The following is a 64,005-nucleotide window of genomic DNA, read 5'->3' on the forward strand; positions in this document are numbered from 1 at the left end:
CCACAGCAATCAGAGAAGAAGAAATAAAAGGCATCCAAATTGGAAAGAAGGAAATGAAACTTATCACTCACGGATGACATGATATTGTATATAGAAAACCCTAAAGACTCCATCAAAAAACTACCGGATGTAATAATAAACATGGAGAAGTAGCAATATACAGAATTAATATTTAGAAATAAGTTGTATTTTTATATACCAAAAATAAACTATCAGAAAGGGAAACCAAGAAACAATCCAATTACTATTGCACCAATAGCAACAACAACAACACAATGTACCTAGTAATAAATTTAACCAAGGATATGAAAGGCCTGTACTTGAAAAACTATAAGATACTGGAGAAAGAAATTCAGGAAGATACAAATAAGTGGAAGCATATATGGTATTCATGGATAGGAAACATTAATATCATGAAAATATCCATACTACCCAAAGCAATCTACAGATTCAAAGCAATTCTTACTAAAAAAAAACAAACAAATAAACCCATGGCATACCTAACAGATCTAAAACAACTATTCCAAAAATTTATGTGGAACCAACTGTAAAAGATCCCAAATAGCCTCAACAGTCTTGAGGAAAAAATAACAAGGTAGGAAGGATCACAATACCTGATATCAAACTATACTACAAGACCATAATAATCAAAGCAACATGGCATTGGCACAGGAACGGGCATATAGGTAAAAGGAACAGAACAGAGAGTCCAGAAATCAACCCATGCCTTTATGGTCAAGTTATATTTGACAAAGGAGGTAAGAACATGTGGTGGAATAAAGACAGTGTCTTCAATAAGTGGTGTTGGGAAAATTGAACAGATATATGCAAAAAAATAAAAGTAGACCACCAACTTACACTATACATGAGAATAAACTCAAAATGGATTACATACTTAAATGTAAGTTGTGAAATGTAATGTACTTCTATAAAAATCCTAGAAGAAAACACAGGTAATATTTCAGACATTTCTCATAGCAATATTTTTGCCAAAATATATCTCCTTCAGCAAGGGGAAAAAAAGAAAAAATAAACACATGGGCCTACATGAAACTAAAAAACTTTTTACACAGCAAGAGAAACTGTTCACAAAATGATAAGGGAACCCATTGTATAGAAGAACATATTTGCAAATAATACATCTGATATGAGGTAATTTCCAAGATATATAAAGAACTTATACTACTCAATACCAAGATGACAACCCAATGAAAAAATGGGCAAAGGACCAGATTAGACACTTCTCCAAAGACGATGCACTGATGGCCAACAGACACATAAAAAAATGCTTAATGCCCCTAATCATCCGAGAGATGTAAATTAAACATAAAATTTTTTTTTAATCCTCACTTGAGGACAGAGGAAGGGGGTGGGGTGAGATGTGACAGATGTGTCACATCTGATGTGACAGAAAAACAAGGATTGCTTGACTCAAACATGCCCCGACTAGGGATTGAACCATGACCTAGGTATGTGCCCTGACTGGAAATCAAACCTGCAATCTTTTCCAGCTCAGCCGCCTAGCTAGGGCAGAGAGATCCAAATTAAACATACAATGAGATACTACCACACATATATCAGAATGGCTATCATCAATAAATCAACCAACAATAAGTGCTGGTGAGGATGTGTCAAAAAGGGGACCCTATTGCCCTGTTGATTGGACTGCAGGTTGGAGCAGCTACTGTGGAAAACAGTATGAAATTACCTCAAAAAATTAAAAAATGAAACTGCCTTTTGACCCAGCGAAGCCACATATTCTCTGGAATATATTCCGAGAATCTTGAAAACCAATAAAAAACAATATATACACCCCATGTTCACTGCAGTATTATTTACAATAGCCAAGATCTGGAAACCACCCAAGTGCCCATCATCAAATGAGTGGACAAAAAAGCTATGGTACTTTTACATAATGGAGTACTACTCGGTAGTACAAAAGATAAGGAAATCTTACCTTTTGTGACAGAATGGATGGAGCTGGAGATTAGTATGCTAAGTTAAATAAGCCTGTCAGAGAAAGACAAATACCATATGAACTCACAAATATGTGGAATCTAATGAATAAAACAAACTGATGAACAAAATTGAAACAGAGACATGAATACAAGGAACAGATTGACAGCTGTCAGAGGGGAAGAGAACATATATATTTTTTATATATATAACACATAGACACAGACAACAGGGTGGTGATAGCTGGAGAGAAAGGGGGGTGGGAGGAAGTGACAGAAAGAGAATTTGCTTGGGGTGATGGGTGCACGATACAATGTGCAGATGATGTTTTAGTGAGCTGTACACTTGAAACCTGTATGGTTTTGTGAATCAAGGTCACCCCAATAAATTAAATAAAAATGTCTTAAAAAAAACCAACAAAAAACGATTGGTTGGTTTACATTGGTTGTATTAACTAAAGAGAAGGTGCATACACATCTATATTTGACTATGTGCAAAAATTGAACAAAATATAGAGAAATGAAGGTTATTATTTTCCAAACTTTCTGCAATGTAATATTAGTAATTAAATCAAAACACTTACCTGGAAAATAGAAACAGCTTGAGCAATTTTTGATACTGAAACACATTTCTGAATATTATATACCACATGAATGAAAGTCTCATTTGAACATTTACATCTGATTTACAGTTGAGGCAGAAGACAAAGGTCTGTGAAGAAGTTTGCCCATCTCACCTAATTCTTACATACCTTCTGAAGTGTAAGCTTCAGGAGAAACAATCAATCCCCCAGAAGAATTTTTCCTTTCATCCGTGAAATAGTGCTTATGAGCATCCATTTTCGTCCACAAAAGAATGTACAGGGTAATTTTATGTGATACTCAAATAGTATTGCCCAGTTGGTAATGCTGGATGTAAATCACATTTCTTCTCTGTAAGACAGACCTTAGGAAAGTAGGTAAAGCTGCAGTATGCACCCAGGCAATAAAATCCGCATTTATGAACTCATTATTATCTTGGTCAGAATCCAAAGGGTATCCTGGCTAAAGCCAGTTTACTGGCTTGTTGTACCTTTGAATCTTTCTTTAGGCAGGCTTCTCCAGGGGTATTTCTGAATGTCACATTTTTATCTGTCCACTAAGCAATCCTTGGCTTTTTCAGAGAAATAGACATCAAATAAAATTCATTGCCAACCAGAAACAACTCTCATGTCTCATTAAACTGTCTCATTGCTGTTGGCAATCATTCCACAAGAAACAATTGGTTTGTCCTCATGTCTGTGATAAGCCTCTTATTCCTTACTGGGATCAAGCAAAGCACCAGAATCTCCATTTAGTTGACTATTATCTCGAGATTTCACATAACAATGATGGTTTTGATAGAAATTCAGAATCACATTGCACTCAAATGACTGTTCAGTTAGGTTAACAGACTGAATGAAAATATATTCTTTTATTTTAATTACTTCTGTTCCTGGACTTACATCCCAGCCTGTTCTTCATAGCTTTAAGGCTGTGAATAATGCAATTTAACATAAGATTTATGATTAAAGGTTAACCAATCTCACAGGGTAAAAATAGCTCCTTGAAGTTTACTTTTAATTTGCGTTTCTCTTACCATGAAGGTTCCTTCCTCCCTCCCTCCCTCAGCTTTGGTAGTGAAATAGAGAATGGGAGAGCCGCAGTGTAAGCTCCTTCTTGACTTCTTGTAAGGACAGTGAACTCTGAACGTCCTTGCAAGGACAAAATTAGAACAGAGGATCAACCTAGTTTCTTGGTTTACCAGAAAAATGGACACCAGTGCCCCCAACGTGATTCGAACACGCCACCTTCTGATCGGGAATCAGATGCACTTCCTTTACACCACGAGGTCATAGAAGTGGGGAGACTAGGATCTCGTAACTCTCCTCCAGCACATCCACGTCGCTTCCCTAGGTAGCTCGCTGGCTTCCGTTTGACCTTCAGGTCCAGGGGAGTAAGTGAAGGGGCAGCTCAGGAGTGGGAGGGCGGGGCGTGGCGGGGCGTTGCAATCGACCGCGAAGACTGAGGCGCGCCACAGTTCCGAACCCGAGGCTCGGGCGCCCTCCACTGCCAGTCGTGGCAATCGGCGACCCCCGGAGAGAATGGGGCTCCCTGCCGGCTCGGCGAGTCTCTGCGGTCCTGGAGCGCCCGGGCTGCTGTCTCCAAGGGCCGCCAGAGTTGGGCTGTCGGAGCGGGCTTATCCCACTCCCTGCGAGGCCACACCACTGGTGAGGACGCGGCTGTGAAAATCCGCAACCCATGTATGTCCGTGCAGAGGTGAGGGCTTTGGAGGACTCTTGCCCTGCCAGGAGCGTCCGTCCCCACGGAAATAATTAGAGGGGAAAAAACACCACTGCGGTCACATGAAGTGACTTGGAAACGGCGTAAGAAGGGCACGATTGTGAGTTGTCGTTCCCCTGCCCCTTTCAGTTATAAAATTAAAACTCATTTTTGGAAATGTGGACATTATACAACCGTGTAATATCGATACAAATTAAAATCAAACATTTTGATGGATTTCTTTCCCGACTGTCTTCCCCCTAGGTATACATAAGTGCTCCCCTGGCTACACGAGGCTACATCTGTTGTAGCCTTTTTTACTGTGAAGCACAGCACGGAAACTAACAGATTCTTTTTTTCATCTTAAAGATATTATTTGGCTTCTGCCTGCCATAGTTTTTAGTAGATAAGATGATGTGTCTTGCTGATTTTTATTTTTAGCAGTTTGCCCATGATATGCTAATGATACTGATCTTTGTATTAAGCTTTTCAGGGATAGCTGAACTTGCTGAATTTGTGGGTTGAAAGTTTTCAACAAATTTGGTAAGTTCTCAATATTAGTTTTGTAAATATTGCACCTGCCCATCCTTTCTCTTCCTGTTTTACTTGGATGGCAATTAACTGTGAGTTAGATCTTTTGACTGTGCCCCATAGTCGTTGGTCTCCTCCTCCTCCTTCTTTTCCTTCTTTTGTTCTTGCTGTTCTTACTTCTCTCTGCTATTTAGCCTCGATATCTTTTTTTTCCCTTAATGCCTTCACTATCTTTCATACAGCTGCAACCCGACTTGTTCCTTGTTTTCATGCCTCTGTTTCTATATTGTTTGTCAGTTTATTTTGCTCATTAGATTCCACATACAAGTGATCATAGGTATTTGTCTTTCTATAACTGGCTTATTTCCCTTAGTATAAAAATCTCCAGGTCTATCCATGCTGTCACAAAAGGTAAGATTTCTTTCTTCTTCTTCTTTTTTTAACAACAGAGTAGTATTCTATTATGTAAATGTGCCATAGCTTCCTTGTCTAGGGATGGGCACTTTGGCTGTTTCAAGATCTCGGTTATTGTAAATTACACTTTAGTGCACATAAGGGTGCATATATTCTTTGGAAGTAGTGTTTCAGATTTCTTTGGATATAGTCTCAAAGTGGAATCACTGGGTCAAAGAGAAGTTTCATTTTTAATGAAGATTTTATTTATTTATGTTTAGAGAAAGGGAAGGAGAGAAACATCCATATATTGTCTCTCTTATGCCCCCTGACCTGGGACTGAACCCACAACCCAGGCACTTTCCCTGACTGGGAATCAAACTGGTGACCTTTTCCTTTGTGGAATGATGCTCTATCAACTGAGCAACACTGGTTAGGGTCATTTTTAATTTTTTGAGGAAACTCCATACTGTTTTCCACAGTACGTTGCATCAGTCCGCATTCCCATCAACAGTGCTCAAGGATTCTGTTTTCTCCACATCCTTGCCAGTACTTCTTGTTTGTTAATTTATTGATGATAGCCATTCTGACAGATGTGAGGTGATATTTCATTGTGTTTTTAATTTGCATCTTTCTGAAGATAAGTGACATTAAGCACTTTTTCTTAATTTTATTTGTCATCTCTATGTCCACTTTGGAGAAGTGTCTATTCAGGTCCTTTGCCCATTTTTAATTGGGTTGTTTGTCTCCTTGGTGTTGCATAGTATAAGTTTTAAAAACGTATTTTGGTTAAGTGTACCACAGTTTTTTTATCCACTCATTTACTGATGGGCACTTAGGTTGCTTCCAACTCTTGGCTATTGTAAATTGTACTGCTATGAACATTTGGGTGCGTAGGTTCTTTTGAATTGATGTTTCAGGGTTCTTAGGGTATAATCGCAAAAGTTGTATTGCTGGGTCAAAAGGCAGTTCCATTTTTAGTTTTCTGAAGAAGTTCCTTGCTGTTTTCCACAGTGACTGCTCCAGTCTGCATTCCCACCAGTAGTGCACTAAGGTTCCCTTTTTTTCACAACCTGCCTTGCCAGCACTTGTTTGTTGATTTGTTTATGATGGTCATTCTGACAGCTGTGAACTGGTATCTCATTGTGGTTTTAATTGCATCTTTCTTTTTTTTTAAATATTTTATTTATTTATCTTTAGAGGGGAAGGGAAGGAGAGAGGGAGAGAAATATCAATGTATGGTTGCCTCTGCCGAGGACACACAATGTATCATGTGTCCCCTGCCGGGAACTGGCCTGCAACCCAGGCATGTGCCCTGACTGGGAATCGAACCTCGATCCTCTGGTTCATAGGCCCATGCTCAATCCACTGAGCTATACCAGCCAGGGCTTTAATTTGCATCTTTCTGATGGCTAGTTACACAATGGAATACTATGCAGCAGAAAGAAAGAAGGAGCTCCTACCCTTCGTGACATCATGGATGGAACTGGAAAGCATTATGCTATGTGAATAAGCCAGGCAGTGAAAGAGAAATACCATAAGATCTCACCTAGAGTGGAACTTTTTTTAAAAAATGTTTTATTTATTTATTTATCTTTAGAGAGGAAGGGAAGGAGAGAAGGAGAGAAATATCAATGTATGGTTGCCTCTCGTGAGTCCCCTGTTGGGGACTGGCCTGCAACTCAGGCATGTGCCTTGACTGGAAATCGAACTGTGATCGTGTGGTTCGCAGGCCCGCACTTAATCCACTGAGCTACACCAGCCAGGGCTTCACCTAGAGTGGAACTTAATCAACAAAACAAAAAAACAAGCAAAATACAACCAGAGACTTTGAAATAAAGAGCAAACTGACAGTAACCAGAGAGGAGTAGAGAGAGGGAAAATAGGGGATAAAGGGGGAAGGGCTTTTAAGGAACATGCATAAAGGACACATGGACAAAGTTAAAAGGGTAGGTTCCAGGGTGGGAGATGAGGATGGGTGGGGTGGGGGGCCTCCAGGGGTGAAAATGGAGACAACTGTACTGGAACAACAATAAAAATATATGTATTTTGGAAATTAAACCCTTATAAGATGTGTTATTGACAAATATGTTATCTCATTCAGTAGGGTTCCATTTTCATTTTGTTAATGGTTTCTTTTGTTGTAGAAAAGTTTTTTTGTTTGATGTAGTCCCATTTGTTTATTTTTTCCTTTCTTTCAGCCAAAATACTGCTATGAGAGATTCTGAAATTTTACTGCCCATCTTTTCTTCTAGGATTTTTATGATTTTGCAACTTACATTAAAAAAATTAATAAATTTTGAGTTTATTTATGTGCATGGTGTAAGTTGGTGGTCTAGTTTTATTTTTTTGCATGCATCTGTCCAATTCCCCAATATCATTTATTGAGGAGACTGTCTTTACCTCATTGTATAGTCTTGTCTTCTTTGTCAAATATTACTTTTCCATAAAAGCATGAGTTTATTTCTGGGCTCTCTATCCCATTGATCTATATGACTGTTTTTGTGTCAAACCATGGTGTTTTTTTAAAAAATTTATTTATTTTTTTTTTAGAGAGAGTGAAAAGGAAGGAGAAAGAGGGAGAGAAACATTGATGTGTGAGAGAAATATTGATTGATTGACTCTCACATGCTCCCAACCAGGGATGTAACCCTTGCATGTGCCCTGACCGGGAATTGAAAAGGTGACCTTTTGGTCAGTGGGATGATACCCAACCCACTGAGCCACAGCAGCCAATACCGTGCTGTTTTGACTACTATGACCTTGTAGTATAATCTGATAGCAAATAGTGTGATACCTGTATATATTTTTTCCTCTAGATTGCTGTGGCTAGTCAGGATCTTTCTGGCTCCAAAAAATTTGTGGAATATATGGGTTATATCTGCGAGATATGCCATTGGTATTTTAATAGGAATTGTGTTGAATCTGTAGATTGCTTTGGGTGGTATTGGTAGTTTTTTAATGGTAGTTTTTTCAACCCATGAACATGGTATGTTTCCACTTATTTGTGTCTTCTTCAATTTCTTTCTTTAGTACCTTGTAATTTTCCAAATACTGGTGTTTAACATCCTTGGTTAAATTTATTCCTAGATAACAATTTTTTGATGCAATTCTAAATGGAATTCTTTTCTTAGTTTTCCTTTCTATAGTTATATACACTACAATTTCTTCTGCTCTGTAGTGTTTCTGTTGAGAAATCAGCTTATAACCTTATTGGAGCTCCATTATAGGTAACTGTTTCTCTTTTGCTGCGTCTAATATTCTTTCTTTGTCTTTAAACTTTGCCATTTTAATTGTGATGTGTGTTGCTATAGGCCTTTCTCAGAGTTCATTATTGGTGTACAGAAATGCAGCTGCTTTCTGGATATTTATTTGTATCTTGTTACTTTATTGAATTTATTTGCCAGTTCCAGTAGTTTTTTGGTGGAATCTTTGGTGTTCTTTATACAGTATCATGTCATCTGCAAATAATGACAGTTTTACTTCTTCCTTTCCAGTTTGGATTTCTTTTACTTTTCTTCTTGTCTGATTGCTGTAGCCAGGACTTCCAGTACTATGTTGAATAAGAGTGATGAAAACAGATATGCCTGTCTTGTTACTGACTTAAGCAGAATGCTTGTAGTTTTCCTCATTGAGTATGATGTTGGCTGTGGGTTTATCATACGTGGCCTCTATCATATTGAGGTATGTTTCCTCTATTCCCATTTTACTGAATGTTTTCATCATAAATGGGCATTAGATTTAATCAGATGCATTCTATGCATCTATTGATATGATCATGTGGTTTTTATCCTTCATTTTGTTGATGTTGTATATCATGTTTATTGATTTGTAGATATTGTACCAACTTTGCTTTCCTGGGTTAAATCTTACTCAGTCATGTTGTATAAATTTTTTGATGTGTTGTTGCACTTGGTTTGCTAATAGTTTGTTGAAGATTTTAGCATGTATGTTTATCAGGCATATTGGCATATAATTTCCTTTCTTTGTAGTGTCTTTATGTGGTTTTGAAATTAGGATAATGGTGGCCTGAAACAATGAGCTTGGGAGTCATCCTGTTTCCTGAATTTTTTGGAATAAAAAAATTATCTTTGAGAGGAGAGGGCTTAATCTTCTCTAAATGTTTGTTAAAATTCACCCATGTAGCCATCTGGTCCAGGACTTTTGTTTGTTAGGAGTTTTTTGATTAATGCTTCAATGTTATTAGTTGTAATATATGTATTCAGATTATCTGATTCTTTCTGATTGAGTTTTGGAAGACTGTATGTTTCTCAGAATTTATCCATTCATCAATAGTGTCCAATTTATTGGGTACAGTTGTTCATAATATTTTCTTACAATGCTTTGCATTTCTTTGGTGTCAGGAACTACTATTCCTCTTTCATTTCTGATTTTATTTATTTGGGTTCTCTTTCTGTTTTTCTTGATGAGTCTGGTTAAAGGATTGTCAAACTTGAATATCTTTTTTTTTTAAAGATTTTATTTATTTATCTTTAGAGGGGAAGGAGAGAGGGAGAGAAACATCAATGTATGGTTGCCTTTGGTGCGTCCCCTGCTGGGAGTTGGCCTCCAGGGAACCGGCCTGCAACCCAGGCATGTGCCCTGACTGGGAACTGAACCGCGATCCTCTGGTTGAATATCTTTTCACAGAATCAGTTCTTAGATTCACTTATCGTTTTTATTTTTTCACTCAATTTTATTTATTTCCTCTCTGAGCTTTATTATTTTTTTCCTTCTAGTCTCTTTGGGCTTTGTTTGTTGTTCTTCTTCAAGTTCCTTAAAATATAAAGTTAAATTGTTTATTTAAGCCTTATTTGAGCCTTTTCTTGTTTCCTAAGATAGGCTTGTAATGTATGAATTTCCCTATTAGGACTACTTTTCTTGTGTCTCACAGATTTGGGGTTGTTGTGTCCTCTTTTTCATTTGTTTCAAATTATCTTTTGATTTATTCCTTGATCTCATTGTTTACCCATTCATTGTATTTTTTTTGTTTTTTCAATTACATTTTATTGATTGTGCTATTACAGTAGTCCCAATTTTTTCCCTTTTGCTCCCTTCCACCCAGCAACCCCACTCCTTCAGATAATCCCCACACCATTGTTCAGGTCTATGGGGCATGCATAGGATTCTTTGGCTACCCCATTTCTTATATTGTGCTGTACATCCCCAAGGCTATTCTGTAACTATCCATTTGTACTTTTTAGTCTTATCTCTTCACCCATTCTGCCACCCTCTCCACCAATCTGGCAACCATCGAAATGCTCTCCATATCCATGATTCCATCTCTGTTCTTCTTGTTTGTTAGTTTGTTTTTTTAGATTTAATTGTTGATAGATAAGTATTTATTTGCTATTGTTCATAGTTTTGTTGATCTCCTTTTTTATTTATTGAAGAGACTGTCTTTATTCCATTGTATGCTCTCTTGCCCCCTTTATAAAATATTAATTGGCCATAAATATATGGGTTTATTTCTGGGCTCTATTCTCTTCTACTGATCAATGTGTCTCTTCTTATGCCAGCACCAGACTGTTTCAATTACAGTGGCTTTGTAGTATAGTTTGATATCAGATATTGTCCCTCTAACTATGTTCTTCTTTCTCAAAATTGCTGAGGCTTTTGGGGGTCTTTCTTGGCCCCATACAAATTTTTGGAATATTTTTTCTAGTTCTGTGAAATATGTCATTAGTATCTTGATAGGAATTGTCTTGAATCTATAGATTGCTTTGGGTAGTATGGATATTTTAATGATGCTAATTCTTTTAGTCCATGAATATGGTATATGTTTTCACTTATTTGTATCTTCCTCAATTTCTTTCTTCAGTGTTTTAAAGTTTTCCAAGTGCAGGTCATTTAACTCCTTGGTTAAATTTATTCCTAGGTACTCTACTTTACTTGTTGCTGTATTAAATTGGGTTATTTTCTTAGTTCCTCTTTCTGATAGTTCATTATTGGTGTATAAAAATGCTATCAGTTTCTGAATATTGACTTTGTATCCCGCTACTTTGCCAAATTCATTAATTAGGTAGAGTAGGTTTTTGATGGAGCCTATGGGGTTTTCTATGAACAATATTATGCCATCTGAGAATAATGACAGTTTAACTTCCTTCTTTCTAATTTGGATGCTTTTTACTTCTTCTTTTCTGATGACTATGGCTAGGACTTCCAGTACCATGTTGAATAAGAGTGGTGGAAGTGGACATCCCTGTCTTGTTCCTGATCTTAGTACAATGTTGGCTGTAGGTTTTTCATATATGGCCTTTATTACATTGAGATATACTCCCACTATTCCCACTTTGCTGAGTGTTTTTTTTTATATCATAAATGGGTTTGGGTTATGAATTTTATCAAATGCTTTTTAGGCATCTGTTGACATGATCATGTGATTTTTGTTTTTCCTTCTGCTTATGTGATGCATCACATTTATTGATTTGCACCCCACTTGATTATGGTGTATGATCTTTTTGGTGAATCGCTAGATCCGGTTTGTTAATATTATTGAGGATTTTATTGTGTTGGCCAAAAAGTTCATTTAGTTTTTTCTGTATGATGGCTCTAGTAGTGCTTAGCTGCCTTTAACTTCATTTGAAACAATTTTTTAGATTGTATTGTGACAGCTGTGATATCAGCATACATTAAAAAACATCAAAATTGATGAATTTTTTGCAGCTATTTTAATATTGAAGATGGACAAAAGATACGCAACATTTTGGTGTATTATGCTTTATTATTTCAAGAAAAGTAAAAATGCAATTGCAATACAGAAAATATTTGTGCAGTGTATGGAAAAGGTGCTGTGACTGAACAAATGTGTCAAAAGTGGTTTGTGAAGTTTCTTGGTACCATTGACATTTTGGCCAAATAATTCTTTGCTGTGGGTCTGTCTTATGCATTGGAAGATGGTTATCAACACACCTGGCCTTTGCCCACTAGAAGCCAATAGCAGGAGATAGTAACATACTCAGAATATCTAAATCAATAAAGTTATTGGTGAAAATAAAAAATGTATCTTTTATTTTACAAAAAAACCCTAAACAGACGTTTTGGCTGACTCAATAGCATCTATATTCATCAGAGATATTGGCCTGTAATTTTCTTTCTTTGTCATATCTTTAGCTGGTTTTGGAATTAGGATAATACTGGTTTCATAAAAAGAGTTTGGAAGTCTTTCCTGTTCTTGAATTTTTTGAAATAGTTTGAGAAGGATAGGTGTTAGTTCTTCTTTGAGTGATTGGTCAAATTTGCCTATGAAGCTGTCTACTCCAGGGCTTTTTCTGTCAGGAGTTATTTTTTTTATTACTGTTTCAATTTTACTAGTTGTTATCAGTCTATTCAGATTTTCTGCTTCTTCCTGATTCAGTTTTCAAAGATTGTATGTTTCTAGAAATTTATCCGCTTAGCCCAGGTTTTCCAATTTTTTGGCATATAGTTGTTCATAGTAATTTTTTATAATCCTTTGTATTTATGTGGTATCAATTGTTACTTCTCCCCTTTCATTTATGACTTTATTTATTTGAGTCCTCTCTCTTTTTTTTCTTGATGAGTTTGGTTAAAGGCGTGTCAATTTTGTTTATCTGTTCAAAGAACTAGCTCCTGGATTCACTGATCTTTAGATTGTTTTTTAGTCTGTATGTTATTTATTTCTGCTCTGCTCTAGATTATTTCCTTCATTCTACTTGTTCTGGGCTTTGCTTGTTTGCTATGTTGTTTTCCTAGTTCTTTAGGTATAGGGTTAGGTTGTTTATTTGACATTTTTCTTTTTTAAAAAAATATTTTATTTATTTATCTTTAGAGGGGAAGGGAAGGAGAGAGGAAGGAAACATCAATGTATGGTTGCTTCTGGTGCATCCCCTGCAGGGAACTGACCCCTGCCGGAAACTGGCCTGCAACCCAAGCATGTGCCCTGACTGGGAATCGAACCGCGATCATCTGGTTCGCAGGCCCACGCTCAATCCACTGAGCTACACCAGCCAGGGCCTTATTTGACATTTTTCTATCTTCTTTAGGTAGGACTGTAATGCTATGAACTTCACTCTCAGGACTGCTTGTACTGTGTCCTTTGTGTTTTGGGTTGTTGTGTGAATGAAATGAGATGTGTGAAACATTTTCATTCGTTTCCAGGTACTTTTTGATTTCTTCCTTGGTCTTATTGTTAACCCATTCATTATTTAATAACATGTTATTTACTTCCATGTGTTTGAATTTTTTTTCCTAGAGGTTGATTTCAGATTTCAGACCATTGCGATCTGAGAACATGCTTGATGTGATTTAAATTTCCTTGAATTTACTAAGGCTTATTTTGTGTTAATCTATGTAGTCTATCTTTGAAAATGATTCATGTGCATTTGAGAAGAAGGTATATTTTGCTTCTTTGGGGTGAAATGTTCTGTAGATATCAAATCCATTTGCTCTAGTGTGTTGTTTAATGCCACTATAATCCTTGTTGATTTTTTGTCTGGAAGATCTGTCCATTGTTGACAGTGGAATGTTAAATTTCCTTACTTTGACTATATTGATGTCAATCTTTTTTTAAAGTCCTCTAAGATTTTAAAAAAATATTTATTTATTTATTTATTTTAGCGAGGAGAAGGGAGGGAGAAAGGGAGAGAAATATCAATGTGTGGTTGCCTCTTGTGCAACCCCCAGTGGGCACCTGGCCTACTACACAGGTAAGTGCCCTAAACTGAGAACTGAACCAGTGACCCTGCTTCTTAGGCCAGCACTCAGTCCACTGAGCCACATCAGCCAGGGCCAAGATTTTCTTTTTATATTTAGGTGCTCCTATATCGGGTGCAAAAGGATTATATACTGTTGTTGGACTGAACCCTTAAGTATTATGTAGTGACCTTCTTTGTCTCTTACTATGGCTTTTTAAAAATATTTTTTATTAATTTTGCCATTACAGTTGTCCCATTTCCCCCCTTTTATTCCCCTCCACCCTGAACACCCCCTCTCCCCACATTCCCCCCCTTTAGTTCATGTCCATGTATCATAAGTTCTTTAGCTTCTACATTTCCCACACTACTCCTGCCCTCCCCCTATTTCCTCCCCACTGTCTATGCTACTTATTCTCTGTACCTTCTCCCCCACTATACTCCTCCCATTCCCCTGTTGCTAACCTTCCATGTGATCTCCATTTCTGTGGCTCCCCTCCTGTTTTAGGTGTCCGCTTAGTTTGCTTTTGTTTTAGGTGTGGTTGTTAATAACTGTGAGTTTGCTGTCCTTTCACTGTTCATATTTTTCACCTTCTTTTTCTTAGATAAGTCCCTTTAACATTTCATATAGTAAGGGCTGGGTTATGATGAACTCCTTGAACTTGACCATATCTGAGAAACTCTTTATCTGCCCTTCCATTCTAAATGAAAGCTTTGCTGGATAGAGCAATCTTCGATGTAGGTTTTTGGATTTCATGACTTGGAATACTTCTTTCCAGCTCCTTCTTGCCTGAATGGTGTCTTTTGAGAAATCCGCTGACAGTCTGATGGGAACTCCTTTGTAGGTGACTGTCCCCTTATCTCTTGATGCTTCTAGAATTCTCTCCTTCACTTTAATCTTGGCTAATGTAATGATGATGTGCCTTGGTGTGTTCCTCCTTGGGTCCACCTTCTTTGGGACTCTCTGAGCTTCATGGACGTCTATTTCCTTTGCCAGATTGGGGAAGTTCTCCTTTATTATTTGTTCAAATAAGTTTTCCACTTGTTGCTTTTCCTCTTTTCCTTCTGGTACCCCTATAACTCGGATGTTGGAACATTTAAAGATGTCCTGGAGGTTCCTAAGCCTCTCCTCATTTTTTTGAATTCTTGCTTCTTCATTCATTTCTGTTTGATTGTTTCTTTCTTCCTTCTGGTCCACTCCATTTATTTGAGTCCCAGATTTGTTTCCATCACTGTTGGTTCCCTGTGCATTTTGCTTCATTTCACTTAGTGTAGCCTTCATTTTTTCATCTAATTTGTGACTAAAATCACCCAGTTCTATGAGTATCCTGATCACCAGTATTTTGAACTGTGCATCTAATAGGTTGGCTATCTCTTGGTTGCTTAAAAGTATTGGCTCTGGGGCTTTGATTTGTTCTTTTGACTGAACCATTTTTGGTCAGGTTGCGCCTGTTATGTATGAGTGGCAGAGAATTAGGTGTTCACCAGGGCAGGGCAACCCATGTTGCTGGGTTTTGACGCTGTATGTGGGGGCCGGGTAAGAGAGGGAGCAATGGCACTTGTTCCATTCTCTCTCAAATTTCAGTCCCCTCTGTTGCTTCTCACAAGCAAATTGGGTCCTTCTGGTGCTGGTTCCTGGGTGGGTGGACTTGTGTACATTCTAGGACCCTGTGGGTCTCTCCAACAAACTCTCCTGTGAGGCTGAGAGTCTCTCCTGGCACCTCAACCCCTGCAAGTTTTTCAATTGGTGTTTTCAGGCTTTATTTCCCATCCCTGGGGCCCTGGGTTGCACAGTTTATCTCACTGACTGTTTTTGCCTGGTTTATCTGTGTGTGAATGTGTGTCTACAGTCAGCCAACCACCTTGTGTGCCTCACTGGGTCTGCTCATTTCCTCCTTGAGCCTGGGGTCTGGTGCCTGGGGTCTGCTAGTCCCATGCTGCCTGTGTGTCTGGGTCTGCCAGGCACTGCTTTTTCCTGCTGGGACCCCTCTCCGCAAGCTGCCGACTCCGCCCCTCTTACAGGTCTGGAAGAATGGTTGTCGAACTTTGGTACAGTTCAATTTTCTGTCTGTTCTGGTTGTGTTTTTGTTTCTAAATTTTTGTTGTCCTTAAATTTGGTTGTGCAAGGAGGTACAGTATTACCACCTACACCTCCATCTTGGCTGGAAGTCTGGCTTTTGTTTTAAAGTCTCTTGTCAGATAGAAGTATGGATATCCCAGCTTTTTTTTTGTTCTCATTTGCATGGATATATTTTTTTCATTCCTTCACTTTCAGCCTGTGTAAATCTTTCATTTTGAGGTGAGTCTCTAGTAGACAGCATATTTGTGAGTCATGTTGTTTTATCCATTTGGCTACACTCTATCTTTGCATGAGAGCGTTTAACCCATTTGCATTTAAGGTTATTATTGATAGGTACTTATTCACTGCCATTTTTCCCTCTGTGTACCTTCCCTCTGAGAGAAGTACCTGTGTTCTTCTCTCTCTTTGTATTTCTTTTTCTTACAGTAGTCCCTTTAGCCTCTCTTGCAAAGCTAGTTTGGTGGAAATGCACTCCTTCAGCCCCTTTTGTCTGGGAAGCTCTTTATTTTGCCTTCAATTGTAAATGAGAGCCTTGCTGGATAGACAAGTCTTGGTTGCAAGTCCTTGCTTTCCACTACTTGGAATATTTCATGCCAATCCCTTCTGGTCTATAGTGTTTCTGTTGAGAAATCAGCTCATAGCCTTATAGCTCTGTTATAGATAACTGTTTCTCTCTTGCTGCTATTATTCATTCTTTGTCTTTAAACTTTGTCATTTTAATTGTGATGTGTGTTGGTTTAGGCCTCTTTTGGTTAATTTTGATTGGTCCTCTTTGTGCTTCCTGAACTTGTGTGATTATCTTTCACCAAGTTAGGGAAGCTTTCTGTTATTACCTTTTCAAACAGGTTTTCTATCCCTTGCTGCCTTTCTTCTCCTTCTGATATGCCTATGATGAGAATATTGTTACATTTCATGTTGTTCCAAAGCTCCCTTAAACTTTCTTTATTCTTTTTCATTCTTTTTGTTGCTCTGACTGGGTGGGTTTTTTTTTCACCTTGTGTTCCAACTCGGTGATTTGATCCTCTGCTTCATGTAGTCTGTCTGCTCTTCCTTCCATCTAATGTATTCTTCATTTCAGATATATTTTCCACTTCTGTTTCTTATTCAAGTTTCTTTGTCCTTTTTCATGCTGATGTAGTTCTCTTTAAGTTCCTTGAGCATCCTTATAACCATTAATTTGAACTCTGTGCCTGATGATTTGCTTGCCTCAATTCCATATATTTTGGGGGGAGGGATTCCCCTTTTTCTTTTGTTTGGAGGTCATTCCTTTGTCACCCCCATCTTAGCTGTCTCTCTTTTTTTGTTTCTGGTGTTAGATAGATCCCCTCTGACTCTCTGTCTTGTGTGGAAGCCTTATTTTAGGTTTGGGTGGTATCCAGTGGTGCAATATCCCTGATCTCCTGATATAGATGCTCTAGGAATGGTCTTTGTGTGAATTGTGTATTCTTCAATTATATTTGGGCCCTGATTGTTGTTGGCCCCTTTGTTGGTTGGATCTCTGGCCCTCTGTCTGTAAGGCTCTGCTCTGACCATATCTTGCATGCTGTTGTGCAGATGCTGACAGAACAAAGAAAAACAACACAAACAACAAAACCCAAACAAACCTGATTTCTGCAGGGCCAATGAGCCACTCTGTGTTTTAAATTAAGGGACAAGCCACAAGCATGTCTATAGTACAAGGATGAAGGGAGTGGTAGGTATTGACACCTCAGCCTCATCAACCTTCCACATGAGGTCCTCATAGGCCTACATCTCAGGGAAGGCAGAGATGCATGGCACAATCTAGGGTGGCCATGCCATGGAGCAGAGGCACAGAAAGTGAGGGGTGAATTCCATGGTTGTAGGGAGAGCAGTCCAGGTAACACACACACTCTGGGGAAATTGTATTTTTCATGGAAGTAATGGCCACCAGGACTAGAATAGTCATTTTTTTCTGAAGAAGACAAACTGATGGCCCATAGACATGAGAAAAAGTGCTCAGCATCACTCAGCGCCAGGGAAATGCAGATCAGAGCCACAGGAGCTATCACTTCACACCTGTTAGGACAGCTATTGTGGCTACTCTAAAAAAAAATCAGGAAGCAAGTGTTGCTGAGGATGTGGAGAAACTGGAACTCTTGTGCACTGTTTGTGGGAATGCAGACTGGTGCAGCCACTATGATAATGGTGTGGAATTTCCTCAAAAGATGAAAAGTAGAACTACAGTATGACCCAGTGATTCCACTTCTGGGTATATCCCCAAGATAACTCAAATAGATAATTATATGCTATCATTCATAGTATCATTATTTACAATAGCAAAAATGTGAAAGCAACCCAAAGTATTGCTCCACAGATGAATGATTTCAAAGTGTGCTTTATCTACTGAGTGGAATATTATTCAGCTTAAATAGAAGGACATTCTGACACCTGCTAAAATATGAGTGAACCTTGAGGACACTATGCTCGGTGAAATAAGCCAGTCACAAAGGACAACCACTTTATAATTCCAATTATATAAGGCATAGACCGTTGTCAAATCACAGAGATAGACTTTGGAACTGTGGGTGCCAGGACCTGAGGGTGGGATAGGGGGTTAGTGTTTAATGGGGACAGACTGTCAGTTTGGGAAAATGAGGAGGTGGTGGTGATGCCACTGAATTGTGCATGGAAATATGATTAGGATGGTAAATTTTGTTATGTATATTTAACCACAATAAAAAAATTTTGAGAAAAAAGAAATAATTAAAAATAAAAGTGGCTGCCCATACTTGTATTCAAAGATGTTTAGTACCAAGAATTAACTAATCAGACACAACCTTATTATGAAACATGACCAATAAGATGCAATTCTGTTATATCACCTATATATTTATGGTTCAAGACAGGTCATTCACACCATGTCTATTGTGTTGACTGTTGTCATTTTTTTAATTTGACAATGTAATGGAAAACAGGTCAGTTCTCCTGACTAAACAGACTAAGCATGTTTAAAAAATTCTTGAGTCGCACTATAGGGAACCAGTCCTTGTGGCAGTGGAAAATGTAGCTCAGCCCTGGTTCAGAAAACTGACAGGTGCGAGGCAGCACAGAAGAGCCAGGCCCACAGATTGTCTTTCCCTCTGGGAATCAGGCCTGCATTGTACCTAAGCTGCTTTGAGGCTTGCTTTTGCTAAAACTCCCACACCTTTAATTAAGGCAGAAAATGTTTAATGCATATCTTTGAAGTAACTTCCTAAAGTCTGTGCTAAACCTCCCAAGGACAGAGTGTATTTAACCAGTTCAACCACTTCTTCCCTTTGCATTTGCAACATCCTTTTCTCTGAACTAATCAGCAACATCCTTTCCTTTGTTATCGTAAAAGGTAGTCACCTAAAGCAAACCTGTGCATACTAAAGGAGGACCATCCTCAGTGTAATGTGCCCAGAAAAGCAATAAAAGCATGTCCAGCCAGGGGTTGGGGTGCTCTCTCACTCAGAGAGTGGCCATGCCTGCCCTTTTCTTCACAGGACTTCTGCAGTCCATGTGAATTTGCTCATTGCATCCACAACACTGCAGACACCAGTGCTCAGAGTCCACATCAGCTCACCAGCTGAAAACTGCTGACCTAAAGCAATATTCAGATTTAATACAATCCCCATCCAAATCCAAATGGCCTTTTCCACAGATACAGACCAAAAATCCTCCAATTTGTATGGAACCACAAAAGACCTTGAATAGCCAAAGCAATTCTGGGGGAAAAAACAAAACTGGAGGCATCAAATACTTTGAGTTCAAACTGTACTATAAAACTACAATAATGAAAACCTTATGGTATTGGCAGAAAAGTGGACACATAAATCAATGGAACAGAATTGAGAGCTCAGAAATAAGCCCATATATAGGCAATACATATGGGCAACTAATTTTCAACAAAGAAGCCAAAATCATAGAGTGCAGAAAGGTAAGTCTCTTCAACAAATGGTGGTGTAAAAACTGGAAAGTAACAGACAAAAGAATAAAGATAGACTGCTATCTGACACCATACATGAATATTAACTCAGAATGTTTAAGAACTTGACTATAAGATGTGAAACAAAATACATAAACAAAAACTTTGTCACCAAAGTTATGCACCTTTGCTCAGAGAAGTTTTTGTGAACTTGACTTTAAAGGCAAGGGAAATAAAAGCAAAAATAAGTTAAAACCAAAAAGCTTTGCACAGCTAAAGAACCTTTATCAAGATAAAAAAGACAACCAACCAGATAGGAGAAGATATTTGCAAACAATACCTCCAATAAGGGGCTAATATAAAACACATGAAAAAGTCATACAACTCAACAACAACAAAAAGAAAATCAACTTGATTTTTAAAAATGTGCAGAGGACCTCAATAAACACTTTTATAAGGAAGATATACAGATACCTGAAAAGAAGCTTAATATCACTAGTAATGAGGGAAATGCAAATCATAAAACTGCAATGAGATATCACTGCATAACCATTAGAATGGCTATTATGAATAAGCCAAGAAATAATAAGTACTGAAGAAAATGTAGAGAAATGAGAACCCTCACACACAGCCAATGAGATTGTAAGTTACTGCAGCCACTGTGGAAAACAGCCTTGAGTTTCTACAAAAACTAGTGCTGCCATATGACTCAGCAAATAACTCTTCTGGGTATCTACCCAAGAAATTTGAAAACACCTAATTGTCAAGATTATATGTTCATTGCAGCATTATTCAGAATAACCAAGATATGAAAACCACCTAAGTGTTCCATGATAAATGATTGCATAAAGAAGAAGGGGTGCATATATAAAATAGAATACTACTCAGCCATAAAAAAGAAATATTGCCATTTGCAACAACATGGATGGATTTTGACAGCATTATGCCAAGTAAAAAAAGTCAGATGGAAAAGGACAAGAACCATTTGGTCTCACTTGTATGTGAGATACAAAACAAAAATCAACAATGGAATAAACAAAGAAAAAAACCTCATCAGTAGAGTAAATAGAATAATTGTTACCAGAGGGGCATGGTAAAGAAGGTAAAGGAGATCAAATACCTAGGGACGGGAGATGACTTTGGGTGGGGAGCATACAATAGAGTATATAGATGTCATATTATAAATTTATACACCTGAAATTTATATAATGTTAATCAATGTTACCCCAATAAACTTAATTTTAACAAGCACCAGAAAATAAAAGGCTATATTTAAAAACATAATAATCCATATAAACCAAATACAAAATGCCTGGAACATGGCATGTTACACACATGTTAGCTATTATTATTACTATCAGTATCACCAATATTTCTGAATTTATTTTGAAAAAATGGTACATGGTTTTAAGAGATTCAATTGGTGAACTGTCCAGGGCCTGTCTCCTACTTCCTCAGGGTCAGAGACACCCTACCTCCAGGCGTCTAACTGGCTAACTTGACTAACCTGGGCTAATCATGGAAATATGCTCGTCTTCTGTTGCACCTGTTCAAAGTGTTCTTGTGAGGTAGCTCTGCCCATGTGACCTTTGTGAAGATTCTGTGACACTTGTGGGGAAAGGTGTCCTACGTGATTAAGTAAATTATTTATTGGACTGTTGTGTGAAAGAAGGATTATTGTGGTTTCTTTGTATGTAAACACTAACAGAGCCTATCTTTCTAAACTCTTTTCTCCATAATTTTCATAGTGTGATGTGTTCAAATTTATGGAAAAGCTACCAGAATTGTGATAACCTTTATCCTGAATTCCCCAAAAGTTTTTATCATTTTACTACATTCACTTTCACTTTCTCTTTCTGTACAATGTCTTTCTAATCCTAAACGCATTTGCGCATACCTCCTAAAAACAAGGATTTCTCTTACATAACCTCAGTATATTTATCAAAATCAGGAAATTACTATTAGTAAATTTCTCTCATGTAATTTTTATTTGGTAAAAGAACATTCAAGTTCATGCATTGCATTCTGTTGTCATATGTATTTAGTCACCCTTAATCTTGGACAGCTCCTCAACCTTTGCATTCCACAACATTGGCATATTTGAAGAGTTTGGTGTACATTACATTGAATGCCCTTCAGTTTGGTTTGCTTGGATGTTTCCTCACGATTACGTCTAGGTTGTGCAACTTTAGCACTGATACCATGGAAGTGATGCTGAGTTCTCAATATGTCACACAGGAGATGCGTGCTGTCACCTAGTCCCAGGACTGGTGATGTTTGCTAAGTTTCTCCATGAAGTCACCTTTTTTAACCTTTTGTAATAATTCATATATTGTGGGAAGATAGTCTCAAGCTATAAATATCACTTGAGGTGACAATTATTATTTATTTATGAATAAAAATTTGAGGTGATTCTCAAATGTTCACCCACTAGTTTTGCCATTTATTTATGCTTCTAGACCAAATTGACTTTACCATGGATACAAAGTAGTGTTTTAAAAAAATTCCATTACCCCTTCTAACTTTATCAGTTGATTTTCTGTGTTCAGAAAAAGTTTTTGTTTCTTCTTGTCTTAGTCTGCTCAGGCTGCCATAATAGAATCACACAGACTGGGTGGCTTAAATGACAGACATTTCTTTTCTTGCTGTTCTGGAGTCCAGAAGCCACAGATCAAGGTGTAGTAAGAATTGTTTTCCAATGAGGCTTTTTCTTCCTTGTTTTCAGATGAAAATACCACTTGTTGGAACCAAAGTCCAGAGAGTGGTAAGATAAGTCTACCAGGCAGTGAGAAGGGAATGAAACCAGAAAAGATACCAGCATTCAGGCTGCCTGTCACTACCAGAACCAATAAGCAATAACAGTGATTGAATCTTTATGGGTGCTTTATTCAGATGGCTGGCAATTTGAGAAGATGGCAGGTTCATATCCTAACAGACCATCTTGTCTTTTCTTTCCAAGCCTAGGTTTTTATAGCAGGGAATAAACAAGGTATGGTGAGGGCTTTGAGATTCAGGGAGGGTCAGGTGAAAGAAGCTGCAACATCTCTGTCCTGAGCAGTTAGCTTGTTCCTAGTCTGTCTCTCCCTGGAACACAATGGCCCGGATGCCTCCACTTGTCCCAGGCAGTAATCTTTATCAGTGCCCCAGGAGGTTGGCTGTTTTCCCAGGAACCAAGACAGGCATTATCTGTAGTTCCTGAAACAAAAGCTTTAACATATACATTACTTGCTAGGCTTATAACTTTTTACCTTAAGCTAAAATTTTCCAACTCTTGAGTCCCCTATCAAAAGGTGACACATTATTTCATCCCACTGTGCTTTCATTGATGCTGCTCTCTTTGCCTGGGGTTTTCCCACTCCACCCTATGGAGAACACTTGTCCATCATTAAGCATTCGTTTCAAATGAAAAGTCCTTTAAAACGTAAAACATTTCTAGAGGATAGAATGCTGCGTTCAAGCCACTGGTTATCGGACATACAAATGCTTTGTTAAACGTGAATTCTGTGTTAGGCAAAACTTGAAACCAGAGATACAATAAGAAGATATGAAAAAGGGTATCTGCTTTTTCAAAACAATGGTTCTGCTTTCAACTGACTGCAGCCCCCACCCCACAGCCTGTTAGGGGAAGGAGATGTGTGGTGGTTTGTGCTTTCTCTGCCCCATAGGATGGTTTGAGGTGAGGGCCCTGCTCTCATCAGTACTGCCTCTGCAGGCCCAGTTTCTAGTAAATGAGGGAAGATGAATTTTAGGGTCTTTCGTCCTCGTGGATAGTCCAGTACTCATTTCTCTCTGTTTGCTTTGATTTGATTAAAAGCATCATCATGTAGCAAAAATATGTAACAATTAGCCTAATTTCTTCCCCTTTAAAGGAAAATAGAATGAAAATACTGAAAGTGCCTTGTGTATTCATGAAACTCCACATGTGAGTCTCTAGCACTGACTGGCAAGCCCTCTCCAGGGCTGCAGCTTCCTTTGAAGAACAGGCACCCAGCCGATTTACTTATATCACTTCAGATGTGACCCAGGTTTTTTGGCTTCCTCCTGTTTTCTTCACCAGATCTAAGATGTTCACTTTCTTCTTCCTTATACTTTTACTACTTTTACTTTTAAGTCATTTTTTAACACAGGCATCAGCAGATATCACAATAAATGATCAGTTGCTTTAACTGCTTATTACTTAAAATTATTACAGCTTCTTTCCTTCATGAGACATTAAGCCACCCACATATGTAGCCATGCTCCTTTGTTTAAAAAAATAATTTGGTTATGTTTCTAGGCCATTTATTTCTAGCACTTAACTTTTAAAAATCCTGCAATAGGTGTACCTCGAGATATTTTCTTTTTTAAATATATTTTATTGATTATATCATTACAGTTGTCCCATTTCCCCCCTTCACTCCCCTCCACCCTTCACACCCTTCCCCCACCATTCCCCCCTTTCATTCATTTCCATGTGTCACAGTTCTTTAGATGCTGTATTTCCCATAGTATTCCTGCCCTCACCCCTGTTTATTTTCTACCTACTGTCTATGATACTTATTCTCTGTACCTTCTCCCCCCTTCTCCTCCTCTCGCTCCCCTGTTGCTAACCTTCCATGTGATCTCCATTTCTGTGGCTCCCCTCCTGTTTTAGGTGTCCACTTAGTTTGCTTTTGTTTTAGGTGTGGTTGTTAATAACTGTGAGTTTGCTGTCCTTTCACTGTTCATATTTTTCACCTTCTTTTTCTTAGATAAGTCCCTTTGATGTTAAATAGAATAAGGGCTTGGTGATGATGAACTCCTTGAACTTGGCCTTATCTGAGAAGCACTTTATCTGCCCTTCCATTCTAAATGAAAACTTTGCTGGATAGAGAAATCTTGGATGTAGGTCTTTGGATTTCATGACTTGAAATATTTCTTTCCAGCCCCTTCTTGCCTGTAAGGTCTCTTTTAAGAAATCCGCTGACAGTCTGATGGGAACTCCTTTGTAGGTGACTGTCCCTTTATCTCTTGCTGCCTCTAGAATTCTCTCCTTCACTTTAATCTTGGCTAATGTAATAATGATGTGCCTTGGTGTGTTCCTCTTTTGGTCCACTTTCTTTGGGACTCTCTGAGCTTCCTGGATTTCCTGGAAGTCTATTTCCTTTGCCAGATTGGGGAAGTTCTCCTTTATTATTTAAATAAGTTTTCCACCTGTTGCTCTTCCTCTTCCCCTTCTGGTACCCCTATAATTCAGATATTGGAATGTTTAAAGATGTCCTGGAGGTTCCTAAGCCTCTCCTCATTTTTTCGAATTCTTGTTTCTTCCTTCTTTTCTCTTTGTTTTTTTCTTTCTTCTTTCTGGTCCACTCCATTGATTTTAGTCTCAGTTTTCTTTCTATCACTATTGGTTCATTTTGCTTCATTTCACTTAGTGTAGCCTTCATTTTTTCATTTAATTTGTGACTAAAATCAACCAGTTTTGTGAGCATCTTGATCACCAGTATTTTGAACTGTGCATCTGATAGGTTGGCTATCTCTTGGTCGCTTAGAAGTATTGGCCCTGGGGCTTTGAGCTGTTTTTCTGCTTGAGCCATAATGTTTTGGTCTGTTCACACCTGTTATGTATGAGGGTTGAAAGTTTAGGTGTTCACCGGGGCGGGTCAGCCCAGTCCATGGGTTGTGACTGGGGGTGGGGTCAGAGAAGGAGCAGTGGCCTTTGTTCTGCTTTCTCTCAGATTTTGGTCCCCTCTGCCGCTTCCCACAAGCAAATTGGGCCCTTCTGGTGGTGGTTCCTGGGTGTGTGGGCTTGTGTTCATTCTAGGACTCTGTGGGTCTCCCCAGTGAACTCTCCTGTGAGGCTAGGAGCCTCTCCCAGCATCTCAACCCCCGAAAGTTTTTCCAGTTGGTGCTTTTAGGCTTTATTTCCCATTGCTGGGGCCCTGGGTTGTTCGGTCTGTCTCACTGACCATTTAAAACCTGCCTGGTTTCTCTGAGCACAAATGTGTGTCTGCAGTCAGCCAATTGCCTTGCGAGCCTTACTGGGTTTTTGTCCTGCGCCCGCCTGGGTCTGCCAGCCACCGCCTTTTCTTGCTGGGCCCCTTCTCCCAGCCAATGACTCTGCCCCTCTTACTAGTCTGGATGAATGTTTCGTTGTTGTCGGACTTTGGTACAGTTCAATTTTCTGTCTGTTTTGGTTGTGTTTTGTTTCTAAATCTTTGTTGTTCTTAAATTTGTTGTGTGAGGAGGTTGAGTATTTCCACCTAGGCCTCCATCTTGGCCAGAAGTCTCAAGAGATATTTTCAAAACTTGGAAATATTTTCTACAAAAATTTAGATTCCTGGTCTAAAGACATTTACTTACTATCCCTGCTTCTTACCTACAGCCAACTAGCTTCCAAAACATTTCTGGATACAAATGAATAATGTCAAGTTCCAGTTTTGATGTATATAAGTACATACTACTACCTCATTTAAAACTGAAATTTAAATTCTATGTAGGCACATAAAGTTTTCTCTTATCTTTCCCTTTGTAAAAGTATATCTAAAGCTCTAATTCCATTTGAAAATACTAATTAACATTTCTCATGATTTTGAGAAGTAAACAATATTTTGGATGAAATTGTCATGGTACAAAGTTAAATGGAATCATCTCTTTGGCCTATGAAGTCATGGCTCCACCCTTGATATTTTCTTCATTCCTTTTTCATTCTCTGAAAATCTTGTTTCTTTAATAAATACCAAGATATAACCCAACACCAATCTGAAGAAAAATAAAAGCTAAGAGATACATAGTTATTACTATATGCTAATTTTATAAATTACCATGCAATCATCCCAACAATTCTAAAGTAGGTACAATTATCCTACTCCTTTTAACACAAGAAACCTGAGACAAATGGAGTTTAAATGAGTAATTGTCCCAAAGTCAAGAGCCAGTTATTAGTAGAGTTAGAATTGGAACCCCAAAAGTCTGGCTCCTAATTTGCACTCTTTTTAAAAAAACTTTTAAAAAAGTATATTTTATTGATTATGCTATTACAGTTGTCCAATTTCCCCCCTTTATTCCCCTCCACCCTGCACAACTTCTCCCACTTGCATCCCACTGCCCCCCCTTAGTTCATGTCCATGGGTCATACATATCAGTTCTTTGGCTTCTCCATTTCCTATACCATTTTTAACTTCCCTCCTATCTGTTTTTGTACCTAGCATTTATGCTTCTTATTCCCTGTACCACTTCCCCTATTCTCCCCCCTCCCCACTGACAACCCTCCATGTGATGTCCTTTTCTGTGATTCTCCTCTTGTTCTAGTTGTTTGCTTAGCTTGTTTTTGTTTTTAGGTTTGGTTGTTGATAGCTGTGAGTTTGTTGTCATTTTATTGTTCATAGTTTTGATCATCTTCTTTTTCTTAGATAAGCTGCTTTAACATTTTACATAATAAGGGCTTGGTGATGATGAACTTCTTTAACTTGACTTTATCTGGGAAGCACTTTATCTGCCCTTCCACTCTAAATGAAAGCTTTGCTGGGTAGGGTAATCTTGGGTGTAGGGTGTAGGACCTTGCCTTTTATGACTTCAAATACTTCTTTCCAGTATTTGAAGCCCCTTCTTGCTTGAAACATTTATTTTGAGAAATCAGCTGACAGTCTTATGGGAACTCCTTTGTAGGTAACTCTGTCCTTTTGTCTTGCTGCTTTCAAGATTCTCTCTTTATTTTTAATCTTGGCTAATGTAATTATGATGTGCCTTGGTGTGTTCCTCCTTGAGTCCAACTTCTTTGGTGCTCTCTGAGGTTTCTGGATTTCCTGAAAGTCTATTTCCTTGTCCAGATTGGGGAAGTTCTCCTTCATTATTTGTTCAAATAAGGTTCCAATTTATTGCCCTGCCTCTTCTCCTTCTGGTATCCCTATGATTAGGATGTTGGAATGAGGTTCCTAAGCCTCTCCTCATTTTTTTGAATTCTTGTTTCTTCATTTCATTCTGGTTGAATGTTTATTTCTTCTCCTCTAAATCATTGATTTGAGTCCCAGTTTCCTTCCCTTCACTGTTGATTCTCTGTATTTTTTCTTTTACTTTTTATACCCTTCACTTCTTCCTCTATTTTGTGGCCATATTCAACCAATTCTGTGAACATCCTGATTACCAGTGTTTTGAACTTTGCATCCTGGTAGGTTGGCTATCTCTTCATCATTTGGTTTTATTTTTGGAGTTTTGATCTGTTCTTTCATTTGGGCCATATTTGTCTCAGCATACTTGTTATGTTTTAAGGGGCGGAACCCTAGGTATTCACCAGGGTGGGGCAACCTACTTCGCTGAAGTTGTGGAGCCGTATGTGGTGATGGAGTCAGAGAGGAAACAATTCCCCTTTCTTTGCTCTCAGTGGCTTTCAATCACTTTGCCCTCTATCCACAAGCAAATTGGATGTGTGGTGCTGATTCTTGGGTGAGTAGGCTTGTGTACATTCTAGAACCCTGTTGGTCGCTTCAACAAACTCTCCTATGAGGCTGGGTGCTTCTCCTGCCACTGCGACCCTCCATAGATTTTTACAGCCAGAGGTTTGGAGGCTTTCTTTTCCCATGCTGGAACCCTGGGTTGCATAGTCTCGCACTCAAATGTGAGACTGCCCAGTCTGCCAGCCACCACCATGCTGGGCATCCTCTCTACCCTGGCTGCCCCTCCTACCAATCTGAATGAATGTTTCTTCTGTAACTCCTTGGCTGCTGGACTTCCATACAGTTCCATATTCTGGCAGTTCTGGTTATTTTTTGTTTTAAAATTTTTTGTTCTTCTTTTTGTTGTGGGAGGAGGGAAAGTGTATCTACCTACACTTCCATCTTGTCTAGAAGTCCCCCACAAATCAGTTTTGGTAGCAAAAATAGCTCCCAGTGCACAGAGGGAACAGAGCAGACTATATAAACAGGAAGCAGCACTGCTGTGTGATCTTTTCTGTGTGGGGTGAGGAACCTAATTAAGACAGTAGGCAGCCACCAGGCTAGAAAGAGGTGTATGGACAAGAGAGTACATTTGGCTGTCATGTGAGTCCTTGTCCTTACTGTAAGTGTTCAAGACAAAGTACTAAAGCTCAGTTTCTGAACAGATTCCCACACATGGTTTTTCATCTTCCTTTTTGAACTATAAGACCAAATAGGGCCACTGGCTGCCAAAAGCTCCTGGTGCTCTGCAGAAGGTGGACCACCCCTGCTCCAGGTCCTTACTGTCTTTGTAATTAGGGTGATGTCCCAGATGATTTAGGGACATAGTTTCTCCAAATGACTTACTTTCCATGATGCTTGGAGGATTCTAACTTTTCCTCCCCACATATCTTACTATTTCCTCTTCATGGGCACAAGCCCAGGTTTCCCCTAATAAAGAAAGGTGTGGCAGTGCCAGCAATTCCTATAGCAGGGGACATGAGGAGCAAAGGGAAGGATGGTTTGAGAAGGAGTCAAGTTGTTGACCACATGTTATAAATGTAAAGACATATGATGCTAGTGGCTAGGAAGTTGAATCTGGAGCTTTTCAAAGCAAGAATAGTAGTTCTGGCTCTTTTGCACTACCTCTGCCTGTTAAAGCAGAGGCCTGCAGGTACAGATGTGCAAGCACACCACCAGCACGTGCACAGACACATACCACCACCACCACCCAGATTACCCAAGTGCCTTGTTTCTGTATAGTGAAAGAAGAGTTATAAAATGGAGACCAGTAAATTATTCACCCCAATACCTCTGAGTTAATTTAGAGGTAGAGTTCAAATCCTGTAAACTAATCTTTCATATTTAATTATTTTTCACCTTGCCTTGTAGAATGAGTTTCCAAACCTTTGTTTTTTCATGAATGTGAGATCTCTTAAAGATGAAAAACAATCTGGATTTTGATTAAAGATTTTTATTACATTAATTTTAGACAGAGAGAAAGGGTGAGAGGGAGAGAAACATGGATTGTTGTTCCACTTAGTGGTGTATTCTTTGGTTATTCTTGTATGTGCCCTAGCCAGGGCTAGAACCTGCAACCTTGGTGTGTCAGGACGATACACCAAGAGCTACCCACCCAGGGCCTCCTTGAAGTTTTGACTGGCTTACAGAATTGGCAGATTCCTCAATTCTAAAAGATATTTTTCAGGGGAAAATGGTAGCACTGCCATGGCTTTGAAGGTGCAGTATGTCTTTGGTGCCAGAAGGCTACATTCAGGTGAGTGAGGGTCCTTTTACTGCATTTGCCAGAGTCTCTGCTCTACCAGATTCCTGATCCCCATGTTCATTTTCCTTTTGATGTCCCATTCAGTCCATCAGGCATTGCCTCTGCATTCACTGTGCATGACTGCTGAGCACTGGCTGCTTAACCCTAACACCCACGAGGCATCAATAAGCAGAGCTCCTTTCAGACACCAAGCACTTCAATCTCCCAAGTTGTTTCAGTCCCTTTCCCCTCTGCCAGAAATGTCTGCATGGATGACAGCAGCTGCTTGTTGTGGTCACAGCCACCACAACAGATTTCAATTGGCTGTTGACAATATACATCTCACTGATATATCATTGATACACACATATATCACTGGTTTTGGATCTCTAACCTACATAATTGTAACATCTGTGTTGTTTTAACACACTGCTGATATAAAAAACAAAATGAAAATGTTTAAGGGACACAGTAGTTGCTGGTAAATATTTTAAAAATACTGAAAACATAAATCATATAGAGTCTCTTCCACATAGAGAACTGCTTTTTGTCCTTTAATGTCATCATACTTAAGTTCTCAAGATGCTAAAAAAAAACTCTCAATTTTTTTCTGTCTTTATTTTAAATACAATAATTTTTTAAAATTAAAATAGTCATAATCGTACCACCCTAAAATCATTACTATAATATTTTATCTAATACACTTCTCCATTTAGTACATATATATTTAGCACAATTGCAAATATGCAGCATTTGCAATTATTGGTTCACTTTTGTCCCTTTAAATTTTATATTAACTCTTCACTATGTGTCTATAAAGTCTATATAAGTATCACTTTAATGATTGTATAATTAGCACATTGAGTTAATATGGAATAATTGATCCATTTATACTTTTGTTGAAATTTAGTTTGTTTTAAAAAACTTGGAAAGAAAAGAGCTGTCATCCCTTTTACTGAGAATGTACTTTCTTCTAAGGAACCGCAGTTGTGTGGATGCAGGTAGATTTTTTTTACTCTGGGACGAGTTATCCCAGCATTTTTACCTGCACATTCAGAGACAGTCGGGCACATCAGTCCTTTCAGCAGAACCTGCCTTAGGCACTTATTCTTTCCTGGCTCAGCAACCCTGCCTCAAAGGATCCATGAATCCCCTGAAATTGAATGCAGATGTTTCAGGACATGTTGGTAGAATCAGGAACAGGACTCAAATCCTATAAACAGTGTGCCAAGACAAAAAAGTGGCCCAAATGAAAGAACAGATCAAAGCTCCAGAAAAAATACAACTAAGTGGCAAAGAGATAGACAGCCTATCAGATACACAGTTCAAAACACTGGCAATCAGGATGCTCACAGAACTGGTTGAATTTGGTTGCAAATTAGATGAAAAAATGAAGGCTACCTTGAGTGAAATAAAGGAAAATGTACAGGGATCTAACAGTGATGGGAAGGAAACTGCGACTCCAATAAACGATGTGGACCAGAAGAAAGAAAGAAACATTTAACCAGAAAAGAAGGAAGAAACAAGAATTCAAAAAAAAATGAGGAGAGGCTTAGGAACCTTCAGGACATCTTTAAATGTTCCAACATCCGAATCATAGGGATATCAGAAGGAGAAGAGAGGGAACAAGAAATCAAAAACTTATTTGAACAAATAATGAAGGAGAACTTTCCCAATCTGGCAAAGAAAAGAGACTTCCAGAAAGTCCTGGAAACTCAAGAGAATTCCAAAGAATTTGGACCCAAGGAGGAACACACCAAAGCACATCATAATTACATTACCCAAGATTAAAGACAAGGAGAAGAAGCAGCAGAGGAAAAGGAGACAGTTACCTACAAAGGAGTTCTCATTCGACTGTCAGCTGATTTTTCAAAAGAGACCTTACAGGCAAGAAGGGGCTTGCAAAAAGTATTTGAAATCATAAAAGGTGAGGTCCTATATCCAAGATTACTCTACCCAGCAAAGCTTTCATTTAGAATGGAAGGGCAGAAACAGTGCTTTCCAGATGAGGTCAAGTCAAAGGAGTTCATCATCACCAAGCCCTTATTATATAAAATGTTAAAAGGATCTATCTAAGAAAAAGAAGGTAACAAATATGAACAGTAAAATGACAGCAAACTCACAGTTATTAACAACCACACCTAAAACTAAAACAAAAGCAAACTAAGCAGACAGCTAGATCAGGAACTGAACCACAGAAATGGAGATCACATGGAGGGTTTTCAATAGGGGATTGAGAGGAGGAGAGAGGGGGGAAAGGTACAGAAAATAAGTAGCATAAATGGTAGGTAGAAAATAGACAGGGGGAGGTTAAGAATAGTATAAGAAATGGAGAAGCCAAAAAACTTATATGTATGACCCATGGACATGAACTGAAGTGGGGCAGAGGGGGTGGGGGGGATGTGGGTGGGAGGGGGTGTGCAGGGCAGAGGGGAATAAAGGGGAAAATGGGACAACTGTAATAGCATAATCAATAAAATATATTATTAAAATTTTAGTTTGTTTGTAATTGTCACTACTAAAGAATTTTTAATGAACAACTTTAAGAAAAAATCTTTGTTCCTTAATTCTTATTTTGACTTATTTTCTAAATATGAGTTCTTAGACGATTTCAAAGAGCAATTTTTATGAATATTTCTAGAACTTTCTCAGTTATAATTAGCAAGTAGGTGTTCTGGTTTTGTCAAGTCTTTGCATTATCACTGGTTACTCTGAACATACAGTCAATAAAATTTGTTAGCAATATAAAGCTGTACTAGATTTTTATACAAATTGGTCCAGGCATCATTTAACTTATACAGAAAGAGAGTATTTACCTAAAAGTGATAAAAATTCTACATATTTATTCAAATAAGTGATGATTTTCCAGCAAGGAAAAAGAGAGATAAACAAAGCTGGGGTACTGGCTTCCAGTAACTCACAGTCTATGGGGAAAGGTGGTCACAGAGCAGAGATGGTAGTGGTGGAGTCTGCAGGAAGCAGTTTCTCGAACACTTACTAACAACATGTTTCTGGGAGAGACTCTCTAGTTTTGTCAGTGACTGCAGAGTTAATGTAGGAGCAGATAATAATGTTTCCCTTTGGTCTTTCAAAACTAATAGGCTTCCTCTTTGATGTGTGAAGCTTACCAAGCCTGCTGTTTCTTTAAGTTATTCTCCTGACTCACTCCTTCCGTGTGGAATGAAACATGTACAATCGGAGGCTTGTGCTCTGTTTTTTCTATTCATCCCATTCTTCCATTAACTCCCTGTAATCTCCTCTTCATCACAGGTCCTCTTATTCCATTGGCCTTTCAAAGTGTCTTATGTGATGGGGATATGTGTCCTCTTACCAATACAATATGCAAAACATAACTTCTAACAATATGCAAAAGATAACTTTTATTTTATTATTTATGCTTTACTAAATTTATTGGGTGGCATGGTTAATAACATTGTATAGGTTTCAAATGTGCAGTTCTACAAAACATCATCTTTTTATTGTGTTACATGTTCATCATCCAAAGTCAAGTCTGCTCTTAATCAGCATCTTTATCCCCTTGTTCTCGCCTGTGATGCTCCACCTTCTCTTCCCTCTGATGATCACCACTCTGTTGTCTGTGTCTATGAGGTTTTGTCTCGTTTCTTTTTGTTTTTGCTTAATCCCTTCACCTACTTTACCCAGCTACTCTGAAATGTGCCAGTCTGTTCTCTGTATCTGTCTATTTTTCTTTTGTTTGTTGATTTATTTTGTTCACTAAGGTTACACATATAAATGGAAATCATATGTTATTTGTCTTTCTCTGACTGGATTATTTCCCCTTAGCATAACTCTCCAGGTCCATCCATGCTGTTCCCAAAAGTAACTTTTCTTTTTCTTAGTAGCTGAGTAGTATTATTCTACTGTGTAAATGTACCACAGCTTTATTATCCACTCATCTAGTGATGGGCACTAGGGCTGCTTCCAGATCTTGGCTATTGTAATTAATGCCACAGTGAACCTAGGGCTGCATATATTCTTTTGAATCAGTGTTTCAGGTTCCTTTGGATATAGTCCCAGAAGAGAAGTTGCTGGGTCATAAGGCAGTTTTATTTAATTTTTTGAGGAAAATCCTCCACTTTTCCACAGGTGCTGCACCAATCTGCATTCTTTTTTTGTTAAACTTAATTTATTTAGTTTTAGAAAGACGGGAAGGAGAGAGAAAGGAGAGAAACATCAATGTGTGGTTGCTTATCACTGGTCCCCCTACTCGGGAGCTGGCCCACAACTCAGGCATGTGCCCTGACTGGGAATAGAACCGGGGAACCTCTGGTTCCCAGGCTGGAGCTCAATCCATGAACCACCCCAGCCAGGGCCCAATCTGCATTCTTATCCACAGTGCACGAGGGTTTCCTTTTCTCCACATCCTTGTTAGTATTTGCTGTTTGTTGATTTACTGATGATAACCATTTTAACAGGTGTGAGGTGAGATCTCATCATGGTTTTAGTGTTCATTTCTCTGATAATTAGTGATGTTGAACATGTTCTCATATGTCTATTGGCCATCTGAGTGTCCTCTTTGGAGACGTGTCTATTCAGGGATTTTGCTTATTTTTTATTGACTATTTTTGGAGTTGAGTTTTTGTAGTTCTTTATAAATTTTGGAGAGTAACCCCTTATCATATAGATCATTGGTGAATATGCTTTCCCATTCAGTGGGTTGTCTTTTCATGTTGTTGATAATTTACTTTGTTGTGCAAACCCTTTTTATTTTCATGTAGTTTCATTTATTTTTTCTTTTGTTTCCTTTGCCTAAGAAACTATGTCAGAAGATATATTTCTACAAAAAAATGTCTGATATTTTACTGCCTATGTTTTCTTCTAGTATTCTTATGGTATCAACTCTTACATTTAAGTCTTTAATCCATTTTAGTTTATTCTGTGAATGGTGTAAACATGGCTTACTTCTGTTATTTTGCATGTATGTGCTGAATTTTCCCAACAAAATTTATTGAATAGATTGCCTTTACCATGCTGTATGTTCTTGCCTTTTTCTTGTCAAATACTTATTGACCATATAGGCGTAGTTTTCCTTCTGGGTTCTTTATTCTGTTTCATTGATCTGTACAACTGTTTTTAAGTTTTGGAATTTATTTTGTACTATAATAAACCTTTATTTTTTGTCACAAAACTTTTAAAAGTGAAAACTAAATAATGTAATTTACCCCATAGATGAGTGAGAAATGAATAACATTGAACGTGACTAATATTTTTAAAGCTATCAAAATCATACATGCATTATAAAAGTTTAGACATCACCTCAAAGAGAAGATAAGTGCAAGTCCCGCCTCGGAGGTGACCATCATGAGTGGATAGGTGGGTCCCTTTTGGGCTCTGCCTCTCTAATTTGTCTCTGTCTCTGTCACAGGAAGAACTATCATCACATATGTGTGTCTGCCTGAGGAAATCACATGTGTGTGGTGTACCAGGTAGGACCCTGGGTGCGTACCTTTGGTGCATGTGTCTCCCCTGAGAAGACTACTGAGGTCTTTATCTGTCGACATGTACAGACCCCTGCATCCACTTTAGAGCTGCTCAGCTTCCCTCATCAATGTGGACCAGGATTCGTGGATGCATCTTCTCTCCATGGACCTTAGAGTCTTTCCCAGGTCCAGGCAATTTCCCCGGTGCTCTGATCAGTAGCCAGGAAAACAGATCCTCGAAAAATTGTGCAGGAAGTGCTGTGGGGAGACCGCCTAGCATGAGCACTGCCAGGGGCAGCGGTGCACCTGTGGAACTAAGATGGGTCCTGCACGCTGTTCTCCCAGGGGAGGGGCCTTTCCCCCTTCCCTCCAGGGGGTCAGCTGGGGCCTCTGCTTCCTCGCTGTCTCCAAGGCTGGTCACCACCAGACCAGAAGCCTGCCAGTCTGAGGGTGACAGTGCTCTGGCCCCAGTGTTGACAGTGCACGTGTTCCCGTTGGAGAGGTTGGGTGTCTGCAGAGACTGGCAGCGCTTATGCACCCTCTGTCCTTTTAGGAAACAGGGACTCTCGAGGGGTTGCTGCACCACAGGCATGTGGCACTTCCCTCTGGCCTTGTGTTGTGAGGAATGCTCTCCAGCTTGTGGTTTGTCCTTCCAGATCTGCGTTTTCTCACTTTTGTTTGGGCACAGGATGGGCCAACCATTGCCTGACTTCCTTCTGGTCCTCAGGTCAAACCTAGCACAGTATCTCTACCCCGAGATTATGCGCACACTTACCAAAGTGGATTCTTTTTTATATTTGATCTCTAATCCCTCAGGGATTTTCCTCTTAAATAACAAAAATATGTGAGCAAACAGAAAAATGCACCTATTCTAACATTCCACTTATAGGAAATGTGTAGAACAGGTTAAAAAAAGAGAGACAGAGGCACATGAGGGGATGTCAGGGGCCGAGTAGTGGGGAGTGAGTACTTTTGGTGCAGGGTTTCCTTTAGGGGAAATGGAACATCCTGCAGCTGGTCAGTGGTGAGGCTTGCACAGTGTCGAGAATATACATCATGCTCAAAAGTAGCACAATTTACAATGTTAACACTTGTGGGGGCGACCTTTCCTGCATGTCCCTCCGACTGCCATGGATGAAAGTAAATAAGACAAGATGTGATCTGCTTGAGGAGGAGAGGCAGCCAGTTTTTCAGGGGAAACAAAGGCCAGGAGCAGCCAGTTTCTCCGAGAAAAAAGGCCTTGAGCCCCTTCCTCCAGGGGCTTTTATTGGGTTGTAATACACAGGAATACAGGGCGGCAAGGATCAGACAGTAGATAACATTTCAAAGAAATCTGAGGGCTTAGTCCGAGTCAGAGTCTGTCAGGAAGAGTTTTAGGGTTTCTTGTTAGAACCCTTAACATGTGAATGAAAGCACTCTTAGAAGAGCAGATTTCACAGGTTTATCAGGAAGTCTTTGTGATGCCAGATTTTTCCCCAGGACACGCTCTAACAAGGCAAGGAGCTGCACCCCTCCCCAACAGGTATTCCGGCTTAAGGGGATTAGAACCAGGAAGCATTTCTCCCAGAGTACATGGGCTTTGTCAAAGCTGGGGGGCAAGATTCCATTGCTCCCTCTTTGTCGCAGCACTCCGAGTCCTTCCATGATGGGCTCCCAAGTGGTCATGTCTGGCCTAGGTTGCCCCTCCTCTGAGGGGTCTTACTCGTCAAGGACTTCTGACCATGCTTTGGGGGCAGGTTGGAAACTGAGGCAGTGTTTGCTACCAGAGACAAGCTTTGTCTCCTGCGGCTCGAATTCCAAAGGTCATTGCTTGCCCTTAGCCACAGGGGGTCGAGTTACAATTCCTAGAACCAGGCAGAGTGGGCCACAACAAACACTAGTATTTATTTGACATTTAAAATTAATCTTGCTGTGGACAATGGGAATATATAACAATTGAAGAATATAAAGGGAGAAGGTCAAACAGAGGTGGTAAAACACCTTCAGGTGGTATTAGGAGAGCTGGTGGAATAATTCCCAGCTNTGCTTTGGGGGCAGGGAGGAAACTGAGGCAGTGTTTGCTACCGGAGACAAGCTATGTCTCCTGCGGCTCGCATTCCAAAGGTCATTGCTTGCCCTTAGCCACAGGGGGTTGAGTTACAATTCCTAGAACCAGGCAGAGTGGGCCACAACAAACACTAGTATTTATTTGACATTTAAAATTAATCTTGCTGTGGACAATGGGAATATATAACAATTGAAGAATATAAAGGGAGAAGGTCAAACAGAGGTGGTAAAACAACTTCGGGTGGTATTAGGAGAGCTGGTGGAATAATTCCCAGGTCTAGAAGTGGCCAAGGTGCACTTTGCCCTGGCAACTCCACCCCTGTGGCTGGAACTAGGGCAGGTTCCAGGAAGGATTCCTCAAACAGGTGTGGTGAGGCTTCTGTCAGGTCAGCAGATGCTGCATAGCCTGGCCATGCCTCTACAGCAGCAGCTGGATCAGCTGCAGAAGGTGGAACAAACCCTGGAGAGGGGTGGCCATCCTGCTCAAGAATTTTGTCCTAGTCTGGCTCTGCATCTAGCTCCTCCAAAAAAAAGGGTCTGAATCAGGAACTGTTTCTTCCTACTGGGCTCCTACTGGAGTTGTGAGAGGAGAAAAGATCACCCACATGCCTGCATTGATGTCCCCCCTGGCCCCTGGCCCCAGGCAGAACAGAGCCAGAGCTGTGCAGAGAAGCCACTGCCTAAGACCCACCTGAAGATGACCTGCTACAAAATGTCCAGCACGTGGGTGGTCTGAGGCCTATCTTTGCCCCTGGTCAGTCTCTGTGGGTGCTCCCTGTGTGTCTGGCACCAGCCCTTCCCCATAAGCTTTCTTGTACTTCTACCCATCATCCCACACCCACCTCTTCCACTTTCTCACCCTGGAGCTCAGGCTTCTGGTTCTCCAAGTCATTTGACCAAGTTGCAGTAACCTGGTCAACATGCTTCAAGATGGGTTCTGAAATCAATGGCCGCTTGTGGAGCCTGGGCATCTTCAGAATACATGTTGCTTTTCAGCCAACTAAGGGCACAGGTTCCTCAGAACCCTGGGTGGACTTTGTCACATTGGGCCTGCTATGGACTTCTATCATGTGGCCCACTTGCCCCTCACTGGTGGACTTGGGGCAGGGTTTTCCATTGACAGCAGTTCATTTCAGTCAGGTGCTGGAGTTGGGAGAGGAGAAAAATCACTCACATGCCTGATTTCCATGTCCCCTCCACAGACAGGGCATAGCCAGAGCCTTGCAGAGAAGTCATAGCCCAGGACCCACCCAAGGCGGTCCTCCTGCAGAAAATCAAGCAGATGGGTGTTCTAAAGCTGATCTTTGCCCTTGGTAAGCCTCTGTGTGTGCTCCCTGTGTGTCTGACACCAACTTCTCTCAATAAGCTTAGTTGTACCAAATTGCCCCCACCCCACACCAAAGTTGACCACCTTCTCACCTTTGAGCTCAGCCACCTTGGTCTCCATGTCATGTGACCCAAGTGCAGTAATGTAATCACCATGCTCTAAGATGGGCTCTGAATACCTGGGTGGGCTGTGGTGCCAGGATGACTAGAAGGAGTCTTTTTTCCACAATCCATGGGCACTAGTTCCCCAGGCCCCTTCATGGCTATTGACACATTGGACCTGCTGTGGCCCTCACTGGTGTGGTCCACCTGACCCTCTGTTGTGGAGACTGGGCCAGGCTGTTCCTCAACCACCTGTTGCTCCTACTGGACCTGGTTTGAGCTCTGCAATGGTCCCAAGGCCTTAAGCCCTGCCATGCCCTAGTCACTGCTATTTTTGCCCACTCTACCTTCTACTCCAGGATCAGGTCCAGCTCTGTGTCTTCATAGACCTCTGCCCAGGGGGAATGAGGTTCATCTCCTGGGTTTGGGATGAACCTCGGGCAGAAGATGCCACCCATACTCCATGTGCACCCAGACAGCCCTCACCTGGGGTTGAATGTGGCCAGCTCATCCGTCTTCTCACCCACTCTAGCCTAGTTCTGCTTGGTGAAAGCCCTTTTCATGTGAAGCCCCTTGCACACAAGTAGGTGACATAGGGTTGCTCATGTGGGGTTGGCGTGGTGGCCTGGCCCAAACAAAACCACCCGGGCTTCCCTGTGTGTTACCTCTCTGTTCCACCATGAAAAGGGCCACAGGCATCTGTGCCTAGTCTGGACCAGGTGGTGGCTGCGATGGAACATACCGTCACCTTCTCTAGGGATAGGGGCAGACAACAAGCAAACATCCTGCTGCATGAAATACATCCACCTAAGTGAGCTGGGGAGAGGCAGTTTGAGAATGTGGCTGCCTGGTTACCAGGGTTCCAAGTTCTGCTGGGCTCTGTTATCAGGAAGTGAGGTCACTGCCTGGGGTCACTGCCTCTACCCTGAGTGTCTCCTCAGACAGGCAGTGACCCCTGTCTGCAGAACCCTCCCCCCTGCCCTGCTTCCTGCCACAAGGGAGGGGTGACTTTGGCGCATGTCTCAGGGCCACCTCTAGAGCCTCTTGTTGAACCAATACTTTTTGTCCGACCAGAACTGGCTGACTTGCACCTCTATGACTTTTTATATTTTTTTCTGTTTATTTTCTTTACAATGTGATTTATTATGTTATCATTGGAAGTTATTGTTTTTATTTTAAATTGTGCTGCTCCGGAGCATGAGGTACCATCAGATGCTGGGCAAGCGTCACCACTGTGCAGCTGCAGGGTGTCCCATCTCCCCAAAAGGAAACCTGCCCCACAAGGATGCAGTCCCTCTCCTCCCCACCCTGGCAGCCTCTGATGTGCTTTCTGTCTCTACTCCATTGCCTACTGTGGACATTTTTGATGAATGGTATCTTGTACTAGGTGTCTTTTTGTTTCTGGTAACATGTATTTGCTTGTATCTGAAATACCATTTCTGTTATTAAAACAGACTTTCCAGACAAAATAGGGAGCAGTGGAAAGAAGAGGGGCCCTTTTGTAAGTGTGTGCATAATCTCGGGGCAGGGGTGTATGTGCTAAATGAGACACAGGGTCAGAAGTCAGTCAAGTCTATTCCAAAAAATTCAAGAGGATGGAAGACTCCCAAGCTCATTTTACAAGGCCAGTATTATCCTAATTCTAAAACCAGGTAAAAACAAAAAAAATCATAGGCCAAGATTTTTGATAAATACAGATGCTGTATTTATAAATCCTCAACAAAATATTAGCAAAGTACTCAAGCATTACATTAAAAAATCATACACCTTGACCAAGTGGGATTTATTCTGGAGATGCAAGGTTGGCCCAATATCCACACATCAAAAAATGCGATACACCACATAAAAAAAATAAAGCATAAAAGTCAAATTATTTCAATGGATGCTGAAAAAGCATTTGATAAAATCCAGCACCCATTTATGATAGAAACTCTCAGCAAAATGGAAATACAGGGAACATACTTCAACATACTTAAGGCCATATATGACAAACCCACAGCAAATATACTCAATAGGCAGAAACTAAAACTGTTGCCCTTAAGAACAGGAAAAAGTCAGGGGTGTCCACTTTTACCACTCTTACTGAACATAGTACTAGAAGTGCTCACCACAGCAATCAAAGAAATATAAGGCATCCAAAGTGGAATGGAAGAAGTAAAAGTGTCATTATTTGCACACTACATGACACTGTGAATAGAGAACCCTAAAGATTCCACCTAGAAACTGCTAGAAGGGACATGGACTCAGTGAAGTAGCATGACATAAAATAAATATCCAGAAATCAGTTGAGTTTTTACATCAGTAATGAAATATCTGAAAGGGAAATTAAGAAAACAATGCCATTGACAATTGTTTAAACAAAAATAAAATAAAACACCTAGGAGTAAATTGACCCAAGGAGGGGGAGCATTTTACTCAGTCTGTTGAGATCAGGCTCCCAGGAATGCCACTGTTTAGCTCAAATAAAGTTTTGTAGAAATTCCAAAAGAAGTTAACCAAGGAGGTAAAGACCTATAATCAGAAAATTATAAGACACTGAGGAAAGAAATTGAAGAAGATACAAATAAATAGAAATACATCTTGTGGTCATGAACAGGAAGAAACATTTGTTAAAATGTCCATACCATTCAAAGCAATCTACAGATTCAAAACATTGCTTTTAGCCTCTTAAACTCAGAAACAGTGAAAGAAGACAATCGGTTCTAACAGCTATTTCCTACCAGAAAGAATCTATCATGTATTAAAATAACTAAAATAATGTGAACATTCCTTCAGCACACATTTACATCATATGTACGGTCCACCAGGGCCAGTAACATATACAAAGAAAATGGCAAAAGTACCTGTTCTCAAGTAGTTCACTGTTTGCAAGAAAGACATATAAACAGGTAAGTGCACTTTAGTATCACAGAATATAGGAAGAAATGTATTCTAACTTGGTCTAGGGAAGATGCACAGAAGGGTCAGCATTTGAAGGTTGAATAGAAGTTCCCTACATGGACAAATCAGGAAAGACATTTTAGCCAGAGGGCTAGCATATAAAAAGTCATGGATACATGAAACAGAATGATCAATTTTAGTTGAAGTACTAAAACATTCTCTTTAATATCCTCATTACAATTGTATTCTGTATCTATGGTTGGTGGAATTATCTTCCCATGCAGACTTTTATTCCAAGCTATTGACACTGCCTCCTGGCACCTTCATTCTCAGTGTTATATTCACATTCTGAAAACCACCACCTTAGCCTTATCTTAATCTTTTGATATGTTTCTGTGTGTCCACCTTAATTTTATCCCCATGTCCTTTCCTCACTTTATACTGCCACCAAAGGGAACATTGTGCACACTTGTGTTAAATAACTTGCTCCTTTCTCCATGTTTTGCACACAAAAGAAAATAGTTACTTAGCTTCCATCTGTGGAAAACTGAAAGTTTTTCCCCATACACAGGACATTCATGACAACCCTCTTACTTTCAAAGATTAGTTTATTTTGATATCCTTCTTGTCTTTTGACTTTAATATAGCAAGTGGAAGTATAGTTTATTTTTTGTCTTTACTAACTTGAAGTACCAAGAGATAGAAGCATTTTTAGAGAATATTTATCATCAATTATCTGAGTTTTGTGTGAAATTCTTATTGTAATATGACTCTATTTTACAAAATTTACAAATTCAAAATAGTACATAGCACCAACAGAAGGTTAACTGCTTTCGTTTCTTTAAAGTGTTGATCCAGAATAATAAAATACTGGACAAGATGGAAGCATAGGTAGAAACTCTTCACTTCCTCCAAAAGGAGGACAAGAACCAATCTAAAATTAATAAACAACCAGAAGTGCCAGAAAATCAAACTGCATGGAGCTCTGACAACCAAGGAATTAAAGAAACAGTCAATCAGAACATCCAGGCCGATAACCTGAGGCGAGGCAGCCCAACCCAAAGGTGGGGCTGGCTGAGAGAAACTGCAGCATGGCAGCAGACCGTGTGGGTGGGGCTGACTGAACGGGAAACTGAGACTCAGAGCTGACTATGGACTATGGCCAGGGTTTCGGAGGTGGGAGAAACTCTTAGTCTCACACAGGAGAGTTCATGAAAACTGGACTAGAGCTGAGCAGGCGAGCTGCATTATTCGACCTCAGGCCCCTTCCCAGCAGGCAGCACCACAGAACAGCAAGGAGGATTGCCCTACCTGGGTGAATACCTAAAGCCCCATCCTCTTACAACTTAACAGGTGCCTGAGACAAAGAAATAGGGCCCAAATGAAAGAACAGGGCAAAGCTTCAGAAAGAGAGCTAAGGTATGAGGAGATAACCAACCTATCTGATGGAGAATTTAAAGCCTTGATCATCAAAATGCTCACAGAACTAATTGAGCTTGGTTGAAAAATGAAAGAACAAATGAAAGATACCCAGAATGAAATAAAGCAAAATATTCAGGGAACCAATAGTGACAGGAAGGAAACCAGGACTCAAATCAATGATTTGGAACAAAAGGAAGAAATAAACATCCAACCAGAACAAAATGAAGAACAAGAATTCAAAAAAATGAAGAGATGCTGAAGAATCTCTGGGACACCCTGAAACATTCCAATATTTGAATTATAGGGGTGCCAGAAGGAGAAGAAACTGAAACCTTACTTGAACAAATAATGAAGGAAAACTTCCCCAATCTGGCAAAGAAAATAGACTTCTAGGAAGTCCAGAGAGTCCCAAAGAAGTTGGACCCAATGAGAAACACACCAAGGCACATCATCATTAACTTACCTAAGATTAAAGATAAAGAGAATCTTAAAAAGAGCAAGAGATAAGGGGACAGTCACCTACAAAGGAGTTCCCATGAGACTGTCAGCTGATTTCTCAAAAGAAACCTTGCAGGCAAGAAGGGGCTGGAAAGAAGTATTTCAAGTCATGAAATCCAAAGACCTACAGCCAAGATTGCTTTATCCAGCAAAGCTTTCATTTAGAATGGAAAGGCAGAAAAAGTGCTTCCAGATAAGGCCAAGTTCAAGGAGTTCATCATGACCAACCCCTTACTATATGAAATGTTAAAGGGACTTATATAGGAAAAAGAAGACCAAAACTATGAACAGTAAAATGACAACAAACTCACAACTGTCAATAAATGAACCTAAGAGAAAAGACAAACAATGAAAACAAAAATGGAGCAAACATTTAGCAAACAACTAAAACAGGAACAGAATCAGAGGAGTGGACATCACAAGGAGAGATTTCAGTGGGTAGGGAGAAGTGAGGAATAGGGAAGAAGAAGCATAATTGGTAGGCATAAAATAGATGGGGAGGGGTCAAAATGGTATAGGAAACAGAGGACTCAAAGAACTTATATGTACAACCCATGGACATGAACTAAGGGGGGCAGTGATGATAGAGGGTTGGGTGGTGCAGGGTAGAGGGGGGTTAAGGGGCAAAATATTGGGAAAACTGTAAGAGCATAAACAATAAAATATACTTAGAAAACAAAGAATAATGACTGAACACTTTCTTAACCTGACAGAGAAAATAAGCATACAAGTCCAAGCAGCACAGAGAGTTCTGAACAAGATAAATGGCACCAATACACACCATAATTCAAATGACCAAGTTTAAGAAAAAAGAGTAAATTCTTAAAAGTAGCAAGAGGACAGAAGTTAATTACCTACAAGGGAGCTTTCATAAAACTGTCAGCTGATTTCTAAAGAGAAATATTTCAGGCCAGAATGGATCTACAAGGAATATTCAAAGTGTTGAAGAGCAAGGACCTGCAATCAACACTACCCCAGAAGTTTATCCTTTAAAATTGAATGAGATATAAAGAGTTTTACAGACAAGAAATAGATAAAGGAGATCAGTACCAGCAACCGAAAATTACAAAAATTATTAAAAGGACATTCGTAAAGATAATGAAAAAAATGAGGAACACAATGATAAAGCATAAAATGGCAATAAATCCATACTTATCAATAATCACTTCAAATGCAAATGGATTAAATGCTGCAAACAAAGATATAGGATAACTGAATTTATAAGAAAACAAGACCCACACATAAGCTATCAGGCTGTCTACGGGAGACCCACCTCAGAAGGAAATACAGATTGAAAGTAGAGTTGGACAGGGATATTTCATGCAATGGATGTAAACAAAAAGCTTCTATCAGAAAAAAATATGTTAAAACAAAGGCTATAATAAGAGACAAATAAGGACATTGCGTAATGAGAAAGAGATCCATCCAGCAACAGAATATAACCTTTGTAAACTTTTCTGCACTCAACATAGGAGCACCTAAAAATATAAAGCAAATTTTGATGGACATAAAGGGAGCAATATAGTCACAATAGGTAATATTAACAAACCCACTGATCTCAATGGATAAATCTAGGCATAAAGTCAATAAGAAAACAACTGCCTTAAATAACACACTAGATCATTGGATTGAATTGATGTTTTCACAGCACTTCAAACAAAAGCAGTAGAATATTCACTCTTTTCAAGTGCTCATGGAACATTTTTCAGGACTGACCACATGTTAGGACACAGAACTAGTCTCAATAAATTTAAGAAGATTGAGATTATATGAAGCATCTTCTGACAAGAATGGTATGAAACTAATAATCAATTACAAGAAAAGATACTGCAAAACACACAACACATGGAGGCTAATCAGCATGGTACTGAACAATAAATGGGTTAACAATGAGATCAAGGAAGAAATCAAAAGATACCTTAAGATAAGTGGAAATAAAAAGGGAACAACCCACAATTTATGGGACAAAGAGAAAAGCAGTCCTACCAGTGAAATTCATGGAAACATAGGCCTATCTCAAGAAATAAGAAACACCTCTAATAAACAATCTAAACGTACATGCAAAGAAACTATAAAATGCTAAACAAAGCTGAAATTATGAAGAAGAAAGAAAATCGTAAAGATCAGAGCAGAAATAAATGAAATAGAATGTACAAAAACAATACAAAATTTCAATGAAACCAATAGCGGGTTCTTCAAAAGGATAAACAAGATTGGTAAACCCTTAACCAGACTCATGAAGATAAAAATAGTGAGGAACCAAAGAAATAAAATAAGAAGTGAAAGAGGAGAACTAACAACTGACACCAAAGAAATACAAGGGATTGTAAGAAAATATTAAAACAATTATAGGTCAAGAAATTGAACAATCTGGAACAAGTGGATAAATTTCTGTGCAATCTTCCAAAACTTAGTCAAGAACAGATCAACCACAAGTAATAAAATCAAAGTAGTAACCAAAAAACTTAAAACAAAATCCTCAACCAGATGGCTTTACAGATGAATTTTACCAAACATTTAAAGAAGAACTAACACTTAGTCTCCTCAAATTATTCCAAAAAATTCAAGAGGGAGGAAAACTCCCAAGCTCATTTTACAAGGCTAGCATTATTCTAATTCCAAAACCAGATAAAGACTCTACAAGAAAAAAATATAGGCCAATCTTTCTGATAAATCTAGATGCCCAAATCCTCAACACCATATTAACAAACCAGATCCAGCAATACATTAAATAGAAAGCAAACCTGCTGTGCATTCATCAGACCTGTGTAGGTATTTTCTCTTGAACTCTTCTTGGCTGTGTGAAATTGTGGGAATTATTCAAACTGTCTGAGGTTTGGATTCCATATCTTTAAAGTTAGATATATAATGATTCCTACCTGATAGAACTGAATGAGATAGCTTATGTAGATTGCCTGGGACAATGCCAGATTCATTGAGGCGGTGCTCAATAACTGGTAACTAGTACAGATGATGGAGAAAAAGCATAAAATCTCCATAAGTGGGAAGCAGTCATCCAGAGGGTGTGAAAAACTGACATAAGTGAAATTACTTTAATATGGAGCCAGAGCAGCCATTCCACAGTCACTGTTTACATGTCTTGCTCCTTGAAACTTCGGAATGTTTGAACTGGGAAAAATAACTTTGGAATGATCCAAACCAACTTTGTCTTACAAACAACTGTTTGCAAAACTTAGAAGAGAGAAGACATCCTGACCACAATGACTGACGATTATGTAGTCTCTTTCTGAAGATCAAATCAGTAACCAGCCATGCATAGCTTTTTAGCATCAATAAAAGCTTTTTTCTTTCATTCATGTCATTATTCCCTACATCTTCTTACAAAAAATCCCCTTGCCCTCACACTGTGATGAGAACACTATTTGGGTTTCTGCCTGAATTTGTGCTTCCAAAACGCAATTCACTTTGATCCCAAATAAATTTTGTAGGTTTGAAAAAAAATCCCACACCATGATCAAATAGCAATTGTTGTGGGGATGCACGGTTGGTAAAATATCTGCAAAGCAATAAACATGACACATCACATAAAAAATGAAGGCTAAAGATGACAGGATCATATAGACACAGGAAAAACTTTAGATAAAATCCAGCACCCATTTATCATAAACTCTCAGCAAAGTGACAATAAATACTTCAACATCATACAGGCCATGTATGACAAACCCACAGCCACCACCTACTCATTAAGCAAAAAATAAAATGTTTCCCTTAAGATTAAAAACAGGAGATGGATATCCACTTTCACTACTCTTATTCAACATAGTACTAAAAGTCCTAGTCACAGCATTGTGACATGCGCACTGACAAGCAGTGCCTGCGGTGTCAGGAATGAGACATGAGACAAATTCACATGGACTACTGAGTCCTGTGGAGGAAAAGGGCCCGCAAGGCTACTCCCTCAAGGCAGGAGAGCCTCAAAATGGCCTCACCACCTACTCAAGGGAGCAGCCGGGCAACTCTCTCACTAGGGGAGAGAGAGCGCCCCCACTCCCCGACCCTTGCCTAGTCAGGCTTTTATTGGGATTTTTGCACAGGAGTTCAGGTACAGCTTATTAATCATTGTCAAGCAGTAAACAGTAGATAGTATACAAAGAATCATTAGGGCTTCTTCTAAATCAGGGTCTGTCAGCTAAAAGGCTACAGAACTTTGGGAACATAAACTCTTTTTCTGCTCAGGCCCTTATCATCTAACTAAAAGCATTCTTAAACAAAGCAGGTCCCACAGGGTTTCACATATTCCTTCTCAGGCCTAATTATCCAGGGAGCCTGCCATTCCCAGCACAAGGCTTGCACTGCCTTCCCCACCATAGGTTTTTAGGCTTAAGTGGATTAGAGCCAGGAAGCACTTCTCCCAGATGACGTGGGGACTCATGTTTCATCACAGCCAGGGGAGGGGCCATCACTCCCTCTTTGTTGCAGTCTCCCGGAGTCCTTCCCTGATGGCCTCCCAAGTGATCGTGTCTAGCCTAGGTTGCCCCTCCTCTGAGGGGTCTCACCTGTCTCTGACCATCCGACCATACTTTGGGGGCAGGGAGATGAAGCAGGGGCAGCATCTGCTGCCAGAGACAAGCCTTGTTTCCTCAGTGGCTCACATTCCAAAGGTTGCTCACAGCCTTAGACATGGGAGATGGTTTACAATTCCTGAAACCAGGCAGGGCGGTCCCCAACAGCATTGAAACTAGAAGATATAAAAGGCATTCAAACAGGAAAGGAAGAAGTAAACTCTCATTATTTGGAGATGATGTAATACTGAATACAGTACCCTACATATTACACACACACACACCCACACACACACCTATTAAACTGATAAATGAATTCAGAAAAGTACCAGAATACAAAATATTAAAAAATCAATTGCATTTTTACACATCAATCATGAACTCTCGGAAAGGGAACCTAAAAAAATCTCATTTATAATTTTATCAAAATAAAAATACAAATACCCAGGAATAAATTTAATTAAGGATATAAAAGCCCTGGACTCACAAAATTATGACACAGACAAGAAATTTGAGAAAGACTCAACTAAGTGAAAGCATAAAGCATATTTATGGATAGGAAGAATGAACTTCATTAAAACGTCCATCCTACCCAAAGCAATTTATAGAAATTCCACATAATTCATATCAACACAACCAATGGTGTATTTCACAAAACTAAAACAAATACTCCAAAAATTAAAGAATTACAAAAGCTCCCAAAGAAGCACAGTAACCTTGAGAATGAAAAACGAATTTGGAGAAATCATATTAACTGACAACAAAGCATACTATGAGGCCATACTAATCAAAACAGCATGGTACTAGCATAAAAACAGCTATAAAAATCAATAGAGACAATAGAGAACCCCAAAATAAACCCATGCTATTATGGTCAATTAATATCTATTAATATTTGACGGGGAGACAAGAATATACAATGGGGTAAAACATCTATTCAATAAATCTTGTTGGGGATGTTGGTCAGATAAATACAATAGATGAAACTAGACCACTTTGTTACACCATACAAAGGGTTAAACTGAAAACGAGTTAAATAGGGAAATGTAAGACCCCATGCCATAAAATTGGGATGAGTCCAGTAAGATGGGGAAAGCCTGAGAAATTGCGGGGGAGGGGTAATTGCACCAATACTGGGCACAAACACAACAAGTTGTCCATTTCTGGTTTTGATTAGCAAGAAATACACACCTGCACACATATTTGTCAGCTGTGTTTGCCTCCGCAGGTGGGGAGAGACATCCTTTAAGGACCTGGAAGGGCCACACATTGGTTCTCAGAAGCCGCCCAGCTTGGAACTGAGCCCTAAGGTGAGCAGGGAGCTCCCCAGCTGACTGCCTTTTGTCCGGACAGCTCCCTGGAACTGAGCCCCCTGGGAGGGGAGAATACGCTCGCCAGTGTGAGCCCAGGCAAAGGGCGGGGGCCCAAGTCTCCCACAGCGGCCTCAACTCCCAGGAGGCCCCCGTGGCCCCTTGCAGGGGCAGACAAGAGGGAGAAGCTGGTGATGGGGCCAAGCCTGCAAGACCAGCCTGAGAACCAAAGGGTCGCCATTTGGCCAGGGCTCTTCCTTTGGCGGAGCAACCCTGGGAGAAGACTCAGCAAGAGCACTTCAGGCCAACACTCCCCAGTGGAAACGGTGGGATGGGCAGGGAGCCCCGCTGGCCCCTAGGCCGGTCCCCCTCCAGGGCTCAGCCCGGTCTCCCCCGGAGCTGGCCCCGGCAAGAGCGGGCGGGGCGGAGGTGTCTCAGTCTGCCTCCGGGGCAGCCGCGCCTGTCGGGACGACCACTGCGGTCCCCTCGTCCCTCTAGGAGGCGGAGGCGGAGGCCCAGGACGCCCTTGCTCCTTAAGCGTGGCGCGGTGGCTGCCTTGTCGGAGGAAGCGGGGCCCTATTGTGCGGTGGGAATTGGTCATCGCTACAGCTGCATCGCTGTACTTGGTGTTTCGGCCCTGAGAGGCGGCAGCCGGCGCCGGCGAGGCGTTGTAGAAACTAGGATGAACCTGTCCGAGGAGCCGGACATGCTCTCTTTCTACTAGGACCGGTTCTTGAAGGACCTGCACAGGGCTCAGCGCCCAGGAGGCGACGGCCGTGGGTAGCCTGCTCTTCTTGCCCCCTGTGGCCTCTCCTGGGCCTTCTGCTGCTCGCGTCTCCTGGGCACAGACCTCGCAGCGCTTCGCAGAGAGTCACTTGTCCTTAGGTTAGGCAGGGCCGCCTGTAGAAAAGCACGAATGTGAAATCAGACTTATTTGAGTTCAAAGGCCTGAAAGTTCTGGGCGAGAAGTTTCCAGCTTCTCGCTGTTTCCAGCGAGAAGGACAGGGAGCTGTCCGGACAAAAGGCAGTCAGCTGGGGAGCTCCCTGCTCACCTTAGGGCTCAGTTCCAAGCTGGGCAGCTTCTGAGCACCAATGTGTGGCCCTTCCAGGTCCTTAAAGGATGTCTCTCCCCACCTGCGGAGGCAAACACAGCTGACAAATATGTGTGCAGGTGTGTATTTCTTGCTAATCAAAACCAGAAATGGACAACTTGTTGTGTTTGTGCCCAGTATTGGTGCAATTACCCCTCCCCCGCAATTTCTCAGGCTTTCCCCATCTTACTGGACTCATCCCAATTTTATGGCATGGGGTCTTACATTTCCCTGTTTAACTCGTTTTCAGTTTAACCCGCTTTCGCCTGTTATTCCCAGACTCGGGTACCATGCAGTGAGGTCAGTTGTCAGTCCCCTTGCAGGACAGAAGCTTGGTGACCAGTGGCTGGCTCCTGAAGCTCAGGAATTATGTACTGAACAGATACCTGAACCCAGGTACCTACCCAGGACTGGCTCAGGAAAAAAAAGACACTTAGTCTGAAGTTTTTGCCTAACGTTTATTTGAATGCTATATTCTGGAATGAGATATTTAAAAGATTCTAATAGCTTACTGACTTTGCTGCAGTACAACAAAACCATTCTCCTTTTCTAAAGTTGCCCTGCTTGTCTTGATAAGGTGAAATGGAAGTTGGTGCACAGGTAATTACAGGACAAACTGAAATATAGAAATATAGACTGAAAATATTTTATTGATAAAGGCTCATCAGGTACAGCCTTGAAAAAGTCCAAGATTTGAATCAGAGCTAGGAGGAACTTTGCTTAGCTACTTGGTGTACCCTTCTGGGTCCACAGTTAAACAAGAGTATTTGTGTGTGTTTAATTTCTAAGGATTGAGATTTTTCACACCACTTAGTAGCTGGTTTCAGTGTTAAAAAGTCACAAGTTTTGGCTTAGTAGACACCTAAAACTTTGAACACATGAGTTTAAATCTCTTGTTCTGTGTTGTTTTTTAAAAAATATTTTATTGATATGCTATTAGAGTTGTCTCATTCACCCCCTTTATTCCCCTCCACCCTGCACACCCCCTCCCACCCACATTTCCCCCCTTTAGTTCATGTCCATGGGTCATACATATAAGTTGTTTAGCTTTTATATTTCCCATACTATTCTTAATCTCCCCCTATTTTCTACCTACCATCTATGCTACTTATTCTCTGTACCGTTTTCTCCTCTCTCCCCCTCCCACTCCCCTGTTGATAACCTCCATGTTATCTCCATTTCTGTGGTTCTTTTCCAGTCTAGTTATTTGCTTAGTGTGCTTTTGTTTTTGTTTTGGTTGTTAATAATTGTGAGTTTGCTGTCATTTTACTGTTCATATTTCTTATCTTCTTTTTCTTAGATAAATCCCTTTAACATTTCATATAATAAGGGCTTGGTGATGATGAACTCTTTTAACTTGACCTTGTCTGAGAAGCTCTTTATCTGCCCTTCCATTCTAAATGAAAGCTTTGCTGGATAGAGCAATCTTGGATGTAGGTCCTTGCCTTTCATGACTTGGAATACTTCTTTCCAGCCTTTTCTCACCTGTAAGGTCCCTTTTGAGAAATCAGCTGACAGTCTGATGGGAACTCCTTTGTAGGTAACTGTCTTCTTTTCTCTTGCTGCTTCTAGGATTCTCTCCTTCATTTTAATCTTGGCTAGTGTAATGATGATGTGCCTTGGTGTGTTCTTCCTTGGGTCCACCTTCTGTGGGACTCTCTGAGCTTCCTGGATTTCCTGGAAGTCTATTTTCTTTGCCAGACTGGGAAAGTTCTGCTTTATTATTTGTTCAAATAACTTTTCCACTTGTTGCTCTTCTTCTTCTCCTTATGGCACCCCTATAATTCGGATGTTGGAATGTTTAAAGGTGTCCTGGAGGTTCCTAAAAGTGAGGTTCCTCCTCATTTTTTTGAATTCTTGCTTCTTCCTTCTTTTCTGTTTGATCATTTTTTTCTTCCTTCTGGTCCACTCCCTTGATTTGAGTCCCAGTTTTCTTCCCATCACAGTTGGTTCCCTGTACATTTTCCTTTATTTCACGTACTGTAGCCTTCATTTGTTCATCTAATTTGCAACCCAATTCAACTAATTCTGTGAGCATCATGATCACCAGTGCTTTGAACTATGCATCTGATAGGTTGGCTATCTCTTTGCCACTTAGTTGTATTTGTTTTGGAGCTCTAATCTGTTCTTCCATTTGGACCATTTTTTTGGTCTTGTCACACCTCTTGCATATGAGGGGTGGAGCCTTCGGTCTTCACCAGGGCGGGGCAACTCAGTCACTGGGTTGTGACATTATGTGGGGGAGGGGTCAGAGAGGGAACAATGGTGCTTGCTCAGCTCTCTGCTGGATTTCTGTCATTTCCCCTGCCGCCCACCTGCAAAGTGGGCCTTTCTGGCATTGATTCTTGGATGGGTGGGCTGGTGTGCATTCTAGAACCCTGTGGGTCTCTCCAATGAACTCTCCTGTGAGGCTGGAAGTTTCTCCTGCCACTGCAACCCCCACTGGCATTTTCAATCAGTGGTTTGAGGCTTTATTTCCCCGCTCTGGAGCTCTGGGTTGCATGGTATGTTTCGCTCCCCTATTCTTCCTCCTGCTTTATCTGAGCTCGAATGCGGAACCACCCACTTCACCAGCTGCCACTGCCACAATCTTGCCAGCTAGCTGAAGCCTTACATGCTCCACTCCAATCTGGTGCTGGGTCTGCCAGCTGCTGCCTTGCCAAGAGTCCTCTCCAAGCTCCCATTTTTGCCCCTCCTACTGGTCTTGATGAGTGTGTCTTCTTTTACTCCTTGGTTGTTGGACTTCCATACAGTTCGATTTTTTGTCAGTTCTTTTTGTTTTTTTGTTTTTAAATTGTTGTTGTCCTTTCTTTAGTTGTACAAGGAGGCACGGTGTGTCTACCTACACCTCCATCTTGGCTGGAAGTATCCCATCTTATTTTTGACACACTTCAGATTACAGACATCAGTACACTTGCTCCTAAATACTTCATAACATGTATATTACTAAAGTTCAGTATTTTAATTTTTTTCCTTTTAGGCTAAATTTATAAATGGTAAAATACACAGAGTGTATATTGGCTGAGTTTTAACAAATGCATGTACACATGCAGCCCAAGCCTTATCAAGATACAGGGCATTGGCATGTCTAGAAAGTCCCCTCCTTCCCCTTTGCAGGCAACAACCAACCCCAGTCCTTACATGAAATCACTATTCTGATTTTTTTCCACCATACATTATTTTTGCCTGTTCTAGAGTTTCAAATAAATAAAACCATACAGTATGTGTTCTTTTTTGTACACTAAGCATGTTTTCATCCATGTTGTATGTATCAGTAGTTTGTCCTATTTGTTGCTGAGTAATATTTCATTGTTTAAATATACCAATTGTACTGATGGATACTTGGACTACAATAGTCAAAACAATTGATACTGACATAGGATTGGCAAATAGAGGAACATAACAAAATAGACTAACAACAGAAATACACCCGTACTTGGTGACCATTTGATTTTCAGCAAAAGACAGAAAAGTAATTAATGGGAAAATAAAAGTCTAGAGTAAAAAATATTGAAATAAATGGAATATTCATGTGAATCTTGATTAGAACTCATACTATACTAAAATATTAATTAATTTGACATTATATATTTAAACATAAAAGCTAAAACATAGGAGACCATCTTCATGACTTGAACATAGACAGTTTTCTTAGGTTACAGAAAGCAATAGGTATAGAGAAAAAAATCTATCAGTTAACCCCCCATCAAAAGAGTAATCTGCACACCCAAAAGGCATGATAAAGAACATAAATGGGCAAACTACAAACAGGGAAAATATTTGTTAAATATATATTTGACAAAGATCCAGTATCCTGGGTGTATAAGGAACTTCTATAAATTGACAAAAAAAGAGAAAATTCTATAAAAATGGGCAGAAACATGAAACAGATTTTTCACAAATGAAGATATATGAATGACCAATGAGCATATAAAAAGGTGGTAACATCATAATTCATCAAGAAAATAAATATTGAATGCACAGGTTCACTAGAATAGCTAAAATTAAGAAGGCTGGCAATGCCAATTGGGATGTAGTGCAAGAACTCTCAAACATGCACTATTGTAGAATGTAAAAATGCAGTTTCTTTATACTAAGCATACACTCACCCATACAGCAGCAATGCCACTCTTAAGTATTTCTCTATGATAATGCCCATAAAGCAGTTGTCCACAAATAATCATGTAAGTTTAATTACTAATGACCTCTAAAGTCAAAGAGGCTGGATGTCCACACACACTTTTACTCAAGTTGTTTTTCTTATTTTGACTATTAAAATAATTATAATAGTTGCATCTAGTTTCTTACAAATAGGAATCACTTATATTTATCCAATAAATAAAGTGTTTAAAAGAGATACTGAACTCCCATGGGGTTTATATGTACTCTAGGAGAGGATAGCAGAGTGGAGCACAGTCTGGGCCTGAGGAGCTTTGGTGGAAGACTAGGCTCAGGCCATGATGGGGGACAAGGGCAGTTCTTTCTGAGGCTGCTGTGGTAACACTGTCCCACCCTCCCACCCATCCCATTCTGAAGCCTGTGGCTCAGATGGTGGCTCAAGAAGGAAATCTGAGAGGTTTAAATAAACTTTCTCTTTCCTCCAGTATATCTCACACCAAAAATTGCTGTGTCTGAAATCCTGCCATTTGATTAGATTCCTTTGACTCATGAAGATGTTTTTCTTCTCCAAAAGGCTCCTGTTAATATGAAAGTGGTGATCTCACTGCCACTGTTCACTTTAGAGAAGGAGCTTCCATACAATGGTAATTTCAGGAATGTTCTGAAGGACTTTCCAATTGCAAGCTCTGATAGACTTGAAGAGCATGGGCTACAGACATGTCATTTTCTTACTGCTCTTACTGTAACTACCCTGGCTTCATTGGTCACTTATTCCCCACCAGACAGAGAGCTCCCAGAGAGTAAGAAAGGAATCAAAGGAGCGCAAGTCTGTGGCTCATTTCAGCTTTCACCTGATCACACTCTAACTTCCTTCCCTTCCACCTCATAAAACCATGGCCTCACAGAAAAGCCACTGTGAGAGAGGCAAGAGCTTTTCATTGCCCTAGAAAACGTGAGCCAGAATCTGCTTAGGGATTTCTCACCTAAGGAGAAGCAATGATAGTGTCACACCAACACTCTTCTCACATTTATAGATATATCTGGTTTTCTCTAAGAGACCTACTGCCTGGATGTGGAACATCAGTATATCCCATGGCAATATCACCACCTTAAGTACCAGTGTGGTGTTCTCCTGTGAAGAGAAACTTCAGATGCAGAAGGGATGTTAGGAGTTGAAAGTTTTCTCTCAAACATTTGAATCTTGCCTTAACCTCAATTAATTTGCCATTCTCAAAAGCTCATTTCCTTCTTTTAGAGATTTTACATGGAAAGAATAAGGCTCCTTTTCCAATTTCTATGGGATGCGGAGGTTCTCAAACTCAGAGAAGAAAATGTCAAAATAGCAATTATTAAAAAGAATGTGCTGGGACTTCCGCCAAGATGGAGGCATAGGTGGAAACACTGTGCCTTCTCCCACAACCAAGTTTGAATACAACAAAGGTTTGGAGAACAAAGACACAGCCGAAGGACAGAAAATTGAATTATACGGAAGTCTGACTACATCTAACCGTGCAACCAGGACGGTAAGAGGGGCGGAGCCAGCAGTGGAACAGGGTCGGGCAGGACAGATCCCCTGCCAGGACCCAGTCAGGGTGTGGGGCAGACTGACCGCAGTCGCAAGTTCGCGCACAGTGAGACGGAACACGCAGGCCCCAGGGGACAAGGGTTGACGGCGGTGGCACACTCGTGTGCAGTGGGACGAAACTCGTGGGGCCTGGTGACAGTGGCAGCTGCAGCACCTGTAGCTGCGGCGGCAGGAGGTGGCACTTGGCAGATGGGACACCGTTGTTCCTCTTTGACCCCGCCCCCACAAAAGCATCACAACCCAGTGACTGAGTTGCCCTGCTCTAGTGAACACCTAGGGCTCTGATCCTGCTACATAACAGGCACAAACAGCCCAAAAGATGGCGCAAGAAGAACTCAAAGTCCCAGAGCTGATAACTCTCAGCGACCGAGAAATTGCCAGCCTCTCAGAAGCACAATTCAAGACGCTGTTTATCAGGATGCTCACAGAACTGGTGGATTATAGTCACAAATTAGAGGAACATATGAAGGCTAAACTAATTGAAATGAAGGGAGATGTCCAGGAAACCAATGGCGATGGAAAGGAAACTGGGACTCAAATCAATGGAATGGACCAGAAGGAAGAACAAAACATCCAACCAGAAAGGAATGAAGAAATGAGAATTCAAAAAAATGAGGAGAGGCTTAGGAACCTCCAGGACATCTTTAAACGTTCCAACATCTGGATTGTAGGGGTACCAGAAGGGGGAAAGAAACAGCCATGAGTGGAACACTTATTTGAACAAATAGTAAAGGAGAACTTCCCCAGTCTGGCAAAGGAAATAGACTTCCAGGAAATCCAGGAAGCTCAGAGAGTCCCAAAGAAGTTGGACCCGAAAAGGAACACACTAAGGCACATCATAATTACATCAGCCAAGACTAAAATGAAGGAGAGAATCCTAGAAGCAGCAAGGGATAAGGGGACAGTCACCTACAAAGGAGTACCCATCAGACTGTCAGCTGATTTCTCAAAAGAGACCTTACAGGCAAGAAGGGGCTGGAAAGAAGTATTCCAAGTCATGAAATCCAAAGACCTACAGCCAAGATTGCTTTATCCAGCAAAACTTTCATTTAGAATGGAAGGACAGATAAAGTGCTTCTCAGATAAGGTCAAGTTCAAGGAGTTCATCATCACCAAGCCCTTATTATATGAAATGCTAAAGGGACTTATATAAGAAAAAGAAGATGAAAAAGATGAACAGTGAAAGAACAGCAAACTCACAGTTATTATAACCACACCTAAAACAAAAGCAAACCAAGAGGACAGCTAGATCAGGAGTGGAACCATAGAAATGAAGAACACATGGAGGGTTAGCAACAGGGGCATGGGAGGAGGAGAAGGGGGGAGAAGGCACAGAAAATAGCATAGAGGGTAGGTAGAAAATAGATAGGGGGAGGGCAAGAATAGTGGGGGAAATATAGAATCTAAAGAACTTGAGACACGTGGTTATAAACTAAGGGGGGGGAATGGTGGGGGAGGGAGTGTGCGGGTGGAGGGGAATGAAGGGGGCGAATAGAACAACTGTAATGGTATAATCAATAAAATATATTAAAAAATATATAAAGAATGTGCTTGCCCATTGCCGACAGATGTGGGGCAAGAGGCACATTCGTATACAATCAGTGAGAGTCCATAGCTTTTGGAAGGCATATAGCATGTGTATATTAAGAATGTTATCAGTATGTGTGCTTTGCCCCAGATATTTCATTTTTATTATCCCAGGAAACAAAGACATTTGCAAAGGCTTTCCTGTAGAGTTACCAAAATTGTATTTATAATAGTGGAAAATTAGAAGCAATTTTAGCTACTCTGATCCTAGATTTTCAAGACATGAGAGGCAGGAAAGGAGACTCTATCGAGTTTCTCGGGAAGCCACCTCTGAGATGGACATTAGCCTGGAGGCCTTTGGGATGACACTGTGGAGAGAGAAGTTGGACTTCTATGCGGTCTCAGTAAAGGCATCAGCTGACCCCACGAAGAGCTGCAGAGCTGAGATTGTCCTTCAAAATTGCCACAGTGTGGAGTGGAAGGGCCAGATCTTTGCTTTGATGTTCACCAGTCATTAGATGTGAGTTGTCCCAGAAACGGGATGTGCTTTTGGGTAAGGTGACTCTCTTAAGCTGAGAAAAGCCTGCCAGCAGTACTTCTAGCACCTGGAGAATGCATTCTTCAATTCTGAAAGGGGGACTGGGTGGCACAGGCAGCATTCATTATAGTCCATAACTTTCACCACCTACATTCACTTCATATCAGCTTTGCGAGAAGCAACTCCAGGATTCTTGTGGGCCTCTTTCTTGGAAGAAATTTATAAGAGGGATGACTCCTTTACCCTGAAACTGGCTTTAGGCTTGCAAATTATCTTCATTTCACTCTTCTAATACTCATTCTAGATGCTCTTCAACTTAAGTTAGCACCTCTGCTGGTCTGGTAGCTTTCTAGGAGACACTTATCTCTGAGGCCTCCATCAATATGGGACATGCAGACTATGGCTGCTGCACTTATCTATTACTACCCAAATGAAGTAAGATAGTACCAAGAGGTATTCTAGTATGATAGTGAATTACCTGGGTACCCAACATCTTCCTCCCTTCTCCTATAGTGTAATAACAGCCTTATCTTCTCAAGTATACCAGGATCAAGTATCCTTGCCACGATGGTGACTCTTCTTCTTGCTGGCTGGTTCCTTGGCAGCAACTGTAGTATATGGCTCAAAAGGCAGATTAATGTGTTTCCTGAATTAATTGTTCTGCCTTGGGAATTAAGCCCTTTAAAGTGTAGCACCCACGTTTATTGGATAGGGAAGTATATATTCCTCAACTGAGTCACTGGGAGTGATGGTAAGCAAAGTCTCTGCTGCTTTCATGTCTTGGTCCACCAGGAACATAAAACCACATAAAGGTTGTTGACTTAAAAGGGATGAACTACTCATACACACATGAAGTGATCTCAAAATTTATGCTGAGTGAAAGAAGGTAGACACAAAGCAGTATATACTATGTAATTCCATCTACAGGAAGCTGTAGAAAAGATAATTCTAATGCATAGTAATAGAAAGAAGATAAATGAGTTTCTTGGAGATAGAAATGTGGAGAATTGTCTGGGAAAAGTATAGGATATTTTTTTGGGTGCTGAAAATGTTCTATATCTTGATTTTGGTGGCAGTTATATAGGTGTGTAAATTTGCTAAAAACATTAAAATATAAAGTTAAATTTGATGCAATTTATTATATGTGAATTTTGTCTCAATAAAGGTGACAAAAACCTCCACTGGATAGGTATTTATCTATAAATACCTCCAGCTAAATAGGTATTTATAGATGAATTTAGAATGTTAAATACAAATAATAGCCGAAATGAAAGGTTGAAAGTCCACTATCTGAGATTTCATTTCAAGAAGCTAGAATAAAGAATAATGAATAAAATCCAAATAAATACAAGAAAATAAAGGAGCATGAATCAATGAAAAATTCTTGAGCTGTATAATGCTTGAGGTTGTTTTTTTAAAAGATTGCCTATTCAAGAAAACAAAGAGAGTACACAAATTACCAATAGTAAGACTGAAAAGGGAACATCACATTAGATCCTACAGACATTAAAAATTTAATGAGTCAATATTAGAAATTATTTAAGCCAATAATTAGATATTTCAATGAAATGATATGGACAAATTTTTTAAAAACTTATCAAAATTGACATGGTATAGGAAATCTCAATAATCCTCCTATATGTCTACCAAAGTAATTGAATCTATAATTTAAAACTTTCCTATAAAGAAGGGGAAGGGTCATCAAGGAACATCTATAAAGGACCCATGGACAAAGACAACAGTGTAAGGGGAGAACTGAATGTGGGAGGTGCAGGTGAATAGGATGGAGGACAGCGATGTGGGGAAAATGGGGACAACTGTAACTGAACAACAATTTAAAAAAAAAACCTTTCCTAAAGAGAAAACTCCTAGTTTGGATGGCTTCATTGGTGATTTTCACAGAAAACATTTATGGAGAAAAATAATACTAATACCAATTATACCAATCTTATACAAACCCTTCTGGAACACAGAAAAGGAAGTAATTCTCACTCATTTTATGAGCCCCACATTATCCTAATACTTAAGCTTAACAAAGCTACTATAAGAAAGGAAATATACAAAACAATATGGACATAAGCGTAAAAGAAAAGTTTGAAAATTTAGTTCAATATATTTAAAAGGCACTATAATGACTAAACGGAATCTATTCCACAAATGTAGGATTGCCTTAACATTAAAAAAAAAAAGCAATCCACACAGATGAACTTTGGAGACATTATGGTAAGTGAGATAATCCAGTCCCAAAGAATGAATACTTACGTGAGGTACCTAAAGTAGGCAAATTCACAGAGGCATGGAGTAGAATGGCGGTCTCCAGGGAATAAGGAGAGGGGAAGGAGAGTCTCTGTGTAGTGGGTATTCAGTTTCGACTTAGAAAGTTGAAAAGAATTTTGCATATGGATGCTGGTGATGGTTGCACAACAACCGTACACTTAAAATGGTTAAGATGGTAAATTTTATGTTGTGTGCAATTTTTAAAATTAAAAAAATTGATCCACATAAATCAACCACATTAAGAGAATAAGGAAAATCATGATCATCTCAATAGTTGCAAAAATACGTACTCAATGAAATTCAACACTTGTCCATGACAAGAAACTATGCTTTGAGGGACATTTCATTGATTTGATGGAGATTATCTATAAAGAAACCCTTAGACCTAATGTCATACCTAATGGTAAAATGTTTAGGGGTTTTCTTTAGATTCTGGGGAAAAGGCAAAGGATGTCCATAATCACTACTTATGGCGCTCCTAACCAGCACAATAAAGTAAAAAAAAAAAAGTTACAAAGATTGGAAGCAATGAAGTAAAAAAGATTTTAATTTATTACACATGACATTTTGTACACAAAAAGCTTGAAAGAATGAATTATAGTTAATAAGCGAGTTTAGCAAGGTCATTGGATGTATGTTCAATTTAATCCATTATACGCAATATATTGTAATATGATACACATAAATTTAATATGCTATTATAGCGTTGGGAGATGCTGGAAGGGGAGGCAGCCAGCTCTCGGGGGAGCGACGGCAGCAGTGGGTCCAGGCCGGAGGGCGCCTGTGAGCGGAGGCGGGACGCAGCCCGGCCTGCCGGCTCCCGAAGTGGCAGATGGCGGAGCTCAGATAGAAATACTGCGCGTACTGCCCGGCGAGGTGAGCTCAGCTGCGCTTCTGCAGCACCGACTGCCAGGACATAAGCTGTGCCCCAGTGCTTCTCGGCCGGCTCGGAGATCCGCCACCACTGCTGCTGCTGCGGCTGCCAGCTGGTGAACGGCGGGCGCTCCACGCTGCGGGGGCCGGGGCCGAGGGCAGCTGCAGCTGCATGCAGCGGAGCAGTTCGGCTCCGGAAACTGGTCCCAGCATCGCCCTTACTCCTTGAATGCCTTCAGCTCCATCCTCGGCGCCCCGGCGCCTGGTTGGGAGAGTGCCCGCAGGGTCCCGCGTGCCCCGACCAGAGCCCTAGATGTAGGGTCTGGTAACTGCCTCAGGAATACTTTCCTTCCCGCTGTGCCTGTTTTGTCATAGCCCTGCCTGCGTGGACTAGCTGGTTTCAGGGGTTCCAGTTTGGCCTTGGGGGGTGCAGAGACCCCCCGCTCTTGCAGAGGATGACTCGGCCGCTCGTCGGAGCTTCCTGAATTCCCCCGGGAGTGACGGAGCATTACTTGAGCACATGCATCCGCGACAGCCTGGGGGAGGCCTGCATCCCAGACGTCGTCCCCAACCGGGTGACAGACCACACCTGCCCCGGTGGAGGCCCCTGCTCTCCCAGCCTCACCATTCCCTAGCTTTCCCTAGACATCTCGGTGGCTGAGCAGCAGCAGCAGCATTTGGGCTACTTGCCACTGCGTGACGACTACGAGGTTGAGTACGACTAGGACGCCGAGACACTCATCAGTGGGCTCTTGGTCAACTACAACGACAGTGTGGAGATCGAGCTCAAATGCGCCCACGTGAACATGTTCATGCAGAAGCTCAGGGAGAAGCAGCGGTGCAAGAACATTGCCTGTGACTACAACCTGGTGCTGGCCTTCCCGGGGAAGGCCAAGGAGAAGATGGCCAAGTACAAGATCACAGAGGAGCTGGCGCTGTGGCTGAAGCTAAGGCCACTCTACCAGTTCATGTCCTGCAAGGAGTTCGACAACCTGTTTGAAAACATGCCCAAGGAGAATATGCTGCGCACCAAGATCCGGGAGCTGCAGCGCTACAGATGGAACGGGATCATCAAGATGGAGGAGTCCCAGAGTACGAGGCAGCTTGGTCCTGGAGGGAGAATCGGAAGGAGGACTGGGGCTCAGCAGGCGCCAAGTGTGGGTGGGAGGATGCCAAGGACGGTGAGTTCCCCACCATGGAGCACCTGCTGGGCTTCAAGGTGCTGTCCCACCATGAGAAGGCACTGTGCAGCTCCCTCAACCTGAGCCCCCTGCCCTACATTATCACCAAGACTATCATCGTCAAAGACCACCTCCTGAAGCAGGGTGGATTCCCTCCAAGTCACCTGCCGAGTTACTTGGACAAGGTCCTAGAGAAAAGGATTTTGAATTTCTTCACAGAGAGGGCCTGGGTATCCAGGGATGCTTCCTGAGGCCAGTGCCCTGAAAGCTGCAGCCGCTGACGTGCTTGTGAGCCAAAATGACTGTGGGGCTGGGGCAGGGGCAGGGGCAGGAACAGCTCTTTTGCTCCCCTTACTCTTTTTTCAGCAGTTTCATTTTTTTTAGGATACAAATTCTTTTCATGGTCCTCTGAAAAAAGCAATAGTAATCTTAGATCATGGGGGAAACAAGCACACATACATTGTATCTTAGACCTAAAAGTAATTCGTGAAGAGAACCATCTGCCTTTCTATGTTGGGTTTGGTGACCAAACCATTGCTTTCTGTGAGCCCTTCCCTTTGGTACACTGTGTGTGCTGGCTCGCTGGCTGCTGGCCTCAGCCAGTGACCCAGGCTCCAGCCCTGCTCTGGCACGTGGCACCTTAGATGGGGGGACAGCAAAGCAGGCAGGGAGGCCAGAGGAGGTTGGGATGAAGTGTCTTTGGAACTTCAGGAAGAGGTTGGTGGTGAACATATTGACCAAATGAACTTCCCCTTACCTGTTAGCAGTAGCTGTTTTGAGCCTGCAGTTCCCAAACCCTGAAAGCCCCTGGCATGGTGCTCTCTGGTTGGGCCCCTGCTCGCTCAGTTGGGGAATGGACAGGGCTGTTGGCAGTGCCCCCTAGTTCAGAGAGGAAGCTGTGGGGAAGCCTGGTAGCAGGAGGACCGGTGCCAATGCCAGGACTCTGAGCCTTTTGGGGGGGCAGCTGCAGGCTGCTCTTGTACTTGCAGAACCTTTAGAAAATTCATGGTTGAGAGTTCCGAGTTACAGTGTAGCATCCTCCAGGACTTTTGTCACAGTTGCAACTGCCCTGTTCACTGAAACCCTGACCAAGCTAGCCTGGCAAAGCATCTGAACTTTGGATGGCCTTGGGCGCTCTGCAGACCAGCCAGGCAAGATGGGGCAGCCAGTGTGGCCAGTTTGGGACTGGTGTGCTGCTTCTCTGGGCCACTGTGTTGAACCAGATTCAGATGTGGCTCTGCCTGGCCTTACTTCGTTTTTCAGGTGCCCTCTTACAGGGTACCTTCCTTTGGAACTTGGGTTAGCCACTTG

General features: G+C 40.6%; 2 pseudogenes; one reads left to right on the forward strand and one right to left on the reverse strand.

The window, feature by feature from the left end:
• Positions 1 to 2,737: 2,737 nt before the first annotated feature.
• On the reverse strand, positions 2,738 to 35,477 carry LOC119002754 (cell cycle control protein 50A-like; annotated as a pseudogene).
• Positions 35,478 to 61,472: 25,995 nt separating this feature from the next.
• On the forward strand, positions 61,473 to 62,945 carry LOC119002738 (transcriptional adapter 2-beta-like; annotated as a pseudogene).
• The last annotated feature ends 1,060 nt before the right edge of the window (positions 62,946 to 64,005 follow it).

This window comes from Sturnira hondurensis, unplaced genomic scaffold (genome assembly GCF_014824575.4).
Source record: "Sturnira hondurensis isolate 20B ecotype Veracruz unplaced genomic scaffold, ASM1482457v3 Scaffold0018097, whole genome shotgun sequence".
Lineage (NCBI taxonomy): Eukaryota > Metazoa > Chordata > Mammalia > Chiroptera > Phyllostomidae > Sturnira > Sturnira hondurensis.